General features: G+C 37.7%; 1 protein-coding gene across 5 annotated transcripts; it reads right to left on the bottom strand.

Annotated features, from left to right (window-relative positions):
• Nucleotides 1–27964: 27964 nt before the first annotated feature.
• Nucleotides 27965–60552, bottom strand: MAP9 (microtubule associated protein 9). Of its 5 annotated transcripts, none has more exons than XM_053658655.1 (14): nt 60419–60552; nt 59434–59589; nt 58644–58728; nt 57404–57724; nt 51475–51704; nt 46894–46990; nt 44805–45049; nt 42702–42772; nt 41396–41564; nt 40606–40695; nt 39028–39189; nt 38759–38904; nt 38443–38575; nt 27965–32305 (listed from the first exon to the last, which is right to left on the bottom strand). In XM_053658655.1, exons 2-14 carry the CDS (start codon nt 59506–59508, stop codon nt 32183–32185), a joined length of 1947 nt encoding a protein of 648 aa, XP_053514630.1. In that variant the 5' UTR covers nt 59509–59589; nt 60419–60552; the 3' UTR covers nt 27965–32182. The 5 variants fall into 5 exon arrangements, with proteins under 5 accessions (XP_053514630.1, XP_053514631.1, XP_053514629.1 ...); XM_053658656.1 differs by having other exon boundaries at nt 46894–46987; XM_053658654.1 differs by having other exon boundaries at nt 51475–51707; nt 60419–60548.
• Nucleotides 60553–72089: the final 11537 nt, after the last annotated feature.

The following is a 72089-nucleotide window of genomic DNA, read 5'->3' as shown; positions in this document are numbered from 1 at the left end:
TCTCCCTCACTTCCCCTCTCTAAAGATAAATGAATAAAATTCTTTAAAAAATGTTCCTGTTCCCATTTTCTTTGCTTGAGAATCACAAATATATTAAACTTTTTATGTCTTAAAGTATTGTTGAAAAGTCTGATATAATTTTAATAGTTTTTATGCATCATATATTTTTTTACCTAGACACTCAAAGGATTTTTTGGCTTTTTCTTTAAAGTCTGCTAATTTTACTAGCTTAAGTCTTAGTCTTAGTTTCTCATATGCTTATTTAATATATTGTTTTAAATTCTTTTTTTCAGGGCAGATTTTTCTCTTCCTTATAAATATTTTTAGATTTTGTTTTGGTTTGGTTTTTCTTTTTTAGAGATAACCTATCTCTAGATGGGATATTCTTTGATTAATTCTAATACTTGTCCTTTAAAAAAATTTTGGTATGATTTCCTTTAGTTCAAATTTTAAAAGTTTCTCTTTTTATCTTCTACTTTTGAAACATTTTTCATTTGCTCTATGTTGCTTCTACTGTATCCTTAATTTGTAAATTTTTATTTCTAATCTTTCTTGAGGTTCATTACCTCAGTTTGGACTTTGTAATTATGATTTGGGTTGTCCTTTCATGTCTTGTATCTTTCTTGAGAACCTCAGCTTGTTTGTAGTTTTTGGGAGGATTGTCTCTTTGAAACTGTTATTTTCTATAAGAAAGTAATTCTCCTTTTACATGTTTTCTATTATAAGAATTTTAATTGAGCTTTGTCTTTGATTTTTTTATTTTTTCTGTTTTTTAATGTGCTTTTTCCCCCTGAACTTTCGAGGGAAGTTTGACTCCCATAGCTTCTCCAGATCCACAGAGCTCCCTCTCATGTTGTATTCATGTAGTGTTAAAAATAGAAAAGTATTGCATCCTGAGATTCCCTAGCTCTGTAACTTTACCTGGACCATCTTTTTCTTCTGTCCCTGATGTCCCTGTCCTCTCTGAGTGTAGAGGTCTGCTCTGTAAGGCTGTCTGGGGGCCCAGCATCCCCAGTGAGGGGAGCCAGAGCGCTCTAGTCCCTGTATATCCAGTGTACCCTTGCATTTACCCTCTAGCACGTTGGACAAGATCTCTCTTGGTTTCTTCAGTTCTTTTAATTTGAACCACTTGTACTGTAGTGACTATCCAGTAGATATTTAAGGATTCTCTGCTTCCCATTACCATCTCTCACATATTTCATTGCTTCCCATTGCTTTCTCCAGAGAAGATAAGAAAAACAATTAGGTCTTGTAATTCTTGGTGGTTTTCCCCTCCCATTAGTAATTTGGGGATGCCTTGTTACTCAGCTCTATTGTAAATTTTGGATTTTTCTCTCTTGTTACTCTACATGTTTTGACATGGACGTTCAGGAAGCTCCAAAATTATGCTGCTGTTGCCACTGTGCTCTTACTAGTTTCTTCCAGATTTTTGTAACAGTGTTAATTCATTTTGTCCCTCCAAACCCTCTTTGGTTTGCCCATTTCCTTTTACTTCATCTCAGTGTCTATGCAAAGTTTAAATGATGTTTGACAGGGTTTGCTCTGAGGCATTTTAGTAAAATACTGAATTCTGCCTCAGTGAGTGCAAGTTCATGTTTTATGTCCCATTAGATAGTGTTATGTTTTCCTTCATTTCTAGCCATGGACTTACTGAAGTATGTGCCAGTCCTTAAATAGCATCAGGGTGGCCATTATTATACATGGAAATTCTCCGTCCTTCTCTGTATTATCTTCACATTCTTTTGGATGCAATTGTTTATATTAGAAAACAGTCAATCTTCTTTTGGACATTTTTATACTCCTTTATTAAGTTATCTGCAAGCCCCGACTTTAAGTTGTGCACTAAATCTGAAAACAACCGACATTTTTCATTTTCATATGTATTTGTCACATAGTGAAAATGTGATTGTAGGCATACATGTAAAGTTTAAAAAGAGATAAAGAAATAAATGTGGAAAAGATTGGCATTAAAAGGAAAAGATAAAAAACAAAATTATTAGTAAGATTAGAATTTTGTGATTTTTTTTTTACTTTTTTTATTGATGTTTGAATACAGTCGTTTCCATTTTTCCACCACCACTTTCTCCTGCCCTACCCACGCCCACCTCCCACCCTCAATCCCACCCCCCTTGGCTGAGTCATGGGTCCCTCATACGTGTTCATTTACTTCCCTCTCCCTTCTTTCCCACATTTTATTAGTAATATATTGATGATAACATGCTATATCAGTGAAATTGGTTATTTTGCACAAACTGTTCTGTTCCCTACAACACAGTCATAAATATTTAATAATTGCTTATGGTACACTATAACTTATTAGGTCTACTTTTAAGTGCAAAATTTCCTCAAAAGAAAAACTATCCCTGATGTGATCTTTCATTTGTGCTGACCTAGAATCTCTAAAAACCAGTGGGGTTTCTACTTTGTGCAAACGTCTGTAATGGCTAGCATGTGCTTTCTTTATTGCTGTTTGAGTTTCAAAAGATGTAGGTTTCAGGCTCCTCTTGTTTCAATTTATTTCCTTCCTACAAAAATGTGCAACATATGGCTCTTTAAAAGCACAAGTAAAAAACATTTGCAATGTAGAAAAATGCCCAAATTTTCATAAATGCACTATCAAAATCTGCAGGGTAAAACCCTAAAGCCTCAGAGAGTTAGGGGATGGGGAAGTTTTGTGCTGGGTTGGGACCTGCCTCTATCCCAGTCCTGCACTTGCCAATCTTCTGTGTCTTCCGCTTGTCTGTGATTATTTCCACTTGCCTCAGTAAGTACTCCCTTAGGGCATTCCTCTAAGACTTAATACAACCCAACTGCTTCACTAATTCCTTAAAACTCTGCTTTACTTTGTATCGCAACTTCTCTTCCTAGACTAAGAATAATGCACATAAGTTCTCAGAGAGAGACATAGTATACAAATGATAAGACATATTGACAAAAAGCTGAAGACTTAACAAGCGAACTGAAAAACTCAAGTTTGGACACATATTTAAATAAAATGCACCAGCTCACTACCTAATTCAGTAGTCATCTTGTTTGTGTTTTAGATGGTTGGATTTGTTTAGGTTTAGGTTACTTAGGCCCAAGTTTATTTATAGTTCTACATTCATCATGTTTGGCTTCTCTTACTTATTTTTTCCAGGTGAATCAAAATCAGTGCACAGTATTCTGGCAGAGACAAGACACCCCAGTGCTGAATCCTCCATTCTCTCATGCAGTGAGAGCTTTCAGGCCAGCGTATATCAGATGCTCACAACACTGTGGTGACTACCCCATGTCTACCAACTGCTTGAAAGGTCAAGTTGGAAAGGAAGTTCTGATTAAATTATAATCAGAACTTAAATTATAATCAGAACTTCTGAAAAGAGTAGTAAAAGGATTCCAAAACATGTTATAAAGCATCTACCACAAATACTAATGGAAGACTTCCATTTCACCCACCACCACATTCTTATGCCCACAGAGCATGAGCCCAATCTTCCTGTGTATCTACCAGAGGACTCTATTGACTCTGCACTGGCCATCAGCAAAATGATCTACATCCCCAGGTTACCCTCTGAACACCTCACTGCCCTATCCAAACCAGATGACTCCAAGAGGCATAACTTACCCTGCAGTCCTGTCAAGATGCAACACGGATTTTCCCTCCCATGCTCTTCTCACCACAAGCTGAAAGTGGGTGACATCCAAACGTATTGAATAACTACAAAGCCTTAGGCATTTGCATCAAGTTATCTCACTTAATCCTGTAAACAGTTCTATGAGGTAGCAAATATCATTCCTAATTAAGCAGTAAGGAAAGTGGGGGCCCAAGAACTTAAGTTACTTAGCCAAGGTCACCATATCTGCCAAGTGGCAGAAGTTAATTTGATTCCAAATATAGGAAACCTATCTGTGTGGAATGGCAAATGTAGCCAAGCCCCATTGGAAAGCCCATAGGTGCGTGTTAGCAGACAGGACGCCAAACCCACAGATCAGCTTTTCCTGTGGGAAACCAGGCCTGCATTACACCTAGGCTGCTTTGTGACTTGCTCCTGCTAAAATTCCTTTACCCTGAATTGAAGCAGCAAATGTTTACTGCATATCTTTGAAGTAACTTCCTGAAGGCTGTGCTAATTCTCCCAAGGACCAAGTGTAACCAGACCAATTACTCTTATCATTCTCTTGCATTTGCAACATTTTTTCCTTGCTAATCTGTAAGAAGTAATCAGTAACATCCTTTCCTTTGTTATCTGTAAAAGTAATCACCTAAAGCAAACCTGAGCATAATGAATGAGAACCTCCTTTGATGTATGCTATTAGAAAGCTAATACAAGCCTATCAAGGCAAGGGTTTAGGTGCTCTCCCCTTGAGAGAGTGGCCAAAGCTCTCTCTCTCTCTCAGAGAGCAGCCAGGCCATTGCTTTTCCTCCATAGGACTTCTGTAGTCTTTGTGAATTTGTTCATCTCATCCACAACATACGGACCCCGCTGGATGGAGTTTACATCATCCAAACCCATCATATTATTTGATGTGCTTTGACACATCCCAAAGATAGTAAGTATCCTAATATAAATTTAGTGCACATTCTAGAACATTTACTTTCCTTCACCCCAAAAAAGCATAACTTTTTGAAGCCCAAATCAATAAGTAATATCACTCACTTACCAAAATCAACTTATCTTCCTCATTCACTGCAAATTATGATGTTTCTCTTCACCAGTCAACATCCATGTCATCATTTTGAGCGATCTCTATAACCAGGTAATAGCTCAAGTCCCATCCCACTCAATGACTCATTCCTAGGAGATTTCTGCACGTCTCCCGACTATAAACTCCCATCTCCCCAGTGAGCCTGCTCTAGGCATCCACTGGAACAACTCCTTCATCCCCCTGACAGATATCACTAATGCATTAACTTGGCCTTTCTGCTTTCTCACCACCTGAATCTCTACTCAACCTTTCCCACTAGTCAGGAACCCGACTACGTTTCCCTCATCAATTCAAGTTTTCAGCACCCACTCTTCATCCTTTCTTTCACATGATGACTCTTCCTCCTATTTCCTGGGGAAATAGAATCACTCTGAACAGATTTCTTCATCTTCTAACATCACATACATGAACCAGCCAACATTTATATTTATTTATTTTATTTTCTGACTTAAAAAAGAGACTATGCATTCAACCTCCTTTTATCTAAGGCCAACTTTTGTGCTTGTGCACCAGACCTTCCATCACCGTTCCCCCGTTCTAGCAAGGTTCGAGTGCCTGCAAATCTGGTCCATTGAATCAGCTTTGAAAGGATCCAGTGACTTTAATGTTTCCAGCCCCAATAGTCAGCTTCTATCTTTCCATTCCTGTTGGGTCCAGTCCCAATGGTCAGCTCTCATTTGATCCCAGCTCTTTGTAGCACTAGGCACAGTAAATCAATCCTATTTTTAAAGCCCTTCACTTCTCAGACACTGCTGATTTCCCTCATTCTTCAGACTTTCTCAGCCTCCTTTTATGGATTTTGAAGTAGGCAGGCATAAGGGAAGATTCAGAAAGTATAAAAATCATATAAGTATTATATATTTATATTACTTAGAAAACAGCTATTTTCAAAATTCTAATCCAGAGATGAGTATTTTCACTGAAATGCCATATGCACCAAAATGAGAGAAAGCTTCCCTATCACTGGTGCTTAGTTTTCCCATCAGCCATGAACTCAGTGTATATCCAGGCCGGGGCAGAGGTAATGCCTGTGTGAGTGTGGTTGCTAGGGAAGTAATATGGGGGTAATAGTAATTCATAATTTTAACTTGAACATTTAACCTAAAATGTCATATGGTGTGCTTGGGTATGAGGTGGCTATGTTACAGAATTACATGCTTATGATTTTGCAGTGAAAGATTTTACAATAAAAAGGGGGCATTATTCGCACTGGACCCCGTATAAATTGTCCCAGAGGTTTCACTGAACTGTTGTCAGATATAAAGTCCTCAGTTTTTAAAATGTGTACAGGAAGAAACCATTTTCATGGAGACCGCAAAAAAAAGAAAAGAAAAACAATGCCATCAGGAAAATTACGTCATTTCGTGAACTTAAGCTTCCGAGAGATTTTGTCAAAATCTATGGGAAACACAGTGTTCGCTTGTGCAGAGCGAATAGAGAACTGTGAGAGTCAGAGAGCGCTTATCCAAAACATTTGACAGGGTCTAAAACTTACCCCTCCTGAGTGGAAAGGCACCTCCTCTTCTGCAGAGTTCATTGAACATCGTCCGCACTTATTTCTGAGGCCCCTTATTGAAGATTCCCTTTAAGTGCATGGATAAAAGGCCAGGCTCCCAAGGCCAAGCTGTTTTTGTTGAAGAATGAGTTTGTTGAGTCAGCGTGTAATATTTAAAAATTATATTTGATTTTGAAAGTTATGAAACATGAAAAATAGTCTTTCTTCTCTGCTCATCTTCCTTGAACTTGTGTATCCCTTCTCCTGGGAGCCGGCCTCACACTGGAAAACCCAGGTCCGGTGGAGTGAAGCTGTGTCAGCAGCTTCGTTTGCCGCCCACACACTGAAACTGACCGGGTATGAAATCCACGCTGAATAGCTCATTCCCAAGACAGATGCAGGAGCCAAACCAGCAAAGGAGGGGCCCATACTCATGCTGAAAATAGCTTTAGGCAGACTGCTCTAGAGTAAAGGATCAAGGCCAACTCTTCATTGCTAACTTTGTTTTCTGTTTTCTGGGGGAAAATCACTGTGGTGCTAATTGTTCTTTAAATTACACAAAGAACTGCCCAACCATTCGGATCAGAATTGTGCCTGCTTTAATTCTCTTGCATGAGCTCGTTCAAGGTCATGGTGTTTTCCATTTCTGCAGAGAACCTAAAAACTAGAGGCAAGTGCTGCATTAGGCTGTGATGACGGATGTGTTGGCTGCACTTCCCTGTGTGAACTGATAGCATCTCTGCCTGGCAACAGCATTACCAACCACTTAGTAACATTTACTGGCCATGAAGCCATTACAATGATTTTCATTAAAAACAAGGTTTGCTTCCCAGGAGTCAGGTGTTTTCAAAGGTGTGTCACTGTGGGACTCGCAGGCTGGAATCCTGGAAGTTGGCAAGATGACCCCGCTCTAGTATTCAGAGCTGTACTTTCTAGGAGCCAGTCCAAGCAGCCCCCTGCCTTCCCTTAGCACACCTCCTTGTTGATCTCATATCTAGTTGTGAGTGAGGTCTACTGAGAAATTTGCATATTTTGGAGATATGGGTCGGATCCATATTTGTGCTTTGCATACTATCCCCCTCCTTTTCTTCTCCCCCAGACCCAATGAGCAATAGGGTTTTGCCTCTGAAGACTCTCTGCTCTTATACACTTCTCCTAATAGGAGAAGAATATTCACTTGGTATTAATACTTCTGGCTTATGCAAGGAAACCAATCTTATTTTAACACTAATCCCAAATTGCTTTTTACTTTTCTTTTATTCTTTGAGTCATTTCACTGGAGTTTGGAAGTGGACAAGATAAAAGTCCATATGCTCATAACATCTTGAGCTGGAAATAAGTTCCATTTAATAGCTGTTTTTATTTGTTGTAGTTTTACAAATGAATGATTTAGCTTTGTTTATTCCCCGGAAGTAAGAGTGATTACAGCTACCAAATACCTTGCATCTGTTAGCAATGAAACCAAAGGCTACAGTCACATTCCTACTATGAATATTAACAGCTAAGGTATGAATCACCTCATACCTCTATTTCAGAAATCCTGAAATATAAGTATTTTATCATGGGTGGGCGTTTAAATTACAGAAACTTCTATGATAGTCATAACAGATGTGAATAACTTAGAAATATATGAAATAAATCCCAGTGCTCCATTTATGATAAACAACACTGTTCAACAGCTTAGTGAACGTCCTTCAATATTTTTCCTGTATCTCACATCTATCTATCACAGCATTTTTGTTTATTTTTCAAAATTGCATTCTCTTCTATACATAACTGGATATAATGCAAAAAACTATAAAAATGGGTGCTATTGTTTTATAGCTTGCTTGTTCTCTGTAATATATCAAGGGTGTTTTATTGTAGTAATAAATGTAAATTGTTCTTTATTATTTAGACTGTTATATATAGTTTTTGGATAAACCATTTTGCCTGTTTTGGATGTTTAGCTCATTTTCAATAGTTTGTTTTAAAAATTTCTGCAAAGAAGGAACATTTATTTTCACCTTTGTGAAAATATCTTTGCTAGATAGAGTTATAGAAATAAAGCTGTTGGTTTATTAAATCTAAAATTTTAGATTTTTATACAAACTGCTAAGTGGCCCCCCCAAAAAATGTACCAAATTACACTTCCACCAACAGTGGGTGGCTGTGACCCCACACAGCCGCCCCCATCAATTGTCACCAACCTGCTTTACTTTCTGTACCAGTCACAATGGTATTACGGTGTCACAAAAATTAAATAATCACATAAGTGTTTTATCCCGGTGGCTGACTCCAAACAAAATTTAATCTGTCATCAAAATTCTCTCTTCTAACCTTGCAGCTCAACCACCTGGAACCCAGGCTCTTGAGAGTTGCTGCAGAAAATGAGAAATTCGTTTTAAACATCCAGATCCAGTAGTGGCACTGTTACTGCCTCTTGCCACCCACTGGCACTCATTGCCTGCCCTTCTGTCAGTAATCACAACGGGGTTGGGAAATGGCTCTCTTTCATATGCCCGGATGGAAAGAGCAGTGGTCATAGAGGGGTATGGGAAATTACTAATATAATGTGTGAAAAATGTATCTCCTTGTGGTTGCAGTTTTCTTTCTCTCTGGTGATCTTTCTGCTGTGTGGTTTTCTCTTTTTAAAGATTTTATTTACTTATTTTTAGAGAGAGGGGAAGGGAGGGAGAAAGAGAGGGAGAGAAACATCAATGTGTGGTTGCCTCTCACGTGCCCCACCCTGGGGACCTGGCCTGTAACCCAGGCATGTGCCCTGACTGGGCATCGAACCAGCAACCCTTTGGTTTGCAGGCCAGCACTCAATCCACTGAGCTGTACCAGCCAGGACTGGTTTTCTTTTTAATTAAGCACTTTTTAATTTTTACTACTGATTTAGAGGAGCCCATCATGTACTATGAAAAATAATTTTCTCTATTTGTTACAAATATTTTTTTCTCAGGCTTTCTGCTCTTAATCATAATTACATCACTGGTGAATGACTTCCTTCCCTGTCCCCTGCTCCATAAAAATCATTGTGTAGATCAGTGACACACCATCCATCTGGGGCTTTTATTTGTACTAACCAAATCCCTTTCAAACTCCAAGGCCAAAAAGAAAGACACACGTGTAAAAGTGCCTCACGTCACGTGTGAAAGTGAAGGTGGTGGCAGTGCCTTGCCTCAGTGTTGCTTCTGGGTTATCTTTTTAATCTTCCCACCAGAATCAGTTTGTTTAAACAAAGCTAAAGTCAGCAGCGTCACACTAATACTTTAAAAACATATGCATATTCATATTTGGAGGAGCCCGTCCAAATTTGGAAAATTAGCCAAAGAAGTAAGTAAACAACGACTTTTAAATCCACACACTAGACCCAGAGTCCAGGAAATGAGTCCATGCACCAGCACCACCAAGCAGACCTCATGAACTCCCTGCAGAGTGAGGGCTCCCTGTTCGCTGCCCCGATTTTATGCCCCCTGCTGCAGGAAGCAGACAGTCTCCACAGCCCTAATTTTGATTGGCTTGAGTGACCAATAAACACAAAATGTCCAAACTGTCACTTCTGTACATGCTTTTAATTTTTTTTTGTCTGACATAAACATCTTTCTGTGAAGCAGGAAATAATGGTGCCCTTGCAAATGAGCAATTCTGGTTTTACGAAAGTAAGAACAACTATCAGAGGAGAAGGTCCTGAAGGAAACTTCCCACCACAGCACCCACAGCAGGTGCCCACGTAGCATCTTTCCTCCGGGGGCTGTGCCACAGAGCACTGCGCAGGGTGCTCCTTCCCTTGGGTAACCTGGAACAGACGCCCTTTGGGAGACCACCGGTGGTGACCCATACAAAAGGCAGTGGGCACACTTTCCACGCCACTGCAACCATGGCGGGGTTCTCATCACTTCTGCCTGGAAACACATTTCTCCAGACTCTAAATCACTTTTCCATAAACCTCATTCCAGGCTGGAATTTGGAATATAGAGCCATGACTGGAAGTGATATTTTTAAGCTGAGTGTCAAAAGAATTGGGGTTACATAGATGTAAACAAAACAGAGATCCAGCAGCCTCAGGATTAACACAGTGATTTAATTCCATGAGCGTTTTCTATTTTTAAACCGTCTTTTTCAAAACATTAACCCAAGGCATAGACTTTACAGTCTCTGCCTTACTGCAACTCTACCAAATTGCTGGATGCCAAAAGTTTCTTGACATGAGGATGAAAACTTAAATATGAAAGACTGAAACCCAAAATTGCTGAGATGACGATGTACCAAAATGTAGTTTAAAACAGAAGTTTCTTTAAAAATCAGGGTTTTTTTCAGTAGCCTTATGAATTAAGTTTTCAAGATCATTTTTTCCCATGTAGGTATCAGTGTCTCATAAGAATCAACAGGGTTATTCTGTTTATTCACAGCCTCTAGGGACATGTGCCTGGTCCCAAAGGAGGGTGGGGAGATCTGCAAGACACATTCCTTGTCATTTCCCACGGTGCCACATCATCACACCACTGTAGTGAGTACGCACTAAGTGGCATTGCTTGTCCTCATTGTGCCCCACCAGGGTCACGGATTCTATTCACTTCTAGGGTCATCAGGGTGACAGAAATGAATAAAGAGGGCCAGATGAAGTACAGTAGTTGGAGTCCATAAGTATAAGACGGATTATACCAAAGTATACCTGTGCCGACTAAAGACACTGCATTTTTAGAGAAAATTAATAGAGTTCTGGTTGTTAACAAAACATACATAAGTGTTTCTGAATTACGTTTGTTAAAATGTGCATTCTCAAAGACAAGGCTAAGCAATAATGTCTTTGCATCCCTAAGACCTAAATCTAATGTTGAGTTTTTAAATGACTTTTTTTAAATTGAGTTGAAAGATTGCTCTTAAAAGAAAGGGGAAAGAGTTTTCAGGAACAACTATAAAGGACACATGGACAAAACCAAAGGTGGGAGGTAGAATCAGGGGAGGGAGGTGGGGATGGCTGGGGTTGGGGAGGAGTTGTGGGGGGAAATGCAGACAACTGTACTTGAACAACAATAAAATAATTTAAAAAATAAAGAAGAAGAAAAGAATTCTGCTTAAAGGAGACATTCAAGTTCCCACCCTTTCCCCTCCCAACGTCTCAGGAGCCAGACAGGGTAGGTTTAGGGAGGCGATCAGACCCAGCAGAGCACATGGCATATGTCACTCAGGAAAGAAAGCAGAACCTATGGAAAACTGCACATCTTTCTCTGGACCCCCAGAAATACCTGGGGTGTCCTCCTATGATAGCTCTTTCTTGCTCAGTGCCTACAATTGCTCCTTCCAGAAAATCAAAGGCCATTTGCATTTTGAACAACCTGTTAACCCAAAAGAAATGTACTAATGATGGAACTTTAATGAATGATCGAGGGCTACAGGAAAAGTGGAAAATACTGCCCGAATGACTAAAACTACTGTATGGAGATGAATTCCTACAAGAATTCAGTTGTGCTGAAGTCAGAACAGAATGCAGATGTAGGTGGTCCTGTTTCACAGACAGAGCAACTGAGATCCAGAAGTCAGGATCTTCTCACGAGGCACGTGGTATCTCGATAATAGAGTCAGAGGTAGAATTCAAGCATTTTGATTGCTAATCTCATCCTTGTTTCTTCTACCACATCGTATGGTCTCCTCGTCAAAGCAAACTGATCGCAGTAGACTCTTCTATTTCAATAGGGGCAGGTAGAAAGGGAAGTAAAATGCAGGCTGGAAAAATAAAAAAGAAAGGCCAGTCTCCTGAGCTCTCTGGAAAGAGGGAGTAGAAGAATGAGAGGGGAAAAGAACTCTTCCTATGTTCTTGTGGAGAACCAAACAAACCTTAGATGGGTTAGGGCACAGCAAATGTATAATAAATGGCATTCTATAAAAATAATAACTCTGGTAATTTAGATAGGAAAAAACCTACAATTGAAATAAATGGCCCTGGCTGGCATAGCTTAGAGAAATGAGTGTGGGCCTATGAACCAAAGGGTCCTGGTTTGATTCCCAGTCAGGGCACATGCCTGGGTTGCAGGCCAGGTCCCCGGTAGGGGGCGTGCAAGAGGCAACCACACATTGGCGTTTCTGTCACTTTCTCCATCCCTTCCCCATTCTCTAAAAATAAATGAAATCTAAAAACAAAAAAATAAAAGAAACGATCTATCCTCTTTATCAAAATTCCAAATCAAACATTAAGGCATAGGAAAAAAAACATAGTAAAAGGCCAAGAGCATTTATACAGAAAGAGCCAAATTCTCTGCATTACTAAAATGTAGTTTGTTTCAAAGAACTTTCATCTGAGAAATGAATTCTGACAACTTGTCATTTTGAAAAATTTTGTATAACTTTAAAATATTCTGTGCTTTCACTTTCTTGTCTTTTAGTGATATATATAAATATAAGTATATATTTATATATACATTTATACAGATATAAATAGATATATAAAAATAGGTTCTTCACCTAGTATTCGTTTTATCATCAAGTCCTTTTCATGTGTGTGTGTCCTCTATAAAGTAATTATTATTTAATTAATTGATGCCTTGTCTATACCAAACTGGCCCACAAGAGAGTCAAATTCCACACTTGGCACAATGAAATCAAGCCAAGGTTCTTACCATTTAAAGGCTGGACACAGGTTGCTCAAACAGCAAAAGTTAAAAGGAGAACTGTGTAGCAGAGACATTAATTACTAAAATAATATAATTCAGACTCTCCATACCCCAGAATTTACACATTCAAATAACAATTATATGTATGTATATTATCTATATTTCTGTAAGTTCAAAAATGACATATGTGTGTTACCTAAACAGAATATCCTAGTTATGGTTTTAAAGCTGGGAGTAAGTGGGAAGACTAGGTAGAAGGTCAGTAGGAATAGTGTTTTAACCATGAATTCTTTTTTGTTGTTTTAGCCAAAGGCACAAACTTTGTTTGTTTCCTAATATAACAATATTCATGTGACTGAATAATGTCTTCTATCTAAGTACTTCTTACATATACATATAACTGGAGTAGGATTTACGAAGAAATATTCATATACATAAAAGTACCTGTCATGATAGATACATATGGAGACTTAAAAAAATGAGAAGAAAGGTGAGAGAAGTGAAATTTCATGCAAAAGCCAATGAATGTTGCTAGATGTTTGCTTTAAAATACATGGACTATCTGGTAATATATTGCTTTTTATGTAGTCACTTTTTAGAAGGTGAGGTAGGTTGCTTCTGTGTTAGGGACCACTCTGCCTGGTTTCAGGAGTTGTAACTACCCCACATGGCTAAGGATGAGTGAGCTACCTCCAGAATGAGAGCCACAGGAGACAAAGCTTGTCTCTGGTAGCAAACACTGCCTCAGTTTCTTCCTCTGCCTCCGAAGCATGGTCATGGGTAAGACCCCTCACAGAGAGAGGGGCAACCTAAGCCAGACTCAATCACTTGGGAGGCCATTATGGAAGGACTCAGGGGCTGCAACAAAGAGGGAACAATGGACCCTTGCCCCCCCTGCTATGTGACATAGCCTGAGTCCCCACATCCTCTGGGAGAAGTGCTTCCTGGCTCTAACCCACTTAAGCCTGAAAACCTGTGATGGGGAGATGGTGCAGTCCTCTGCCTTACTAGAGTGGTATTGGGGCAAATCTGGCATAAGAAAGAATTCCTAAAACTCCTGTCAAACCTGCTTTGCTAAGAGTGCTTTCATTCATATGATAAGGGTCCGAGCAGGAAATGAGTATGTCTCCCAAAGTTTCTGCAACCCCCTTACCTGACAGACACTGACTCAGACTAAGCCTTCAGATTTCTTTGAAATGTTATCTACTGTTTGATCCTTACCTGTGTATTACAACCCAGTAAAAGCCCCTGGAGTAAGGGGCTCCCGGCCCTTCCCCTTTGAGGGTCAGCCACCTCTCCTCCCCAAGCAGATCATGTCTTGGTAGTGTTTACTTTCATCCATGGCGGACGGGGGGACTTGCGGGCAAAGTCGCCCCCACACTCCTGTAGTCTGCAGCAATAGGAGCTGATCTCACCAAAGCACTGTAACATAGACAACAGCATAATAGAGAGGCTCCCAGGTACAAACCTCCTAATAATTCCAGGAAAACTCAAGTGTCTCATAAAGATCCTCATGGAGAGTCATATGCACCAGCGTGGTGGATACTTACCCTGGAGGTCATGGGAATCGCCAAAGGAATTGAATCTACAGTCACATGGCCATTTTTTTTTTGCTTAGATCAACCCCTTCAGTAGCTCTGAGGGTGTGGAAAGTGCAAGCACAGTCCTGATGCTGGGATCAGTTAGGGGACTGTGGAGTAATCCAAACGAGGATGCTAAGAGTCTAGGTGGGGACTGAGTGAGTCAGGGTGAAGAACTAGGGACCGATTCAAAAACCCTGTGTGATGTCACATAAACAATACATGGTGATTTGATTAAACATGGGATATGCAAAAATCGAAAATCCAAAAGAGCTCCTGGACTCGCAGCAGGGGGACCAGGCAGACGGAGAGCAACGGTCGGGGCAAAAGTGCAGAAGGGACGTGGGATTCAGCGGGAAGGTGCCATCGAAACGCCTTTCAGTGAAAAAAATAACTTTAATGAGACAAAAAGTACCAATTTAAAAGTGAAAAAGCCATAATTTCTATAATTTGAAAATGGTATGCCTGTGAGTGAAAAGCCCATGTTTTAATGACAGAGTACAAATTAGTTCTGTTGTTCTTGAGTTGTTCAGAGAAACAAAATGAAGGAGCCCAACAAACCACCACCCTAACTGAAAATTGGCTTTTTTGAAAGATTTTATTTATTTATTTTTGGAGAGAAGGGAAGGGAGGGAGAAAGAGAAGAAGAGAAACTTCCATGCGAGAGAGACACATCAATCGTTTCCTCTCACACGCCCTTAACTGGGGACCTGGCCTACAACCCAGGCATGTGCCCTCACCGGGAATTGAACAGGCAGACCTTTGACTTTGCAGGCCAGTACTCAATCCTGAGCTACACCAGCCAGGGCCAAAGTAGTTCTTAAATTAAATAATAATATAAGCAAACAATCTCTTTTGTACTTTTTTTGTTTTTCATGGAGGATTTTGGTGAGTACAAGGGATATAACTGAGTAAAATCTGAAGCAAATGCGATTCCATGTTCTCCTTTTCAAAAAATGTCAGGTCTTAAAACTAGCTTTGTGTATAACAGATGTTATCACTTTGAGCTTTTATAGGTTGAAAGACTCCTTCTATTGCTAAATGATTGCTGGCATCTCAGGAAAGCCAGTGGGTAGCTGCAAATCTGATTTGTGTCTCATCACTTTTCACTTTCCCCAGTGCTGGCTGGTGGTCTCCAGCCCTCAAGAGTTAGGGTAGCGTGAGAGTGAAATGGGAGGAGATCACAAACCTGAGAAGGTGACCGGGGAAATAATCTGAATATTGTCTCTGGTTAGTGATAACGCCAACCTAATGTAACCTTTGTCCCGGTCTCATTTAACTTTAAAGAGCTCAAGAACATCTCATTCCTTCTACCTGATGGGAACAGAAGGGCACCATGATCACGTCTAAAGCATTTCATGCGGTAGCTTCCCTGCTCCCACATGGTTTGCACATATTCTACTCTTCATTCATATATTTCATAAGGAATACAACACCGAGTATTCAGACTTCCTTCAGGGAGAGGTCATTCATTCTATCTGCTTCTGATTTCATGAGTGTTAATAATACACAAAGCCCCTAGGGCCCATTTCCTGTGTTCTTCAGAATAAATGAATGTTCCGTTGTTATACTATGGAGGGTATGGTTGCATAACTTTGATTTTTTCTCCATTTATTTTAATTCAAGCCTGAAAAGACCGATCCATAACGTTTAAATAAATTTCCTTATAAATAAGTACAATACCGCTCGAATTTGGTTGTTCAAATCATGTATAGCATTTTATCAATTCTTATAAATTAACTTTGGGCCTTTTAATATTTTCTCCAACAAATTTTCTCAGCCAATCTTTAAATTACTCTTTTAACTTTCATTTGTTTTGATGGAGAATAGGGCAGAGTGCTTTACAGACTAACAAGATGTTAGCAGCCTTTCCCCAGCATGTGAGCTGTGGGATCCCACTGATGAGGTGCCCAGGGTCCCTGATGTCAGACTCCCAAGTCTCTCTGCCTTGGAGAACATTCTGCCCTCAAACACAACTTCCAACAAAAAGAATTCCTCAATTTATTTGAGGAAGTGAGCTATATCCTCAATGTGGGGAAGGTGGTATTCTACTTACTCCTTGAGCTTAGTTACCAATTGTCACCAAGACTCCCCAGATGAATATAGATTTGTCCATTAGTTGTGTATTGTTTGGCTCAGCGACAGAGAAAAGAAGGAAGGAGGGAGAGAGGGAGGAAGGAAGGGTGGGAAGGAAGGAAGGAAGGAAGGAAGGAAGGAAGAGTGGAAGGAAGGAAGGAAGAAGGAGGGAGGGAGGGAGGAAGTCATTGGACCAACACAATATACTGGCTGTTTTTTTGAATTGTCATGTCTTCCCTACCTGTCCCATTTACCTAACTCAGAGCTCACAAGGTTTTGTCCCTTCTGCTAATGAATTAACAAGGCTTCTTTAGCCAAAATGGCATAAATGCTTAGCAAGATACTTTCCTCTCCATCTACTGGGCTTTGGGCTTTTATTACCTGCATTTTCCAATATCAAACATTGAAACTGTCCAGTGAACCACAGAGCATCCTGTCAAGTACTTGTAGCCTTGCTCTGAGACGTATGTGCACCTAGAAGAAATGTAGTCTGCAAGGGAATCAGGAAGTGCCCAAGAAATGGGTGTTGAAAGGTGACTCATATGGAATTCCTTCCAAGGGGTCCAGCTACATAATTGCTGGAAACTGCTTTGCAAGATGGTCTGATCCACGGTGGATCTGAATATACTCGAATAACTCTTCCAAAGCACTTTTTGACAGAGTTGTAGGTAGCCAAGCATTTTATGACCATTTTTCAGTTTATGGAGGATTTAAGTCAGAGGACAGCAGATGGAGTCAGCTGTGACAGTGTGAGTGTCCTCCTCTCCATAGTGGGGCAAAGAAAGAGTCAAATAAAGTCTACAGGACCCCCTGACAGACTCTCAATGTGGTCCTTGGTGTCTTTCTCGGACAGTTTGGGAGAAATTACACTGAGGTACGGTCCTCAACATGTTCTTCCTCAAGTCTTACAAAGTATTACTAATATAAAACATCCTAAAAATTCCTCATCTGACCTGCTATGCCAGAAATAAAACTAAGTGGATGTGCAAGAAAGCTCTGCTACACCAGTAATATTTTTTGTAAAATTCTTGTGTTGATAAATGGTTTTTTTTTCTGGTCATTTTGGCCATCAAGCAGAACTTTGCATCTACAAATAATTAAATAAATGGTATTAATTTACTTAGTACTTGGAAATGGGGAGCATCTGTACATTGCCTACTATTGAAATCTGCAGCGTGCATAACTTCATATTAGAGAGAGGACCTTGCCCTGGATTAAAACCACGTCTCCAGGCCCCAGAAAAGAAACATAAACCAAATTCATTTAAAAAATATATGCACTATAATGCTGAATTGGATTTGTAATAACTTTTCACATAGCTTTATGAGCCAGCTAACAGATGGGAATAATATTTCAAATATTTTATTTTATTCATTTTCACACATTCATACAGTAGCAAACATACATGTAAAAATGCACTGTGCTTGTGAAGCAGCAACCTCAGAATAGTTTTTAAAAATCAGAACCCTGAACAATATTAATTGTAACATGCACTTTTTGAAAACTTATGGGTAGCTCTGTGCCAATGTAATACTGTGAAGCAGAGTGAGAGATAAATGCCCGGCCTGCCATCTGCTGTCTCAGGGGAACCTGTCCAGCCACACAGTCCCCTGCTTCCCTCAATGGCTTTCTCTGGCGTCTCTGTCTGAAGTGCAGCTCAGGCTTGAACTGCAGCACTTCGGGTCACAGTGGTTTCATCCCGTCTGACTCTAGAGCCCTTGTGCCCAATCGTGAAGCTCCATGCAAAATCCACAGTGTTTTTTCCACTGAGTTAACAATTAATAGTGAAAGTCATTCTGGAGCTGGGATCGACACAGAGTGCGTCCATATTAGATTATGCACTTCTAGATCATTTTTGCTGCTTAATATATTCCTGAGCAATTAAAACAATTCTATATTTACCTATACCTTACACAGTGAAATAGAATGTAATAATGCAGTGTTATACTTTTGAAATTAATCTTTAATGTAGCCATTATGGTTTTGCTTATTTTACTTTACTGAAGAAGCTTGATCTTCATCTGCTGCTATGGAATTATGTATGAATGTTGTTCATTAACAGAGAAACAGGAAAAGAAACCGAGTGGCACAGTAAGTACAGGGAAAAAAGTAAGTGCTGCACTTTAAACTTTTGTTAAATAAATATTTTTAAAAAGAGTCTGAAGGAGAGATGCACCACACACACATTTACAAGTACCCTGCCTTCGTTTTAGGCTGCACAAAAGTCCTTACCAGCTGGGTCACTCTTTCCCTCTCTAGAGCAGAAATAGATAAATGTGAGGGGGAGCTTTTCTTACCTACAGTTTAAGGAACTCACTTTTAAAAAATTATTTATTTTTATTGATTATGCCATTACGGTTATTCTATTCCCCCCCTTCATTCCCCTCCACCCTACCCCCCATCCCCACCATTACCCCCCTTTAGTTTATGACCATGTGTCTCAAGTTCTTTAGATTCTATATTTCCCATACTGTTCTTGCCCCCCATCTATTTTCTATCTACTGTCTATGCTACTTATTTTCTGTACCTTCTCCCCTCTTCTCCTCCTCCCACTCCCCTGTTGCTAACCCTTCTTGAGATCTTCATTTCTATGTTTCCGCTCCTGATCTAGCTGTCCTTTTAGTTTGCTTTTGTTTTAGGTGTGGTTGTTAATAACTTGAGTTTGCTGTCCTTTCACTGTTCATGTTTTTTTTAACTTCTTTTTCTTAGATAAGTCCCTTTAGCAACTCACTTTTTTTTAATACAAGAAAGAAACATGTTGAAATCTAATCAAGTTTAATTTTATAAGTAACAATTGCTCTAACAATAGCAATCATTACATTTTAATCTGAAAAGACAAGTTTATTTATTTCCTGGTAAAGGATTAAAGCCCAGGAGAGGTCCTTTAATTTGACCTATAAATGATTTTAGTGAGCATTTTAATTTAATCGAGTTAGATCAAAACAATCTCCTTTCTAAGCAGCTTAATAATGTATCACTTGCTTTTTAAATGACCTTGACAAATGGTGTGATGATTTGTGCTACAGAAAAGTCCTACCAGACATTACCATGTTTTCAAATACAGCATTGTCTCTCCATAGAAATGTGACTTTCTCTCCACATTTCCATTTTTTCTGTATTATAGTTGTGCCCTCTGAGCAATACACATGATTTTTTTTTAGTGGAGAGATTTCTTTCCTTAATTCATTTAAAACTGTAACATTCCTATTTGCTACCTGATTAAAAGAAATTTGGACCTACAAAAAATTAGATCTACTGTTAGAGGAAAACGAGATTCTCCAATAAAGTCTATTTTCTGTGGATTTGAACATTTTCTGCTTAAGAAAAAAGTAGCTAGAAAGGCATATTAAATCATATTTACAATTACCGGGTTTCAAAACTCATGATGTTAGAAGCCTTTCTTGTGCATAAAATTGAAATTGTATACAAAAATATAAATTTATATACTTCAGGGCCAATTGATAATAGCCACGTGTATTCCAGGAGGCAGTAAATGATGTGTAAGGACTTTATACATGTAGCATAAAAGTAGACAGACATGGTAGTGGATGGAGTTGGCTGTCGTAGTAAAATTTGACTGAAAACCAGCGTATCTTATTTGACGGTAAGCCATCCACAGGCAAGAATTCTTTCTATTTTCTTATAAATCCCCTTAAATTTCTAACTTTCCCTCATAAATTACTAATATTGTACAGCGTGTCTGCCCAAAGCTTGTGCTAAATAAATAGTTGATGAAAAGCTATGGAATAAAACCTTTTGAAAAGAAAGCTTTGAGGGGAAATACACAGTAGGCAGCACATAAGAATATTTCAAAAGATGAGGCTACTAGAAAGTAACAGTATAAAATAAATCTACCCCCCAAATCCCAAGAAAGTTGGTTAAGTGAGGGCAAAAATTTATACATGCAGGAAAAATTCCCCACAAACAGAAAAGTTTGACAAGATCAAATGAGAAAATGCCGGGAAGCCAGAACTTGTTCCAACGGCTAATTTTTTGTTATGTGGTTGTCACTTAAGTTTTAGTCTCCAAACCCTCATTTCTGAGAGGACAGCGCTGGAATAGATGATATCCAAGGCACATCTTGCTTAACAAAGTGACATTGAGGTTGTTCACCTGGGCATTTGAGCGGATGTGAACTGCAGAGGGAAGTAAAATGAGATTACTTGGATTTTTTGGACAGAGAATATTTTTAAAACTTACATACGAAGAATTCAATCTCTACCTATTGCCTCAAATAGTGAAAAAAAAAAAACATTGGCTGGTGTAGCTCAGTAGATTGAGCATGGGCTGTGAACCAAGGGGTCACCAGTTTCATTCCCAGTCAGGGCACGTGCCTGGGTTGCAGGCCAGGTCACTGGTACAGGTCCCAGGTAGAGGATGCACAGCAGGCAGCCACACATTGTTGATCCTGTCCCTCTCATTCTCCTTCTCTTCACCTCTCTCTAAAAAATGAATAAATAAAATATTTTAAAAATACATACACTTTGGAAACAAAATTAGGAAAAAAATCCAGGCTTTGATGTAATTTTAGAAATCTTTGCAAATTAGTAACTCCTCCAGATTCTCCATTTCTTTCTCTGAAAAATCAAAGTAGTATCTACATCATTCTCCTCTTTTGAGCATTCAGCGTTTGTAAAGTATACATGATGTGTATGTAAAGAGGTCTGTCTGGAAGAAGTCCAGCCATTGTTAATATAATGAGAAAGGTTTGCATGACATCGATGTAACCTGGCAGCCAAGGAGAGTGGACCGGAACGCACATGGGTGAACAGTGACGACTTCACTGTACTAGTCAGTGGGGGCGGTAGATGCTGTTGAGTGAGTATGTGGACTGCGTGGCCGTCGTATTCAAAATGACTGAGTGGAGAAACAAAGCTGCATCCAATTTGCCATTAAGCTTGAACATTATGCTGAATAAATTCTTCCACAGAAACTATTCTGATGATTCATAAGGCTTTCAGAATGATGCAATGAGTGCAGCACAAGTAAGTGCGGCACAAACACTTCAAAGATGATCACGAATCTGTTGAAAGTGTTCCATGTTCTGGAAGGCCTGGAACAAGCAGAACACCTGGGAATGTTGGATGTGTATGGGCTACAGTCAACAAAGGTGGGCAAACAGACAGTTCGAGAACTAAAGCTGATGTGGGGATTCCAAAAAGTTTTGTGTCCGAGATTTTGATGCAGGATCTGGGCTTGAAACATGTCGTGGCAAAATGTGTTCCATGACTTCTCCCGAAGCAGAAGGAACTCGTGTTGCAGTGGCTAAGGACTTGATTCAAACCACGACCAATGAACCAGTTTTCCTCAAGAAGGTCATAACCAGAGATGAACGATGGGTCTATGGCTGTGATTCAGAAATGAAGACACAGTCATCCCAGTGGAAGTCACCTGGCTCTCCACACCTGAAGAAGGTACGGCAGAGTTCCAGCAAGATCAAAATCATGTTAATTATTTTTTGGTTGGGAAGGTGTTGTCCTGAGTACACCCCTCTAGGCCAAACAGTTAATAAGGAGTACTACCTCAGTGTTCTTCAGTTGAGAGACGTGTACCATGAAAACAGCCACAGCTGCAGGCAACTGATGATGGACAGCTTCCTTATGACATCATGTTCACTAATGCACCGTGTTCCGTGCAGAGTTTTATTGGCAAAACATCAAATTACTCAGGTGACTCAGCCCTGCTACAGTTCAGATTTGGCACCCTGGGACTTCTGGCTTTTCCCAAAATTAAAATCACCTTTGAAAGGGAAGCGATTTCAGACCATTGATGAGATTCAGGAAAATAAAACGAGGCAGCTGATGGCGATTCCAGTAGGATTTTGCAGGGTGTTTTGAACAGTGAAAGAGATGCTGGGAGAACTGTGTGATGTCCCAAGGTGCCTGCTTTCAAGGGGACTGAGGCCTCATTGTCCTGTGTACAAGGTTTCTTGTATCTTTATCTTCTTCAATAAACATCTCTATTTTTCATATCACATGGGTGGATACCTTCCAGACATACCTCAGTATGTATGTGCCTAAAACAGCGGTACTAGATTGATTGGGGAGTATCATTTCATAAGGTATATAAATATCTAAGCATTATGCTATACACTTGAAATTAGTATAATATTAAATATCAACTTTAATAAAAATAATAAAATATATATAGAATTAGATCCTACCAATAGATTCTTAATGGTAATATAAACACTATAAATAGGCTCCGCAAGCAGATGCCAGGAAATTTAAGGAGTCATGGAGTTCTATGGCTATAATAAACTTTAATATTATTTTACAGATGAGAAAACTGAAATCCAAAGAAATTATCTTTCCCCAAGTTCCCAGGTTAGTAATGGCAGAGTTGGATCAAAAATGTACCAATACAAGGGAATATAGTATAATCTTGATGTTTCATTCCAAAAGAGTAAAAAGAGTTTTCCCTGTTTAAATTTTTTATGAAGCTAAAAAAAGGGAATTTATACATAGGTAATCTAAATGGCTGACCATACAGCTGTTTCCGTGGCTCCAACGGCACGTCACTCTGCATTCTGGAACGCGTGTTGGCCAGAACGGCAAACGTACGCACGCCATGACCTCTGTGCTGTCAGAAAAATACTGACGCAGTAATGGATTCCCCTTTCCTTCAACACATGACAAGTTATCAGAAAATATTTAAAGAATAAGTATCAAATGTATGGAAAATCCTTCATTAGTATGAAATTTATGGTCTATGCAAGATTTTTCTCCAACTAAAATATTCATATCATGAAAAATTACTGATTTTTGAAAATTATTGTTTTTACAATCATTACTTGTATAGACAGATAAATATCTGGATAATTAATATCCATAGTCTCACAGCCTTTAATGTAAATCTAATACACATAATAAAATATACAGGAGTCAAAAATAATATTGGACAATAAAATAATTAAATTTTTGATTTATAAAACCAAATGAAACAAAAAGAAAACAAAAGCAATCTGCAAAACTGTGACAGAAGTTACTGCACTAAAATTGCTTCATGGGTGAATATGTAGATGATTTTTATACCTTTCTTAACCAAGAGAGATTTCTCTCATTTCTCAATAGTTTATACATAGGTAAGGCCACTAGATGTCACTATAAGCTAAATGATTTTGGTAAACATCTACAATGAACTGATTTAAAGATTAAAAGGATGTTTCCTAGAGAGTTTGGGTTCAAGTTATAAAAATGTCATTCTACATTTTTGCCTAAATTTTTTTATGGTTTTCTAAATTATATTTTATTTCTTAAAGACTTCTAGAACAGATTTACTCTGCAAAAGTCATAGTAGGGAATAGGTTTACAGAACTGCTGTGTGCGTGCCAAATAAAAGGGGGGAAATAAGGCTGTAAAACAGAGGTGAACCTCAATATTATTTATAAAACAGTAATGCAAAAACTAGCAGACCGAGTGGGGTGTTAGAGAATGCATGATTTTTTAATACCAAACTATAGATTTCTGTAAAATGTGGCATATAAACTCAACTATTACAGTTAATATGAAATGCATTATAGAAATTCTAATTGATCATGCCACATTTGAATATGAATATGAATCAGACCAAACAAATCGCTTTCTTCCTAATGTTCATTGACTACAAAGCTACATAGGTGGCGTGCTATGTGGTTCTCAAGTATTTCACAAAGTACTTCAGTGAGATTTCTCCTGCTGTGCCTAGAGATCCATTTATGATCCACCTGTGGGATCCACTACCTTCACAGGAAGAAAAGCCTGGATCTCAGTTTGAAAATAGAAACAGAGCCCTAATTTGCTGACCTTTAGAATGTGTGGCTTGAAAGCCTTTTCTTCCTCATGGGGTACAAAAGAACCTGAATGGATAGTCAGGGGAGTATCTAGCTGTCTCTCCATTTGTTTGCCTACCCACCCATCCCATGTTCATAGTCAGACCCCTGAGTGGAAATGCTCTGGAAGTGGCAGACGGGGACTGCTCATGTCCTGCCTCTCACCAGAGAGGACTCATCAGCTTCCCTGGTCCTTGTGTGCACATCTACAGCCTTAGTGTCAGTTTGTAACTGTTGGAAAACCAATAAGAGAAAATTGACTTAACTGCACCCAGAGAACTTTATTAAATATGAAATCAAGCTTCTGAATTGTAAAATCAATATTATTTTAAGAGGGAAATAACAATATCTGAAAACCGCATCAAATACCATACTTTCCCGTGTATAATGTGCTCCTATGTAAAATGAGCACCCATGTTTTGGGGCCAAAATTTCAGGAAAAAATCTTTCATTTTAATTTTTTAATTCAATGATTTATTTATTTATTTATAATTGGAAACAAAACCAATTATTATATTCCAGAGTATTGTTTTGCATACAGATATTGTTATTGCATTCTAGAGTTATACTTTTAATGCATAAGCATAAATAAAATTAAAAACATTTATATAGAAACAGAATTAGTACTACCCATGTATAATGCACACCCTTACTTTTTCCCTCAAAAATTTAGGCAAAAAGTATGCAGTATACACAGCAAAATATGGTACCTATCTGTTCTGAATGTGATTTAGAATAATTCATCTAAAAATATAAAGAACAAAGAAAAGTACTACATAGAAAACTGTAATAATGATGGGGTAACGCATTCTAAGCATATAAAGAAGAAACATGGGATCAGAATTCACAGACCACACATGTTCAGTCCATTGACTGGTCCACTGCAATTAAGTGAATAGATAACTGCGTGACCACTCCCTCCCCAAGGAGATGCAGGATGTGTGGAGGAAACCATACCGTCTGCTGTACAGAACAGAGCAACCCCACACAAAGTGACATTGAGGCGGGGGTTGGGGGCATACTGACACCCGGTCCGGAGCCACCTGGCTCCAGCTTTTTATCAAGTTACTAATGGAATCAGACTGACTCTGTGGGAATCAAATTAGGCAAAGGTTTTGCAGTGATATATTCTCAAGCAATGCAAACAACTCTCATTCATTTGGGTATTAGTGAATTTTCCTCTTGGAATGGGTAGCAGTGTGTTAGGTCAACGGCAACGACAGACAGGGTGGTCCTTATCCAGCAGCCGGCCTAACCGGAGTGCTCTGCCACACACCGGCAAAGGCGTGACTAACCACACGCTGAGATCGCATAAATCTGGCCCTCAGTGTCATCGAGACATCCCCGTAGAGGGTGCCCCATGTAGAGTGACTTTGCCTCAATACAAAATATTTCTAGGCCACAGAAAAGTAGTCTGGGAGCCCACGGGAAATTAGAAATCTTTAAAATACATTTTAAAGTTTCCAAAGATCAAGTGAGATACACGATTTATTTCTTTATTCTGTGACACACATCATCATGAACCTCTGTATCTAATTAATGCAGGATGTGAACATTTCCAGCCACTAGAGACCAGTGCCACAGCAGTGCCCCACCAGGACACTGAGATGCCCTAAGGGCCCTTTAGCTGCACTAGGAAGGCAGGACAGCCGGCACAGCTGATGTATGGAGCTTCGAGGAACTCTTTTGTGGGGATTTCAGAATATTTTTATTAAGCACTTATACTAATACTTTATAAATATTTTAGTATTCAGACTTAAACCTTACTCTTTCCATTATTATATTTCTTTGATTTTTAAATTTTTCTTCTAGATTTCATTTTATTTTTATTGTTGACACTACTACAGATGTTCCTATGTCCCCCCTGCCCACCCACCTACCTCCCCCCAGCCCTCCCCCACTTTCCCTCTGGCCATCACCACGCCGTTGTCTGTGTCTACAGGAGTTACACATGTGATCTTTGGCCATTCCCTTCACCTTTTATCCACTTCTCCCCTGCCCCTGACAGCTGTCAGTCCGCTCCATGTGTCCATGCCTTTGGTTCTGTTTTGTGTGCATGTGTGTTTATTTTGTTAGACTCTACATATAAATGAGATCACATAGTATTTGCCTTTCTCTGAATGGCTTATTTCACTCAGCCTAATAATCTCCAGGTCCATCCATGCTGTTGCAATAGGTAAGATTTCTTTCCTTTTTATGTAATAGTCCATTGTGTAAATGTACCAGTTTTTGTATCCAATCATCTACTGATGGGCATTTCGGCTGTTTTTGGATCTTAACAATTGTGAATAACTCTGCTATGAAAATAGGGGTGCATATACTCTTTTGAATTGGTGTTTCAGATTTTGTTGGAAGCCGCCCTACCTGGTTTCAGGAGCTGTAACTCCCCCGTGGCTAAGGCTGAGTGAGCAACCTTTGGACCTTAAGCCACTAAGGAGACAAAGGTTATCTCCCTCGCAGGAGTGCCGCTTCTGCTTCTTTTTTCATAAACTGGCCTCCAATGCTTGATCAGTTAGCCAATGACGGGTAAGATTCCCCAAGGGGGGAACGACCTAAGACAGGCATGATCACGTGGAGGCCCCAGGGAAGGACTTGGGGGCTGTGGAGAAAGGGGGTGATGGACCCTCATCCCTTGGCTTTGACAAAGCCTGCATCCTCAGTCTGTCTGCCAGAAGTCTCCTAAATTTCTTGGCTATCTTGCCTCCTCTACCTGACTTAAGCTTGAAAAAATGACTGAGGCTGGTGCAGCCCTGTGCTGGAAAGGGTGAGGTCCCAGGGAAATCAGGCCTGAGAATGAATATGTAAAATCCTGTGAAGCCTGCTTTGCTAAGAATCTCTTAATTAAATGCTAAAGGTCCAAGCAGGAAATGAGTTTGTTTCCCAAAGTTTTGTAGCCTTTTAGCTGATAGACCCTGACTCAAAAGAAGCCCTAATAGTTATTTGTATGCTACCTATTGTTTGATCCTTACTGCCTGACAATGATTAATGTAACTGAACCCAATAAAAGCCTATCTAGGCAAGGGTCAGCATGTTCTCCCCTTGAGAGGGTGGTCAAGTGGCTCTGAGGCGCTCCCCCCTTGAGGGAGTAGCTGTGCAGTCCATTTTCCTCCACAGGACATGGTAGTCCATGTGGAGGAAGATGTGAATTTGTCTCATATCTCATCCATGATGCCACAGGCACTTTAGGCCAGTGCATGCATCAAGGTTTCTTAGAATATTCCCAGAAGTAGGATCACTGACTCAAAAGCAGTCCCATTTTTAATTTTTGGAGGACACTCCATACTGTTTTCCACAGTGGCTGCACCAGTCTGCATTCTCACCAACAGTGCACTAGGGTTCCCTTTTCTCCAAATTTCCAGCATCACTTGTTTTGTTGTTGATTTATTGATGATACATTCTGGCAAGTATAAGGTTTTATACCTTATTGTGGTTTTAATTTGTATTTCTTTGACGATTAGTGATGTTGAGCATTTTTTTATATCTCTATTGCCATCTGCATGTCCTCTTTGGAGAAGTGTCTATTCAGGTCCTTTGCCCATTATTAGTTTATATTTGGATATAAAAAAGTTTTATATCCAAATTTCCAGTCATTTCTAATAAAAGGCACATCAACATGATATCATTATTTCATCTTTAGCCCACAAATAAAATTCATACCACATTTCTTAACATTAAGAAATTAAATTTTGGCACAGTCAAGAAATAACATCACTCTAAATAAATCTTGAATGCTGTACTTTAATTAAGCACCACATGAAAATATGCTAGGAGAAAGCAGACATTAAACACATCTCTTCAAGTAACTCTTAGACACCCCACATTCAACACCAAAATTTCAGTTCACCCAAGTTAACATCATACAATTACTTGTAAAATATATGCTTCAAAATAATCAAATTACATAAAATTTTAAATGAACAGAATCCAGGTCTCCAGTTGAGCATTTACATAGCATTTACTATTCTGTCAGCCAATGTACTTAGGAGGCAGAACAATTGACATTTTTGCTTTTAGCAGAATGGGAGCTTATAGGTTTAAGTGTGTTTTAATATAGCACTACAGAAATCAGCCAAGATTAAATCAGGAATATGTATCCTGTACTAGTTTACTCTTAGAAATTTTGACTAACATGCATTTTTTCCCATTTTTTCCCATTTTGTGAAATTCCTTTTCTCTGTTGTATCTTAGCCCAAGAGTCAGGACTTATAAAACTTTAAAATTTCCTCATATTGTAAGTGGTAGGGTAGGTGCCTAAACAGGTTTGATCTGCTGATAGTTATGGGAGAGGCAATGGGAAAATAAGGAAACATCTGAGAGGATAAAAATCCACCCATGAGCACAGTTACACAGACAAGTGTACGTGTAAAGGTTCGGCAGATTATCAGAATTGTGGGATGGTGGGCAGAGGACAAGTAGGAAACTTGGTACCTGAGTTCTAACTCCAGATTTCTTAGACTTTTTATATGAGCTTGGGCAAGTCAAAGTCTTGGGCATCAGTTTCTTCAATTTAGAAAAACAGAGTTTGGCCAGGTTTATTAAGTTATTAAAGTCCCTTTTGGATGAATAGTTATATTACTTTAAGGTTTATATAACTGTAGATACCTAATTATTATCAGGTACTGCTTTGGCACCAGTGAAAAAACATCAGTTTCAATACTATTTAAACCAACAAGTGCACTACTAACATTTTCAAAATGTGACACATTACAGACCAATGAAATACTGTTATCTCTGAATGGTTATTTTCTTTCATTTAGGAAACTTTAACCTTCTGATCAAAAATGCTATATTGTTTGTTTATTTATGTAACATTACTATTTTCTTGGTTATTATGAAACTTAAGTTCTGCATAATTACTTTTAGTATTATATTTAAATTCCTAGAGAAATATTTTCACATATTCATTAAATTTTCTATTTTCTTTGAATTATCAGCATTCTTCAAATGATACTACAATTTATAAAACTAGAAGTTTATGTATGTTCTTAATTCAAATTAAAATTCCTTTATATTATAAATTAATAAAAACTTAATGAGCAAATATCTACATTGGTGATTTTCAACCTTTTTCATCTCATGTTACACGTACTTACTAAAATTCTGTGGCACATCAAAAAATATAAATATTTTTGCTGATAACAAAAAAATGGTATAATTTTGATTCATTCTCACTTCGTGGCTATTGTGTTGGTTGTTGCCATTTTTATTTGACAATTTATGGAAAAAGAGGTCATTTCCTTTGAATAAATAGTCAGGTATTAATGTGTTTTAAAATTCTTGTGGAACACTGGTTGAAAATCGCTGACGTACACTGATATTTTTAAAGGAAATACAGGGAAACCATATTCCTTAGACAATGTATTAAAGAGATTATTACCAGGCTTGATTCTCCCCTTGGGATCTCAAGTGGCAAAGATAGTACTGGACTTTCACCCAGCTCCCAAAAGTCAGCTTTATTTCTGCTGCAGGAGTAGTTTTCATTCAACTAGATAACTGAATCAGCACCAGTTGATGTAAACAGAAAATAATATATGTACATTTTTTTAATCAAAGTAAGACAAAAATCCCCTTTGGAAGGAAATGAATTGTTTGATGTTTGCAAACATCTTAGTTTTCCTTTTCATCCTACCAATGCTAAGAAATTAGTATTTAGATTTCTTTTTAGGATGTCTCTAATACAGGTCACCTCCATATTCTCTTTTGAGTGCCAGGCAGATTTCTTCTTGACTGTCTGCTGAAAAAGTGTGAGGTCCACCACTAACAACCCCATCTGTGTAACCTACACGCAGCGGGGAAATGGTAGGCTCATGATAATAAATAAGAATAATGAACATTTATTAACTCACTGTGTGCCATATGCTTTACATTAATTTCATTTTAGTTCTGAGAAATAACAGGTGATAACAGTAACCCACTAACTATGATAATGTAGAATGATCAGGAAGTTTAAGTAAATATTTTAATGTGAAATCTGTAACGCACATTTATGATCTTACAGCCTTTTTTCCTATTTTTCCTTTTACTTCCCTGGAATTCACAAGTATCATTTTAGCTACAAACAGCTAATTCAATCCAATAAGCACTTAACAATCTATTCTGGTCGGCACTGTGTTTGGGACTATACGGGGGACCCATGGATGAATGAGAGAGGCACTACATCCCATGCTGATAATACTTGTTGCTGGCAATAACGTCGATTTCATGAATTATTCTCTTAGTTCAGGCAGCATAGAAAAGCTTCTAGTTGTGTTTATAAAATGTCCTTTATCTATAGCACTGATGCAACCCTACAAAGGGACCCATGACATCTTCCCCATCTTGAACCTGCACTGCAGCAAGGGTGACTCTCAGATTGTGAAGCTCCTGAGTGACTCCATCGAAGCCTACAGTACCTGACCACTAGGTTTGTCTAACATTCTAACCCTGGATACAAGGCATTTGACTAACTCCTTAAATATTATGAATTCCCTTTCCATTTCACCGCTCTAATGAGATCCACCACCTCTACTAACAAACAGCTATTTCTTAAGGAAAAGGTAATCTGTGGATAATAATGCATGGTTGTAGGATCTGAGAGGTAAAATGTGTGTGTGAGATTGATACGGAACAGAGGTCTTCACAATTGTCGGAGGCCACATGAGAGCATGAAACAAGCATGTGGATTCTGGAGGGAGGAGGACTTAACCAGTTCTATCTAATCCTAACGCAGGCACATGCTACATGTGTGGCAAGTTATTCGATGTCTCTGAGTCTCAGTATTTTTATCTGCAAAATGAGGCTAATAATATCTACCCTGAATAGTAGATATAAAGATGAGAAATAACGTTAGTAAAAACCCAGCAGAGAGGATACAACAGGTGCTTAATAAATAGTAACTGCTTATTATCATCCCTCATTGCATCGCACATTGGCCAATGTAGCATTTTAACTCTGAGAGCATTCACTTGGTCTGTGATAAACTAGCCGACCAGTTCAAGTATGAGTTCAATTACCACAAGCATATGCAGAGATCTAAATAAATAAAATTGTGTAGACATTTTCCACAAACTCCTTTCCATACAGCTGTCTTCCAAATAAAAACTATAAGACTCTGGATTAGTTAAGAGGGCAAAAATTGCCTTTATCACATTTATGGCTTTAGTCTAGAAAATAATAATAGTGATAATGACCTTGAACTTTGTGGAACTTCCCTAACTAATGCATAAGTATATCACTACCATGGAATGGATATTTTTTGGTATCACTGAAATAAAAAAGATTGAATTTAAAAAGACAAATTTCAGAGGTCTGCTCATTATAAAGTGCCTATGATTGTCATGTAAGTCTAGAACAGATAAGGGTCATTCGTATTAAACATAAGGCAGAATTATTAAACAAAACGTCTCAATGATTAGTGTCTTACTGAACTACTGCCTCATTTGACCAAAATGCTAGCTTGCACAGTGCAAATCCAACTGCTTTTAGCTAAAGATCAATTTTAGAATACTACATGCCAGTCCCCAGCAACTGTTCATTTAAAGGCTTGAATCTAGATGCACAATCATATATACATTCATTTTTTTCTATAATTATTGTACCTAGATGTTTTTTAATAATTATTGGGAATAAACACACTTAAATAACACAGAGAGCACAGTGAAAGTGACCACTGATCACCTGACTGTAAGAATCACCGGGGCTTGGTAAAGGGTTATCTGTTTTCAAGGTAAGAGCAGTCCGACGATTAGCCTTCACTTCCGGCAGCTGATCTGCAGTTCAGGATCTGCTTTCAGTGCTTTCACTGATTAAGTGCCAAAGCATCTTTTTCATGATCAGCAGAAATGACTGGCATTTAATTAAAGTATGCTCTTCTAACTATAAATAACTGAATAAATAGTTTTAAACATATGGCTAACACTCTTGAATCAGGAGCTAACTAACGTAGGAAGTAGAACTATCAAAACACTTTTGAGAACACAGTTCTGCTTGGAGGGTTCCATGGAGGAAGTGCCTCGTTTTCAAGAAAGGAGTGGCGTTTCTTTCCTTTCCGTTCAATTCTTTCCTGCCTTTCTTTCTTTTCCTAAAGAGAAGATAAAAAACTATAAATTTATATGCATGTTTAAATAGAACAAAATAATCCACTGTAAGAGATTTAAATGTCATTTCCTAGTTTACTTGGTTATAAAGGACTAGCAGCTAGGGAATGCTGCTACAGTATCGGTAAACTATCAGTAAGTATTAATGTACCACTTAGTTTTTTAAATATGAAGTGATATTTAAAAGAATTATATAAAACAGAGAAAAAGACCTGTAATTCCATAACTCAAAGACAATAATTCTAAGTTAGTGATTGTTTTCTGAGAACAGGTTCAGAAGGGTGCAATGGTTGAGCAGGCCACGGCAGCGAGGAATAGTTCAGACTTTTTACAGACGTTTGGACACTGAGACTCATGTTTCTTTGCTTATTATGGAGGTTGAGCACACCTTTATTTTTTTAGCCCTTTTGTGAACTTTTTCTCAGTCATTTGGCTCATCTAACCATATGGTTATCAATGCTTTTTAGTCCTTGATTTTTACCAAAAATAGGATATTTCAGCCAGAGACAACAGTTTAAATAGTAACATAAACAAAACGTGTGTACCCACCATGCATGCCCTAAGAAAGAAAACACGATCACGCCCTCATCACACCTTCCTTCCTCCCCACCCCAACGAGGTAACCACCACTCCAAACTGGAGGCTCACCAGCACATCTCTTAATACTTTTGTTATATATGTATTTATCCCAGAACAACACAATTTTGTTTTGCAGGTTTTAGAATTTATAGTAAAAAGATATTGTGTGATATTTTCTATTGCAACTTACTTTTCCCAATTCATTATATTTCTAAGATTCATCTATGTGGAGTTACAACTTTAGTTCCCTGATGTATACAATTCCAGCATATCAACAAAACACAATTTATTAATCGATTTTTTTGTTGAAGTCGTGTTTTCATTTTCCTCACACAGACAGTGATGCTATAAACATCCCTGTTTATTCCTTGGGCTTATAAGCCAAGGTTTTCTCTTCATTTGTATGTACAGGAGTGAACTTGCTCATCTGTGGAGTAAGAATGTCCAACTCTGCTGCAAAATTTATTCTCTGAAGTAGCTGTAGGAATTCACTCTCCAACAGCACCTATCCTGACTTTTTATTTTGATATATGAATTATTATAAATTTAATAGGTTTTATTGTTATTTCTTATAGCACTTTTAATTTTTTAAAAAGCATCTCATTATTATGTGATTTAATAGATATTACCTTTTATTTTCTTTTGGTTCTGTTGTTTGGTATTTTATATTTAACACCCTAATTGTTCTGGAGTTTCTATTGCTGTGATTCTGTTAAGTGATTTATGTGCAAATGTCACACAAATAATCCCAATTGTTATTTCCTTGCACCCATTAATTGGTGTTACTTTGTTATACCGATAGCACATCCTTACTTGGGGTAGGTTCTAAGGTGTCCTGTGGTACCACAGTGCTTCAATTTGCGTTTATTCACTGAACTGTTAAGCACTGAGATCCTACTCGGGGTCATTCAGTACACTGGGTACCACGTGTAAAATCCAAACACACAAATAGGATCCCTTTCCCTCAGGCAACTTGTGAAATAGTTAATACACAAATAACAGGCAATCCAAATTATGTGCATTTTTATAAAATACATAAACAAACTGTTGTGCCTGCTAAAGAAGAAAAGGGAGTACTTTCAAAGACAAATGGGTTCAGGAAAAGTCATCTTAAAGTGAGACAGGATGGAGAGAAGCCTCTCCCGATAAGCACTGAGGAGAGTGCACTTCCCGCAGAGAGAATAAGTGTGGGGGCTCTGACAGTGGGGAAAACCTGGGATGTGGGTGTAAACAAGAGACCTGGTGTGAATAAAAACTGGTAAAAAAAATGGGAGAGGGCTACCAGATGAGAATAAAAGGCAGACGAGTAAGATTATGAGGCCTTGTAGGCCATGGTAACGGGTGGGGGAAAAAAGAGAGAAGTCAACAAGTGCCACTGAGAAGGCAGGCAGAGAAGTGGGAGAAATGAGGGGAACAGGCCGGCCAGAGAGACATGGCGAGAAGGGGAAATTGGCTCTGCAGACCGCTAAGGAAGCTAGGAAATGCGGCAGGAAAGAGCCCATTTCGCCGGCCAGGTGGCCAGACAAAACTGCCACTTTGGAAGCATGGTTTCAGTGTAGGGCTGAGAAAGGGCCCACACTGGTGTGTTGGGGTGGGAGGGATACAGAGAACCAAGAAGGTATGAACAAAACGTCTTAGAGGTTTAACTATAAAAAGAGCAGTGAAATGTGGAAGCATACCTGGAGAGAAGTGAGGGAATTTAAGAATTTTTATCCTGGAATATGATGGGAATTATCCAGGAGAGAGACAGGCTGGTTCAAAGGAGAGTGGAATGATAAATAAATTAAATTAAAAAAATAATTAAATAAAGTTTTATTTTATCTCTTGATAAAAATGGTCCTGCCTTATCTTACTTTTAAAATATTGTCTTCCATATTCTCACTTTATTTTATCAGATGAATTTTAGAACCATTTTGTTTTCCTGCACATAATCTTTTCAAAGAAATGACTATCTGACCATGAAAATGAAATCTAAACATTAATCTAGGAATACTTGAAATTTTAATAGCATTTGGTCTTTTTATCCTGAAGCTCAGGGGGAGAATTTTTTTCTTTTTTTCAAAAGATTTTATTAATTTATTTTTAGAGAGAAAGGAAGGGAGGGAGAAAGGGAAACATCGGTGTGTGGTTGCCTCTCATGTACCCCTCACTGGGGGGGACCTGGCCCTCAACCCACCCATGTGCCCTGACTGGGAATCAGACCAACACTCAATCCACGGAGCCACACCAGCTAGGGCCAGAGGGAGAACTTTTCCAAGCCTCTAATAACACCGTACAAAGTTTCATGCTTTCTCATATTGGTAAGTTCCTCAGAGGGTAGCAGTATCAGGGAACCTTGGACAACCCTGCCTCTGCAGGCTGGGTGGCTCGGCAAATTATTAGGTATTTATACTTCTTTTATCAATATACATATAGGACGCATAAATGTCACAGGTGAGTGTGATCATGCAAGGTTTCCATCACCATACAATTATTCACACACGACAGGGGAGTCAAGACAGGTGCACTTTTATTTTAATGTCCCACTGTCTTGTTCACATCATGCAAATGTTTGCATGCTTGCTACTCTAGTAAAGCAAAGACCTGTTTATAATTATAAAGCATTATAATTCAAGAAAAAAAATTTAAAAAGCCACGATTGGGTCACTGTTGATCATTTTCATATGTCAGAGAGAGGGAGACTCTCTAGCTAGGTGGGGGGAAAAGTGCCCAGCCTGTACCCACAGAAACTGGCCGAATAAACAAACCCCTCTTTCTCCATTCCATCTGACACAGGGAGAGAGGAAAGTGAAACACGTGTGATCTTACCAGTAAGTGCTAAACAGTCAGAATAGGAAGTAAGCAATTATCAACCTCTGCACCAATTAATATGGATCGACAATGTCATCTTGAGTAATAATTTTAAAAATCTTGTCGGAAAGTCCTTCTGACTGTTGTCTGTTGAAAACTGAACCTTTTACTTATTTTCTTACTAAAGGTAACTAACTAGGAATTAATCTTGAAACCAGCATGAAGAAGAGAGTCTTACCTCATCTTTGGCGTCAGCTTCCTGCCCACCAAAAAAATTACCCATGAAATGCTCACTACCCAAGCTAGGCTGTAGATCAAAATTTTGAGATGTTACATGAAAACTGAAGTTACTAGAATTCCATATAGGGGCATTTTTCTATTCTATCTTAAAACAAATTTCAGTAAGAAATTGGTAAGATGGAGTGTAGATCTGTAAGATGTTGCATACGGATGATTTTATAGGTAGCACTACATTTGTACGGGTTGTATTACATTTCAAAACAAATTATTTTGTATTAGGTCTTTGATGGGTGGATTTTTGTTCTCTAGAGGACTGATCAGATACAAAAGTGACAAAACACTAAAATACATAATGTACCTAACTGTGGCTTAGTTATTAAGGAAATTTTATTTCATTTTTAAGAGTCTGTGAAAATAAAAGTAAAAACATTTACATTTAATTACTCTAAAGGATACTAGCAGTCCGTCAGTACAAGTCTCCTTAATACAAGAAGACTTTTAATTTTTCTTAGAACAAAGCATTTTTTAAGAGTTTAATCAAAAGAAATAACAAAACACTACCTTCTTCACTTGCAACACTGAAACCTTATTTTATTATTTTTCTGCCTGGCACTAAAGTCAACACATAAACAACGATACACTCCATTGGTATTTTTATTAGGATTGCATTAATCAACATCTTTAAAGCATTATTATAACATTGAGTGTTCCTATTTTGTGGCAGTTTTGATCCATTTTCTCCAGTCTTTATTTGTGTCCTTCAAGAACACTCTAAAATGTTCTTCGTATTAGTCTTGAGCATTTCTTCCGTTTATTTCTAAGTGTTTCACCTTTTTATTCTACCTTCAGATAGCCTGCTTTGGATCCTGCATGCCTCTCTAACTAATGTTGCTTCTGAAGTTTCTGTGAAAACCTAACAATAAGAGTCAGAAAACTTTGAGAGGAGAGCTATGAAGGAAGATTAATGCAAACAAATATTAAAATATACAAAGGCCAGAAAATGACACTGTGGTACTAGAATGTATCTGGTAAGAGTGACCAGTGAAACAAAAAGTCAAGAAACAGACCCAAACCATCTGGGGATGTATCATGTAATTAAGGCACTACCTGAAATCAGTAACAGGCTTTTTTTTTTTTTAATAAAAGATGCATTTAGGAAAAGTAAAGTTGGGATGTTTCCCACCACACATCAGGATAATTTTCAAGTAGATCAAATGTTAAAATGTTAAGATATTAAAATCATAAAGTTATTATAATTAAAATAGGAGCACTTGTTTAATCTCAAGTTATGGGCAAGGTCTTTGCGGCTATGCCTGAAATTCAAAACCCAAAAGACTGATACATTTGACACCAGCAAATAAAATAAAAATTTTCATGGCCTAAAAACTATATGCAAAGTTGAAAGACCAACAAAACAATGGGAAGAATATTTGAAACTCATATGAAAATAATAGACTAATTTTCCTAGTGCATAAAAAAACTTCTAGAAACCAGTACGTAAAAGACAAATAGAAAAAGGTGGAAAGTCTATGACTTTACAGTTCATAGAAAAATAGAGATGATCTTTATAAAAAAGGAGGATGCTTGACCTCAATCCTGACCAGAGAAACGAAACTACAAAATACCCTGGATGGTATCTGTTAACCAGCTGATTAGCATGACTTCAGAAAAAGGTTGGCAAGAAACCACTATGGAAAGAAGCCCTAACTGAATCCTAACCCTGCGGAGAAATCTTACACTTTTTGAAACAACTGATGAGTTAACCACTCATACCAATGTGTTAGCTACTCATGTAAAGTACCCATTCATATGAATGTATTACTTATTCAAGAATTAATTAAAAATGCCCATTGATATTGATATTTTAAAATGGAAAACATTATTTGTTGACATTAATGAGAAGTAACTACAAACATAAGTACACTGAAACTAACAAAAACATCAAATATATGTATGTGTGCAAATATATGTATATATATTTGTATGTCTGTGTATATATGAAGCCCGGCTAGATATTTCCCTCCAAAAATGTATTTGCTCTCTTTTATTAAAAGACACCTAAATAAGATCTTTTCTTTGAGGTCATCAGAACAATCAAAAGAGAATGAAAAAACGGAATGATGTTCTTGCCACTAAGCTCAGTGTGCGTGTGTGTCATGACTGGGTCCCACCTGCAAGGATCTGGCAGACCTTCAGTGGCTTACTCGTCAGCACTCTCTGATTTCAGATATGAAAACCATTGCAAAGGAAGAAGGGGCGGGACTGGCTAAGTGGCTACTTATGGGAATGTGGGTAAAGAAGAATGTTATGACTGAAGTTTTAAGCCTGACTGCTTTAGGGAGTAAATCAAAGAAATATTATATATGTAGGAGGAAAGAATGAATTCAACAGGGCAGTTTCTAGATGGAGATGGCCAGTAGGCAGGAACAAAAAGAACTGAAATTAAGAACAGAAAAGTCACACAAAATAAGTACATTTAAAATGATATAAATACATTAGCAAAAACACCTACCAGCCATTTTTCATATTCATCAATGGCTTGTCTATCTTTATCTTTTTTCTCAGTTCTTTTCAGTTCTTCTTTTCTTTTCTCACTTATTTTCTCTTTTCTCTTCTCTTTGAAAAAAGCTTCTTTTTTTTCACTCCTATGTAGGATAGCATAAAACACTGAAAAGTTAAAGGAGAACATATAATAAAGATTTCCTAATATATCTTTGCAATAATGACAATGAGATAGATGCATTAGTAAATTTCAAATGGATACATTTTAGAAGTCCTAGGGGGTTATCGATTTCAAATCTATCAAAATATCTACTACTCTGGATTACCATTTTTCCACCGCAGTTAGGTTGTCTTTCCTTTTCTCAGCAACACTTTCCTCCTCCTTCTGCTTCTTTGCTCTCTCATATTCTTTCTCCTTTTTATTTTTCTCTTTAAGATATTCCATCTTTTTTTCCTTCCATCTTTCAAAAGCCTGAAAAAGTTCAGATTTTCTGATTTATAGCGAATATTGTAAAATCAGTAAAAACTCAATCACTAATTTATATTTGCATATATTTAAAAATAATTAAGAAAGCCATTCAAAGTTGTTGAGTACTTGTTGTGCTTCTTCTTTTCTTGCGGCATTTTCTTCTTCAGTTTTCTTCTTGTTTTTTTCCTCAAGCCTTTTTTTCGCAGCTATTTTCTTAGCTTCCTTTTCTTTCATAGCCTTCCAGGCCTCAAATGATGCTAAGGCTTCTTCTCTCTTAGCAGCTCTTTTCTATTTTGGAGATATAGTAGACAGTTACATATGTATATACAAATAGCCAGACAAATATAGATATAACACATATATATTTACCTTTAATTCCCTTGATGTGTACCATATGTACAAATTGTATTTCAAAGAAGATACTTAGAATGGTTTATATAAATTTATGAAAAAACATATTCTGAATTTTTCATTACATTTTAACATGTCCTTTATGAAAATGCATTTTATTAGCTATTTATCTACTACTACTCATGGGAAAGAAGTTGACTGATTTTTTGGAAGTGTACTGTACAAATGTTATCAAAATAAACTGTAATAGGCTCAGTGGTACTATAAAATGTCAGTAAAATATTTTAAGTAAAAAAATAATCTGCAAAGTACTAGGCTTAAATAAAGTCTGAGTAAGGGAATTTGGCCACGACAAACAGTAAGCTGCAGATCTTTGTGTAGAATAGAGTTTTGAGGGACATCAAAGCATAAAATTCTTACTACGTCAACATATCACAATTGTTGAATAGGTGTGGCAGACTGGAAAATATGCAGGTGAGAGTATAGCAAGTATGTTATTGCTTTCCTCACTTCAATCTAATCCCATCATGTCCTCTAACACTCAATGAGATAAATAAAGCCTTATTATGGAGGTAACATAATTCAGACATAGCAGGACCACCTACCTCACTGAGCTGTGAAGATCAAATGAGATGTGTCTGGCACTGACCGCAGCAGTAAGATGCTGCAGACGTGGCGACAGGTGAGCAGGCAGGCCCCGCAGGGCTGCTCTGCACAGCGCTGTGCATTCGGGTGACAGGTTTCTTTCTACATCCAATTTAGTGTTAGACAGCATCATGAAGTGGTTTGGTTTTGGGTTTTTCCCAGGGCTTTTATTTTGAAAGATGAGAAAGACCCAAGCATATTGTAGGCTACCAAGTAGGACTTAGAGATAGAGATTGAAGCACCAGAAAAAATTAAACAAGAGTTCAGTTCTAGTCAATGGGAAAAATATGAGCCAGGACCTTGGGTAGGGGCTGATCTTAAAGACACATATAAAATCCAAGTTAAAAAGAGGAAAACTGAATGTTAAGGCTGCTGACCCTTTATATTCTTAGGGAAGTTGTATGAATGAGATCAGTTTTTTACACTGAGATAGGTGGTCACAAGCAATAATAATTTTATAATCAGTATTGCCAATGCTATTACACACATAAAAAATAAAAATCAGTGTGTCTATATTTTTATGTAAAACAGTTATAACATAAAACTAAAAATGTATAAAGTTCCTCAGAAAAACAAAACCAGAAATCAACTTTTATATATAAGTTATTTTTCCATTTAAAAAATACTTGATTTAGAAATGTTAAATATTCAGAGATATTTTACTAACTTAAAAATCCAGAATATTTTTACTACTTTATTTCAGAATACCTGTTCATTTTGGATCCTTAAGTTTTCACTTTCAATCCTTTTAATTCTGTGCTTTTCATGTATAGATGCATTTTTCTTTTCTAACCACTCCTATGAGAATAAGAATAAAACTATGATATTCAAAGTTTTTCAAATAAACTTGAATTTTTATCTATTTCTGAAATATTAAAGAATTTACATGCAAAACAAAAACATTTATAAATTCTATATAAACTAGTATCATTTTTCTGATAATATTCTAATATATAATGATCATGAATTAATTGTTATTTTTCTTAGTATAAACAACAGGCATCAAAGATTGGATTTAATGGCCACATATCAATCAATACTTTGCTCTGAAATTCACAGACTATTTTTTAAAATATATTATTCTGTATAACTAAAATATAATTGCAAAAATATTCAGAAAGTTTGTTCTCTGTATAAGCCTAATTCAAACTCTCTGGAATAAAAACAAAACTCTTGTTCCTAACAATATAAACTTTAAGAGAAAAAATATAAAAAACATATACAGACATTAATATTTTTGCTTTTGCTTTATTTTTATAAATTAGCATAGTGTCTTTCTTTCTTTAAAAACTACAGTGACCGGTTAAACAAAGTTTGGAAGGAAGTAATTTAGTAAAAAAAAAAAGTTTTGAATTGTTCAGGTATTATAAAGAAAAATCTTTGCCCATAAATTAAGTATTAAATCATCATTTCTGACAGGGTCATTTTATTTCTTGGGAAATAGTATGCTTATGTAAGTAATTAGGTCTTACAATTAATTTATTTTTCACTTTTCTACCTGATACACAGCTGCCCGTATGTTATCAGCTCTGTCGGGTTCCATGTTCTGTTTCTGTGAGGGCCTTTGGTCCAAAATTTTCAAAGTGCCTAAGTACTGAGAAGAGGTAGTTTTTGATGGAGTCCTCCTTATAGAAGTAGAATTCTTTAAATACTCAGAGGTCATTAATCTGAAAAGATCCAAATACATCAAGATATAATACTACAGCTGCACTTGGTATAAAAAGATTTGTTAGAGTACTATATTTAAAAACTATAACTTAATAAATTATAATTACTTTGAAAATGAAGTATAATCTTTTCTTATTATACAAAGAGACCCATTCGACATAATTTGAATTTCGTAACTTCCAGTTATGGGACTTCAAAGTGATTGCTCTTTTAGGCATTGTAATCATTAGAATATTTTAAAGAAACATGCATTATATCTCAAGTTACATGGAAAAAAACCAATATTAATAAAGTAGGTTTTAGCCTTGGCTGGTGTAGCTCAGTGGAATAAAGTAGGTTTTAATAGTTTCTTCTATTACTTTGTTACATAAACCATCCTAAATAATAGCGTTAGAATACTATCCTCTATTTCAGGGGGTGGTGGGAAATCTGACGCACCGTCTGTTTTAGTGAATGAAGTTTACTGCGTCACAGCTGTATTCATTCATTTCCATACTGTCTGTGGCTGCTTCCCTGCTGTGAGAGCAAAACTGAGTGGTTGGAACTGAGACCTGATGGCCCATGAAGTCTAGACATGAGCTCACTGGCACCTTAGAGACAGCTTGCTGACCCCTGTTCTAGCTGGTTAATGATCATTTGATTAAATAATTTAAAAGATTCCAAAGGTTTTGATTAGCATGTATGAGGTAGTATTTTATTATTATCATCCTCATCATCATCAGTGTTAATGAAGCCAGATAGGTTCTTATCATTTTAATAAAACAACTTAGTCCACAGAACCTCAAGGCTTTGAGTATAATTTTTCATGTGTTAGTAAAAGACACTTGACAGAGAAGTGTCGTGCTGGACCTGAGCTCTGTTACCACTTTGTATCTCCTGTCTCTAAAAAACAGAAGAAAGAAACTATCTAGAAGCAATGCAGAGTATGGAGAATCCTTTTTATAAAAGAATAATTCCTTTCTATAAAAGAATATAACCAACTAAGGAGTTTTATCATGAAGAAACTAATCCATTTCATGAGATGGAAATAAGAGAAAATCAAGTAACACCAAATGCAATTTAGTTTACAGAAGTTCAATTAAAATTAGCTTTGTGGAATGTAACCCATAAGTAAGTAACAATGATGGCTTTATTACCTGCCTGAGGCACTGGATGCTCGGTTACTTGTTGACTTTTTATTCTTCATATTTATATCTTCAATTGTTTTCTATTACATAGAAAAAGCCATAGATGGATTAGTCACCATAATTATCATAGAATGGCCATCACTGAGATCGAACTGTAAATGGTAAATCAATGCTTTTTAAACCTCTACTGGGAGTCAAGTACAGAGTGGAAACAAAGGATGTTACACTTTAGGGGAGGGGGCGCTGACTGACAATAAAAAAATGAACAAATGTGACTCATGAAAGAGCGGAGTGACAGACCGACTGGAGTGGAGGTGAGGGAGGTCCTCACCTCCTTCCTGTCAGAGCTAAGAAAAATAATGAGTAGAAAGGAGCCATAGGAATGTCCCTGGAAAGAAAGACACAGTAGGCACTGAGAGCCTGAGAGGGGAAAGAGCTGGATAATTCGGAGAGAGAAAAGGGTGCGTCCTACTGAAGCGCAGTGAACAGCAAGGAGACCGGGGGTCTCTGTGGTCAGGCAAGAATCCTCTGAAATATTTAGGAAGCGGTAAGTTTACATTTATTCTCATTATGGGAATCTAACCAAGAGAATTTAGCAGAGGAATGAGTTGATTCGACTTAAGAAAGCTCACTCAATAGTAAGAATAAAGCCAAGGATGGATTCAGTCAGAAGAAATATGTTATGATCATACCTGACATATGTAAATGGCCTGTTCCCATTTACAATGACCTATTAGACATTTCTGAGATCCTGTCTATAAATTCCCAAATACCCTTCTTCCTTTTAAGGAATAACCTATCTGTCTATGAAGAGAGATAGGGGCTAGCATTAAAGATGTAAACATATCCGTAATTTGATATTAGTTGTTTTTCCCAAAGAAAGTGGTTAAGAACAATATATCTTAAACAAGGCTTAATGAACTCTCTCTATACACTTTAATAAAAAGTTAGTATTCTGTAGTGTAATAAATTCCATTTCAACCACAAGTTTTCAGCTAGCACTATTATCTTTCTTGATAACAAATACACATAGTCAGCAGCTAACTGCAGCTAGAAGAGATAAAGACTAAATTCAGGAGAAATGAAGACTAAATATGCCATACCAAAAATTGGTTTAAAAGTCTAGTACTCTGGTACAGTACAGCACAAGTAATCCTATACACTCATCTGGTTCTCAAGGTTATAATAAAAATATTTCTGAGCATGACCCTGTCTATCCATTTTAACAACCATGAATGTGGAAAAACCTTTCTTCTTAAAGATTTTCATTAGAATTTGTGAAATGTTTAAAAACGACATCCAAAGAAATAACTTTCACTAATTAAAACCTTGGAAATTGTTCCGGATGTCACTTTTAAATGAAGACCTATGGAAACTTAGCCAGTTATAGTTATGTATTTCTGAGATATTTAAAAATACATTCTGATCATATACTTCTGATAATTTTTAAAAATATTTTATTTTATTTTTAGAGAGGAGAAGGCAGGGAGAAAGAGAGAGACAGACATCAATGCGTGGTTGCCTCTCGTGGGCCCCCTACTGGGGACCTGGCCCACAACCCAGGCATGTGTCCTGACTGGGAACGAAACTGGCAAGCACTTGGTTTGCAGGCCAGCACTCAACCCACTGAACCATACCAGCCAGGAATACTTCTGATAATTTTTAATATGACAATACATTTTATTACATTCATTGCACCCTTCCCTGAAATTAAAACTCTATTGAAGTAAATAAGAACCACTGGACCTGACTGGTTGGCTCAGTGGATTGAGTGCTGGCATGCAAACCAAAGGATTGCTGGTTTGATTCCCAGTCAGGGCACAAGCCTGGGTTGCAGGCCAGGTCCCCATGTGGGGCATGCAGGAGGCGATCACACACTGATGTTTCTCTCCCTCTCTTTCTCTTTCCCTTCCCCTCTCTAAAAATAAATTAATTAAATCTTTTAAAAAATAATAAAAAATAAAATCTTAAAAAAAACACTTGACATTACAACTACTAAAAGATGATTTTTGCACAGATAATCCAGAGGTACCAAACATGGAAGATAAAATATTTAAAAGCTGTATTTTGAGTTTTAAGCTATAGTATAAAGGGTATAATTTATATAAATACCTTTGCAGACTCAGTTGCACTGGTAGACCTTAAGTTACGTTCAGATAGTTGTAGATCATCAATTGTTAAGTCATCATTCATAATCAGTCCAGCTTTCTCCTTTTCTTCTTCAAGGTCACCAGCAGTCACTTCCCCTTCTGTGGATTTCTCAAGTGCAGTGGTAACAAAGTCTATCAGAAATGAATTCTCTTCATTTTCAGCTGATGCCAGGGATCGGTGGTTTTCAGTGAATTCTTCATTCTGATCTAGTTTGAGACAGAGTAACAGCACTAAAACTCCACTGCAGATTAATTAGGTGGATAAGAGATTCATTTGCTTTTCACTACATGTCATTAATCCCTTTTTCTTGCAAGATAAAATATGAAGAAAACTGTCATATTCAACTTCAATAAGCTTTTTTCCCCAAAGTGATCTACAAAAGAGAAAATGGTTATTCCATCTCCTAAAAGATCTGAGATACTTAACACTTAGAAAAAACACATTAGTAAAGAAAATGGAATAACTACCCTAAACTAAAGACACACCAAAAGTGCTTGTTGATGCATAAACCAAGTAAGTAGGAGGGTAATATTTATTCTCTTGAGAAGCCTGTTCCTTAGCTGGTACAAGAGGCTGTGTAAGTAGGAGGCACACATCTCTCTGCTACTACAGTTACTAGCAACATAGATGTAAAACTGTATAGACACAGGGAGAACCAAGAATCCGTGTAGCTCTAGTTGAGTCCATGACAGAGAATACGGCTCCCCTCTAACGTGTTTTATTCCCATGGCCATGAAGTCCTGCCTCTGCCAGGGAAGGGGCACTCAGGGCGGCCTGCTCTTCATCCTCCCAGTGATCCCAGGGGCAGGCTCCGGTTCTGGCAGGAGAGAATTCTCTCTTATTCTAATTCTACCACACTCTGGAATTCTCAACAGAAAGAAATCGGTGCTTTCTGTGTTGAATGGCAACTTTAATTTCCACTGGGACCCACCTCTGGCCAAACCTATATCTTACCGTCAAAAATCTTAATTCCACTGCTTTCCTTCAGCCATTTTTTGGACTCACTTTGACGTATGCTTGACTTAAAATCACTTTATAATTACAGTTACACATTCACATTTGGAAAGCACTTAGGACTCAATGTATCATTAATGGATTCTGTGCATGAGCTGGTCAATGTACTCAGTGAAAAGAACAAGGACTTAGAGCCAGAGTCAAATTAGGATTCTGCTGCTGACCTTGGGTATGTTTCCCAATATCCTTGTACTTCAGTTTTTCTCATCAACAAAAAGACAAAAATTATACTACATAGTAAGCACTTAATAAATATTGATTACACATCCCAGTTCTGGAAACATCTATGCCTTTACCTCTCATTAAGCTACATGTCATAGAACTAAGGAAAGGAAAAATGTTAGCAACTCATAGTCCTGCTTAGTACATGTTTACTAGGTACTGGTCTAAGTGCTTTACTCATGATGAACCCACTGAACTAGTCCACTATCCTATGAGATAAGTGACCTGTATTGTCCTCATTTTAAAGATCAATATACAGAAGGAGAGTGGTCAGCTACGTTGTTCGTGCAGTTGTGTCTGGATTCCAGTCCAGCTTAGTCTCACTGTAACAACCACCTACCCATCACACTGTACTGTAGATTACAGCAGGAAAACCTAACAGCACACGCTGACAGATCATTCTGCTGGGCCAAGAGCTGGGCTACTGACTAAAAGGCATAGCATCACTTAACTTTCACAATACCTTTGACTCTGGTTTCATTATAAGTCGAGAAGTTTGAGGCCCTGAGAAATTAAGTTCTACATCTCAAATCCCATGGTTAGTAAATAGCAGAGTTGGTGCTAAAACTCAGGCAAACATAAGCATGTATTGTTCCTGTAACTACATAAAGTAGGGGGTGGGCAAAAGTAGGTTTCCAGTTGTGAGTATGCAAAATAGAGCTTGTTCTTGCAGTATCCATTGTTTTATCATTTATCTGTATTATAAGTCTAAAATCAGTTGTACCCACCATGTATTATTTATTTTACAAATAGAATTTATAAAATTCTAAGCAATAAAGCTCACAAACAAGTTATAATAATTTGATACAACCACCTTTTATAGATGTTTTTTCCTCAGATCCTGGTGAAAAGGAATCTCCAAGACTTTCTTTGAGGGACGATGATGATAAACTTGTTAACCATGGATCCTGCTTAAAATAAAAAAAAAGGATTATGTAAGTTAGTGCCCAAGATTTGTGGAAGACAATATCATTATTAAAACTATTTCATAACTGAAATTTGTGATATTAGGAGTTGGCTGCTGAAACAACAAAAGCTTGTGAACTCATAGAGACTAATGCACTCCCCTTTCCAGCCCTGATGTTTTGCTCATGAAATGAAGTCACTGCAGAGCTATTCTAGTTCTTCAGCTGACACCTGCACATTTGTTTTTAACAATCTGTAAAACTTCCGCTGACTGAACTACTCTAAAATGAAACCTCATAAATTGTTAAGGTGAAGATTTCATCTCTTTCTCTAATTCTCCTTTCTAAGACAGTAAATTAAAATCCTGTTTCAAACACATATTACTAGGTTTCCAAATGAAAGCAATGATAAAACCAAGTACACGGCTACTTAACAAATATTTGGGACTGAAAAAGTACATTTCATGCACTTCAGTTTTCCTCAAAATTCTAAAAATTACAACTAAAGTGGAAATCATAGTTGGATGCCTAAATTAAACAGTTCTTTATAGAATGGGAATCCAACCCAAAGGTGATGATGTGATAATGTCATCAAAATCAAACTTACTTTGATTTTGTTGCAAAGAACATTTTATGTGAAAAACAACAGACAGAAACCATGTAGGAAGATGGCAGAAGGGCTGAAACGCTGGAGCCTAACTTGAGAAACGAAGTTTTGCCTGAGGACATTTGCAACTTGGAAGCTTTGAGCCCGAGGGCATTCTCCTCGCCTGCAGCAGCCGAAGGCTTCTGGGACTAGCCTGAGAAGGGGGGCAGGTGTCAAAGGACAGAGTTCAGCACTGGGAGATCAGCCAGGATGTTTGGTTCAATACAGAGGGCATAAATCCCAAAATCTGCATAGAAAATTGTGGGGGCAACTTTGTCCTCAAGTCCCCCCGTCTTCCACAGATGAAAATAAATACTACCAAGACACGATCTGCTTGGGGAGGAGAGGTGGCCAGGTTCTCCAAGGAGAAAGGCCAGGGGCCCCTTCCTGCAGGGGCTTTTATTGGGCTGTAATACACAGGAATACAGGTGGCAAGGATCAAACAATAGATAACATTTCAAAGAAACCTGAGGGCCTAGTCTGAGTCAGTGTCTTTCAGGAAAGGGGGTTGCAGAAACTTTGGGAGACATACTCGTTTCCTGCTTGGACCCGTAACATATGAATGAAAGCACTCTTAGCAAAGCAGGTTTCACAGAACTTTTAGAAATTCTTTCTTATGCCAGATTTACCCCAATACCACTCTAGTAAGGCAGAGGACTGCACCACCTCCCCATCACAGGTTTTCAGGCTTAAGTGGGTTAGAGCCAGGAAGCACTTCTCCCAGAGGATGTGGGGACTGGGGCTATGTCAGAATGGCTGGGGGGCAAAAGTCCACTGTTCCCTCTTTGTTGCAGTCCTCCCCCCCGAGTCCTTTCATGAAGGCCTCCCAAGTGATCCCCAGTCTGGTTTAGGTTGCCCCTCACTGTGAGGAGTCTTACCTATCACGGACTATCAACCAAGCTTTGGGGGCAGGGGAGTGAGCTGAGGCAGCGTTTGCTACCAGAGACAAGCTTTGTGTCCTGTGGCTCGCATTCCAGAGGCCACTCACTCATCCTTAGCCATGGGGGTAGTTACAATTCCTGAAACCAGGCAGAGCGGTTCCCAACAAAAATCCACTAAAATTCTTGGGTTATCTATTCACAGTGTGGGAAAGACCTTCTTAGAGGGTCCTGGAAAATCGTATCAGCTAGATTCTCAAAGAACTAAGCAGAGATTTCAGTCCATATTCATCAGTAGCATGATGGATGAGGAAATATATGAAACTATACTATTACTAGGTTTCTATATTAAATTTGACTAATGCAGTATCAACTTTAAATAAATTACAATAATTTATAGATGCAAACTGTAATTCATAAAGCAACTACTAAAAATATAAGGCAAATGGGAATCAAAATGGAAAACTAAAAATATGTGATCAACTTTTTAAAAAAGGCAGTAAAGGTGGTATAGAGGAACAATAACAGCAGTGTCAATTAAAAGGACATAAAACAAATAAAAAACAAACAGCAACAAATTGGCACTATGTATACTTATATTAGAAGTAAATGGGCCGAACACTCATAAATGTCTAATGGACCCATAAATGGACTACCATCAGCAGGTTATCAGACTTGCTAAGAACATGACACCGAAGTATTACTACAAAAGAGCCACTAAAGGACACAAATAGTTTGAAAGAAAATGACAGCAAAAAGATTTACCATGCAAACACTGGTCATAAAAAAGCTGATGCTATCAGACCAAACGGCAAGGTGAGGAGTACTGGAAATGTCTCCTAATGCTAAGTGGGGTCAAGACACAAGTGCATCATATGTCTATTAACAGAGTCATGAAACACTGGCAGGGTGAATGGAAAGGACGGACAAATTTGCAAGCATGACTGGAAATCTGTAAGACGCTTAGATAGTACTTGGCAAATTAACTAGACGACAAGTCAGTGCGGAGAGAGAAGACATGACTGATGCTACCAGCCACCTTGACAAAGTAAAGTTATAGAACTTCATGTCTAACACCTGCAGAATATAGATTTTTTGAAGGAACAAATGGAACTTTCACAAGATACACTGAGAATGGGCCATAAAAATATCTCAACAATTTTTAAAAGTGTCAAATTTTATAAGATGTATTCTCTGATCACAATAAAATTAAATTAGAAATCAATATAAAAGATTTGATTGGATCTAGAGAAGATCCAAATATTTGGAAATAAAATCATTCAGCACAAAATAACCAATTGGTCAGAGATTACAAGGGAAATTAGAAAATATATTTAATGAAATGATAATGAAAATAAAAGGTATCAAAAAACCTGGGTGCTGCTAAAGCTATGCATAGAGAGACTTTTACAGCTTTCAGTAGCTTTATGACAAGGGAGGAACAAATAAAACCCAAGAAAGAAAAAAATAAAGAGTCAAAATCAGTGAAACAAAACAAACTATACAGAAAATTAACAGTCAAAGCTGGTTTTTGAAAAGTTTAATAAAACTGGGCAATGCCTTTCAAGATTTAACCAGAAAGAAATCACAAACTCTATATTAGAAATAAAACATCATGGTAATCCACAAATTTCTTAATGGAAGCTTAGCCAGGCATCATATATTCCTCCTCTCTGATCTGCTGAAGAAGAGGAATGTTCTTCCCATACTTATCCCCTCCAAAATGGGAGGCGCGGGAGTTTGCTAACCACAGTGAGGTGTGAAGAGAGGGGGCCAAGGGTTCTCCCCTAACAGTGATGCGGAGTGAACTCCCTGATAAAATCCTGAAAGATCACACTTCCGTTTTAGGATAGCCCAGAAAATATGGCATGGTGCCATAAACATTCAATAAATAAAACCAAACGAATAAAATGGCACTGGCTATGATGCCCTTAGCCAGTGTGTATGACAAAGAGGCCACATACCAAATCTGACAAGCTCAGGAGAGGCCTGCATGGTGGGCCATATAAACTCAGAGTCTGACAGTAACTACAGACAATGGCCTGAACACAAAAATTCCTAACTGAAGGCAGGTCATGGCCCATAGTCACGTCCTTGGGCTGTGGTTTCCTTAACAAAGGTCAATCTTTACTTTAGGTCAGCCTGTCTTTTGTCTTTTGGCATCTAAGATAACATGCCTCTGAAATGCCAGAGTGATCTCCTCTTCCACATCTTCAGGGCACTCCCACCTCTCCGAGCAAGAGGCCACAGCGCTCCTCTGTTGCTACCGCATTCCCCAACACCATCTCCACGTGCTGTGGGTCATTATTAACTCTCCTGTACCCCCCACTGTAAAAGCAGAGATTTCCCTGCTCTGCTTTCTTCCATCCCCTAACCTACCACCAGTGGATTTCAGGTAACCCCCATACGTCTTCTCCTTTGATTCTAATGCATAAAATAGGCTAAAGCTGCCATTCTCCAGAACACTTTCTCATATGATGAGATTTTGCTTCCCAGCAGTTGTCACAGTTTGGCTCAAATAAACTCGTAAAAATTCTCCATGGGTTTGGACATTTCTTACATTGGTGCCATAAATTATATAATCCAGATGCATAAATAAAAATATAAATCCCTACAATTAAAGGTATACAAAATTGTACAGATTCAAAAGGGCAACATTTTTTTCACATTTTATTTTCTCTGAAATTGAATGCATATTATAATTACTGGTGTGTTATGGCTTAATTGGCAGAGTTCCATTGTCTCTTGGCCCTACACTAGATATTGCCGTATCTTCACTGCATACAACTGATGGAGCTTCAGACTCAATGGAATACAGTATATTAAACAAAACCCTTCAAAACGTTTCCTTATCAACTGCTGAAGAAAACACTAACACATGCACAAAAGTTCTCTCTCTCGCTCACGCTCAGAAGCAAAGGCCCAGATTCAAGAACGTGGTTCAGCAGTTCAGCTGCAACACTAACCTCAGCATCAAGGTTTTCAGAGATCGCTTTTTTCTCATCTTCTGGTTGTCTGTCACTTGGCCCCGGGAGGGACAAAGGCACAGCATGCACCTCTAATTCTTCATGGAGGGCAGTTTCTTTCTCTTCTCCTCTCCCTTCTTTTTCCTCCCTGAGGCTGTGTTTTTTCAACATGGTCCTTGGCCGAGGTAAAGGTGTGAAGTGTTTTTCTGCTTCCTGGCTGCTGCTGGTGTCTGCTGCAAAGAAAAAAAAGAAAGAAAGATATGTTTTAAGGTGGGCGAACAAAAAAAAGATCATGGCTTCAACCACACCCCAAGGTATCTACACAGAGCTCCAGTATCCACGGATGAACAACTTATCATGATTGTAATTTTTTTAAAAGTTGCCATCTTGGAAGTATGTGGTTTACTTTAGTTTTGTGAGAAGTTAAGTCCTCAACTATGAATTCTCACAGCATTAAAAAAATTGTAAAAAGCAAAACAAAACTGTGCCCTATAAACTGAGGGAGCTCATCCATCTAACCTAATTACTGAGTCTCTGCAGCTGGGCCCTGGATGCATGATTCATATTCCTGGACCTCACAAACGACACTGACATCGACACAATCGACAAAGTCCTGTCCAGGGACTTTACAGGTTGGGAAGGGAGCCAATTCTAAAGAAATAAATGACAGGACGAAGTGCCATCACAAGCATGGAGATGATGCTGTGTGGGTACAGGGATGGGACTACCTCTTGCTGGAAGAGGGAATGAAGACCTAGATGGCTGAGTTGTTCTTTGAGTTCATGAAACTTCTCTAGCAGTTATGAAAATAGCTCAGTTCCTATTTCAACTACTTTTAAGTTTAAAACAATCTAATGCTGGTACACTTCTGGCCCTCAAAAGATGATAAAGTTTTTACATAAACCTTTCACCTGAATTTCACCTGTTATACTTTCTCCATTGTTCTACCAATGCATTCTTCTGATAAAATTTCAAAACTGGACTAATGAACACCTCCCTCCTTTCTGCCTATAAATGGGCTTAGGAATGCTGCTAGGAAATTCTGCAACCATACCAGTGGGTACCAATGTAAATGTTACACTGCCTATTTTAGCTATGTCCTAAATGTTCAGTCCAGATTCCAAGGGTCATCCTAGACTCCTCCCTCTGATACCCATATACAAGCATCACTAGACCCTATAATTCTACTTCCTAAATCTCATTTATTTTACTTTCCACATCCCTGCTGTGAGTTCCTCATCCATTTCTTTACTACATTACTGCCTTAATGTTATTCATAAAATGAAAATCAGATCACATCACTTCTCTCCACAAAATTCACTGGCTCTCCATCATAAAGTCCTACAGAATACAAGCTTACTTGCCTTGGAACAATCCAGAAGCTTTCATGGTCTTATCCCTGGCTAACTGCACTGCCTTGTCTACTGGACACCCATTTTGCAATCTGTGTCCCTGACATGTTGGGCAGGTGGCTGTTTTGAATTGATGTCACAACCCTTCCTACGACCACACCTTTCTCAGGCTAAGCCCTCTGCCTAGAATGTCTGCTTCCTGCTCCTGCTTCTTCTCCTGACAAATGCTTGCATGTCTTTTGAGCCTGAGTTAAATCAGAATACTGCATAATGCCTGAAAGAAGCTGTTGGGTCAATTTTTTTATTGTGTAAGAACACTTAACATGAGATCTGCACTCTTCATAAATTTGTATGTGCACAGTACAGTTGTTAACTAAAGGCACGCTGTCGTACAGCAGACCTCTAGAACTCACTCATCTTGTGTAACTGAAACCTTACACCTGTTGAACAGCAACTCCCCGTGTCCACTCCACCAGCCCCACGCAATCACCATTCTACTCCGTGTTTCTGTAAGTTTGACTGTTTTAAATATCTCATATTTAAATCTTGGCTCTGACTCCTTACCATTGCAACTTACCAAAGTCGTCTAGCTTCCACTCCCTTGGCTGTCCATTGCTAAAACTAGTTAGGAATTCATTCCTAAGGGGCCCATGGGACTTAAATGAGATAATAAAGTGTATAGCACAGTGCCTGATACCTGGTAATATTCAATGACCATGAACAATTGTGGTACACATTTCTCCTTTTTCCGTTGGGTTTGTCTAGCACTTCTGCTTCCTTTGGCGTAACCTCTCCTCCTCTGCAGCCTTATGACTCTGGTGGATTAACTATTATCTCCTCGATACCCCAGTGAGAAGGGCGGGGCCACGATGCAATGCACACCATCACCACCCATATGGCTTATCACAGAGGCTTCATCTCCCTCGTCCACAGCAACCGCTGGGCAAGTCAGTGCTTTCTATTTGGCATTGGAACATACGCCTTCAAGGTCATGGAGTTTAAAAAATGCAATAAGGAGACGGTTAGTAGGATTTTCCCGACAAGTGAAGGGCTGTCTGAGACCAAATGACAGAAAAATACAGCATGAAGCAACGCATGGGGTAACCAGGGCTGTGACAGGGGCAGGAGAAGAGAACGAGAGGGTCGGGGAGTCAGGGATGGGGAGCAGAGGTAGGGAGAATCCAGATGACACAAAAGCACGGAGACTTTAAACTTAACCACACATAAAGCAAGGTCTTCTGACACCCAGCTCAGTAAGGTGATGAACTCTCGACTGATGTTTGTTTGAGTTCTGTTATTTGTCAGCAAGAGTCCTCATTATGAGTACTACTGTTTGTCACTGTTGCTGCTATTGTCGCCATCTCCTCTAGGAAGTCCTCAGTGAACTTGGGTGTGCACTTGCTGTGTTCTTACTGTAGCTTTTGTATGGTCCCCCACTAAACTGCAGTCGTTGTTATGGTCTGAATGTCTGCATAACCCCAGAGCCTTACGCCAAAATCCTGGCCCCCCAGGTGATGGTACCAGGAAGCAGGGCCTTGGAGAGGAAATTAGATATGAGGGCAGAGCCTTCATGAATGGGATCAGTGCCCTTGTAAAAGGGGCTCCACAGAGCTGCCTTGCCCCTTAGCCATGGAAAGATACAGTGAGACGTCTGCAGTCTGGAAGAGGCCCCGTCTGCACTGTGACCTCAGACTTGTGTCTCCAGAACTGTAAGAAGTAGGTTTCTGCTGTTTACAAGCCAACTAGTTTGTGGTATTTTGTTACAGCAGCCCAAATGGCCTAAAACAGTCTTAGAGGACTGGTACTACGTTTTTTTTTTATTAAACTTATCAGGGTGACTATTGGTTGACAGATCAGATAGGTTCTAAGTGTACAAGTCTATAACACACCACCTGTATGCTGCATTGCGTGTTTACTACCTGAACTCAAATCTCCTTCCATCACCATGTAATATGGTGTACTCTTAGCTACCATCACAGTGCTTGTGACATAGTGTTTGCAACACAATTACGTGTGAGTGTTAAAAATGATCTGCTTATCAGCAAATGTTAAATAATAAAATGAATCGTAAAAACATTAGAGTGTTTGATTTATGCCAAGATTGTTCTAAGCACTTGAAACGTATGAACTCATTTAATTGCCTCAAACCCGTGAATGAACTCATTTAATTGCCTCAAACCCGTGATGGTGACTCAGCTATCGTGCCCATTTCACAGATAAATCAAACGAGCAGCGAAGAGGCCCTGCACACACAGACGTCAACTCCAGACAGTGTGATTAAAGCAGCAGCACCCTGCCTCCAAAGTTCAGGGCTCCAGTCACGTTCATGTTCAGATAAAAGCACACCCTGCAAAACTTACTTTTCACAGTCACTACCCATGTGACAGCTGCTCACCAGAACAACCAAGGTCGAAGAAAACTTTCAGGTTCTAACTTTTTTATGAAGCACTGATTACGGCCCAGCAACATCTCACCACATTAAACATGTCAGTTTCCAAACCCTGTACGGAAAAGTCTAAAAATTGCAAGGATAAACCTAAGCTCATGAACCACATTCGTTCTTTCATGAATGAATCGTTCACTGTTTATTTACATATTCAAATACTTAATAAATGCCATGTTAGGACCATTAGCCTCCAAGTTTTGCTTCAGTCTGAAGGACCTGGGAATAATGACTTTAATATATTTTATACTAAAATGCCACCTCGAGCATTGTCCAGTTTTCAGAAAAAAATATGTCTATGTATCTTCAAAATGCAATGTTTTATCATCAAATTTAAATATCACCTATACTGTTAATTATGTTATATATTCTGAAGAGCAAATGGCTAATGATTATTTAAAAAATACAGTACTGTACATTGTATCTAGCACTTAGAATCCAGGTGCCATCTTGCAGTTAAAATACAGTATTTCTATATTCATTTTAACTCATCAAAGGTTAAAAAATGGAAAGGCACTAAATAGGTGGATTATTGTTGATCATCTATCATTCAGTTACATACCTCTACCTAAAAAAGACCAATGTTTCCTTCTGTATGATTGCATTTTCTTATTAGCCTAATGAAAAGTTTTTAAGAATCATGACAAGTAGGATAAATATAATCTACGAAAACAGATTTCTAAACTCAAATAAGGCTAGAAAACACTGCCTCTTCTATCTTTCTTAAAGAGTCACTATGCATCTTTATTAACAGCTCCCAGAAGATCTCCCATAAAGAAATCAGTTTAAATTTTCTATACGTCTGTGTTTTCCCCATAATGCCAATGAACAACCAATGGAAGGGACTTTGGGCAATGATGACCTATTGGATTATTTACCCAGTTCAATTTGTTCCCTTCTCTCCATTTTTTAAAAACTGTATTCAGTACACTGGGAACGGATATTGTAGCAAGTGAATTCTGTTTCATATGCCTTGTGCTCCCAGTTTGTTAGCATTTTATAGTTTATGACACACACATCGATTAATTCTCAAAGCAACTTTGTGGGATGGGAAGAGGTTTCATCCTCTTCCTCCTCATGCACACACTGCGCTAAGGTCACAGATACCAAATACAAAGTTTTTTCCTTTTTTTGTGTGTGTCCAGGACACAACTTTAGTATCCCTGGCTCTGCTCACAGCCTCTCCTCATTTGGAAGTTAATGGGATTGTGGGGGGAAAATAAGGAGGGGCTCTCTAACGCAGGTACGAAATAATTTTGTCTGATGCTACCAGTGATATCTACTGTGTAAAGTATGTGATATTTATTGGTCCAGTATTTAATGTTGATATAAAGGAAAGTGATTTTTATGAAAGTTAGTATCACATACTATTTTTCCTGTAAAACAAAATAAAATAAAGAATGCTGGAAGACACAAAACCCTTCCCCTTCCATGTCCATGTTTCTGGGTGGTGGCCCAGGGGACTCCAAGGGGTTGGTTCCCACTTTATTCCATCTTTGTTCCACTGTGCCTAGAGGTCAATAGAATTGTGAGAAATTACAGTGACCCCAGATCACACCAGAAATGCACTCAGAATATTGAGTTTGAGTGCTTTGTTCGTGGGGAATAGAGAAACTGAATGGAGAGTCTTCTTTCTAAAGGATAGTCTGGAGGCTTAAACAACAAGAGAAAAGACAAAACTCTCTCCCTTCAAATATATAAATGTCAAACAAAATTCTGGCAAATGGTGGCAGAGAAAGGATGTTTTAAGGATGGGTCCCAGGGCTGCTATAACTTTAACCACTGTCGTATGAAATGGCTTAGCAGGATCCCACTGCAGTTCCACTCCCAAAAACAAAATCGAGGCTCACAGACTGAGGCAAGGCTGGACCTCGGAGCTTCAGGAGGGCTGTGGATGATGGAAGGTAGTCGGGCCTCCTGCCCGGCACCAGCATAGATGCTACACCAAATATACCACTGGACATGGAACTATGGGTTTTCTCTATGGTTCTATTAGTTTATGTTTGGAAAATTGAAAAGTTAAGTCTGATTTATTTCTTAAATATTCACTAGCTACCATATGAAGGTATTTTCTACCTGGTTAATCTTAAAATAGATTTTCAAGAAATGCATTTGCACTGATCTCATAATTTACCTGAAGATGTGTTTTTGATGGAAAGAATTCTGGGTTTAGGTTTGATTTGGATTTTCTCTTCTTCAATTGGCTGGTCTTCATTTTGAGGTTCGGACACTGGATTTCCAAGCCCGTGTTCACTACCGTTAGGTGCTGTCTCCTCATCGTTTTTGATGGACAGCGAGGGCTCATCTTGTATCATATCACAGTTGGACTTCTTGGTTTTCAAAAAAGACAGTTTTGGAGAATTCTTCTGTTCATCATCTGATATGTGGAAATCATTTATTGTTTTCTTAACTGGATTTTCATCCACGGAGGTGTCAGAAAAATCACCTAAGGAAACTGAAAATGGAAGAAAAAATGGCTTCAGTGGTGCGCCTTAAAGTTGGGAAGGTTGCACTAATTAAAAGATTATCTTTAAAATTAGAAATGAACAATTTAGGCAGTTTTTATTGGCATTTATTAAATAGAAAGTTCATTAGTTTATTTAACACATGCTTATCAAGTCTGAATAGTGTGCCAACCACTGTGCCTGCTCTGAGAAGTCATGCAGAGTTTCCTGGAAATAACAGTTGGCCACAGGAGAGTTAGATTTTGGATTATAAAACTTTTATATATAAACAACCAGATTAGATTTTACTATGAGAAGAATAATACAGAATGTTAACCATATACCAATGATTAAATGATTGCTCTGATTGTTTTTAAGAGAACATTAAGTATTAATCACTGAATCTTAAAATATAAAACCAATTTCAAGTTTTGAATTCTGTATGTTTAGAATGAAATGTTATTGTTTGTATATAATCAAAAGAAAACAAATCATACCAATATTGATACACTGAGTTTTTAAAATTGAGTTCCTATTACAGCCCCAAAAAAAGATTTATAAAAAGCATTATAAAAGTGATTCTGATGTGCACTAAAGTTTAGTTCTATAGACCCTAGTAATTAACTTACTGTGGAGTCTCTTAGGGTTGACCTTAAAGATGAATTTGCTACACCACTGACAGACATCCTTGACTGCAAACCTACTGTCGGCTGATTTATATTTTCATACTGACATTCATAAACAACCAAGGACAATCATACAACTTCTTGGAAATTAATAGTGACTTTTACTTGAAAAAAAGTTGGAAATCTAAAACTAGTGAATTCATAGATACTATTTTTGCATGAGTGATTTTTTTGGAGGAATGGGCCAAATATAACTAAGAAAACAAAAAGAAGAGCAGGGGTTCATTTCCATATCCTCACATACCAATCTCATCGCTGTCAAAGTCGTCTGAGTATTCAGAACTCCTTTGTCTGGCCGAGCGAGCTGTAATTGCTTTTATTAGTTCATCCTGAAATAAAGTAATTAAAATCAATGTTTACTCAAAAGGCTCATATTTAGAATTAAGTATTTAAGCAAATAGTGCTCGGTTAATAATTGCTTTCAAACTCCATTTTTTTTATCACTGAAAGCCAACTTTGTGCCAGACACCCAAGTCCTCAGACTCAATGCAGAACATCACAGATAAGATTCCTGTCCTCACGGAGGTTCAGTTAAATTGGAGGAGACAATACCAAATAAAATAACTGTGGAGACTCAGACAGGATATATTATGAACTGGCATTCTGGAAGAAACTGGTACTGTTTATGATCTTTTGTTTCTGGAGACTGCAGTAAAGGATATAATTATTAACACTGCAAATTTTGAGGCTGAGTTCAAAGCTGTAGTGAGTGGACAGAGAAAACCTAAATGCTGTTATGTTACAATAAAGAAAAACCATAAAACATTTACATGGAAATTCCAAGTTAAAGTTGCCATTCAAGTTCTAAAAGCTGATTTAACTTTTATGTAAGACCCCAATCATTGAAGCCAGTTTGGTGGTCTAACACACAGAAGAGTTTGTAATATTAGAGGCCAAACACAATCATCTGCAAAATTAAAAAAAAAAGAAATGTAAGCCTTACTCCAACTTTATATAGGACTCTTCCTAAAATCAGTTCAAATCCAATGTCCCCAATCCAATGTTTATTTGTAAAGTCATTTGAAATACTGTACCTGGAAAGTGGTTCTTTTGGTGACTTTTGGACTCTTTGTGTATGCCAAAGTTGTGCTAAAAACTTCACCAGACATAATGTTTGGGATTTTTTCTTTACTTGTTACCTTTGTAAAATCGCTAATAAATGATAGGAACAATTCAATCACTGATGGTGCCTGAAATACAAAAAAAATTAGACTTTTTTTCATGCTTGAGAATTTCTAATACTAAACTTTATGCAACACCCCGTCCTGTCAAAGCCAAACAAAACCAGAAAAGCACGATGTGAACATTGAGCTACATGAGCTACAGCTACACTTAAAAATGAAGAGTTCTTGTAAAAAATATATCAAATTCTCATAACAAGCTTTTTAAAATATTCAAACTGAAGTTATCCTAAAATAATTTTACAACAGCATTTTAAGGACGAGCAAAAAATGACTGCAAATATTAATAGGCAAAAATGTTGCCAATTAAATTACAAACTTTATTTCTTACTTATCTTGCATTAAAAATTATGACATTGCTAATAAAAAGTCATACTTATTTAAAAGATACCAAGGGTGTTACTAGCATAAAGTTTATAACTAAGAGTACTACCAACGTAACAAAACAAACCAAAAATTGCTCGCGGACTGATCATAATGCTAAAAGGCAAACAGCGATTATTTTCCAAGACACTTTTCCCTCTTTCAAAGGTGTCAGCAAGGTAAGATAAACGAAGCTCCTCCGCGAAGTATAAATTGGCCCATACGTTTCTCGTACTTGAAGTGGAGGCCTGGGCCTGAGCCCCCGGGCCTAACACCCAGCTGCCCGTCCACTGCAGCGCGAACCGGGGGTCAGCTCCCCGCCCGCTCCACACCGCACTGCCCGCAGAGATCTGGGTGTTCTGCAGTGCAAGCCTGAGCACCGTCTCCGCCCCGTTCCTCCGCAATCCCCCCACCTCCCATGAAGTCCCCGTTCTGTATCCACCCTTGCTACGCCTGCGGAGGGCTCCCCGCAAACCTGAAGTGAGAGCGGCTGGACTCAGGAAAAACCTCTTCCCTGGGCCTGGCCTCGGCGATTCTCGGACACCGGGAACTGGACCGAGCAAGGGGGCGGGACCAAAAAAAGGAGGTGGTTGGCGGTTGCTAGGAAACAGTGTCTCCGGGAGGAAGTGACTTTCCTACCTTCTGGTCTCTCGGGTACCCAACACCGACCTACCGCGACACGCGTCGCTGGGGCAACCGTCCAGAGGAAGGAAATGACGTCAGCCCTCTGAGTCTCAGGAGAGGGGTGCACGCGGGCCGCCTGCGCTTCAGTTGTTGCCCAGGAGACGTGACTGGTCCAGCTTCCCTTCGCGCGCCAGGAGCCGTGAGCTTTCCAGCAGAGCGAGGGGCCTCACCCGCACCTGCTGTGTGAACCAAAGCACATTCATGATTTTGCCATGGTTAGGGCATGAAGTCTGTGACTTAGACTGACAGAGTAGTTTACAGACAAATAGGACAGAACTGAATAATAGGTGGTGATGTTTGCAAACTCAAGAGCCTAACTGCACGTTTGAATATTGGCGTCCCTTCCCTATACCCATGTGATGTGAAAGTTAACGTTTCTGTACCCCACTTTCCTCTTCTGAAAAAAGGAGACAGATAATAATAGCCACCTTAACGCGTTGCGGCGTGTATTAAATGAACTAATGCAGGGGGAATATACCTGCGAGAGGGCCTCGGATTGAATTCAGTCGATGTCACATAGGCTTTTTATGCTACTCAGCCGCAAAGGACCCGGACAGAATTTATCCCTTGTTCACACGGCTGAAAACCCATTTTCAGGTGTTTCTTTAATATAAAACTTCCCCTTCTTTTGTACGCAAGGGATAATCTGGTTAGGACCAAACTAGTCAGCAAAACGATTTAATAGGCTGGAGGATCTTATGCTGCTAAGTAACCAAAATCACCATCAATTAATTAGCATAAGTAATCCTTAAACAAAAGGCAAAAACAATTATTTAAATAATACTTTAAAATAACATGAATTTCTACGATTATAATTTAAAGGATGCTTTATCTTAAATTGTCTGAATAAATTTACTGTCTAGTAATCGAAATGTTCTAGTATTTTTCCCATCTCTAAAATTTATTGATTTTCACTTATTCAACAATTATTATAAACTAATCAAATTGAGATAGAGATTTAATAAATCAATGTATTGAAAAACTAAACGTACATTACAAAAAATATAAAATTTTGTAAAACTATGCTTTTAAACAATATGCACAATGCAACTTTTTAAAAAGTGTGCTCAGTTTATGCTGACTTGTTTGAAAATCTCATTTTGATCAACCTTTGCTTAATTTTGATGCTTTTAAACATTTTTGTGACTCTGCATATAAGACAGATTTTCTATTATTCACCAGTTACTGTTAGCTTTCTGATCCATATAAGTTATTAATCAATAAATATGATTCCATCATAGCATTTGCACCTCCAGTGAGAAAATAGTATCTGCATTTTCCTTATACATAAAGTATTAATTTGCTCATGCTGAAATACTTAGATTAATTCAAAATCTCTTCCCTGTTCATTTTTAAATCCATATGCTTGATCTAATTTTCATTTAGATAAGAATTTAAGAAAACAATTTTTAAAAAAGATAAAAAGAGCCTTTAAGAAAAGATTATGCATTTTCTACAGAAGGGACTAGATTTATTTTCAGCTTCAAAATAATTGATAAATACCAAGCTATGTCATGCAAAGCTACAATAAACCATGATGGTTAAAATGGTTAATTTCTCCACAAAACAAAAAGTGCAATGTATTTTCACTATTCTTTTAAGCAACAAAAATTTTTTGTTAATAACATTATATAATACCCGAATTTATAATATTTTATCTAATGCATAATTTATAATAAATATACATTATTGAATGAACTCATGAAAAAATAAATAGCATTTTAAACTGAAATAATTTAAAAACATTTAAAAAGAAGCTCAAAGATATTCAGTTTTAAAAAAATGAAAACAACAACAAAAAATTTCAGTAGTTTATGTAAATTTTCTTTCTATCCTACTTTTCATTTTTTAAATATATGTTAAATCTCATAAGTATTTGCCTAGTAAACTTTTTTTAGTTTAATACTGTTTTCACTTCTGAACCTTCTCTTCCTTCCTTCATCATTTGGTAAGTATGCCCATATCAATTTTATCGGTCATCTTTCAGGAATTCAAAGTTTAAACCAGACTAGGTCCCTACCCAGGGTTCTTACAGACTAGAGCCACGTGGAGGGCTGAGTAAACACATATTGACTACACACTGTGATAATTTCTCTGTAGGAGTACATAGAGCTGTTCTCAAGAGAGAGCAAAGAAATCTTCCTGGAGTTCTAAGAAGTTTTCAGAAAGTCAGTTCGAGTTGATTAATGAATATAGGACATAAGGAAGGATCTGAATTATGTTTTAGGCAGAGGAAATGGCCTATGACATGGACCCCATTCCATTGTGGGTATAAGTGGCTGAGCAGAGAGATACTGATGGTTCTTGGACTGTGCTGCCTGTCAGGCATGGAGGGGAGTGAGAAAATTCATTTTCAGATAAAGAAGCAACCGAGAAGTGACTCTTCTTTATAAGTTCCCTGCTCACACCTCAGTAGTCAAATTGCTTATGCCTTGTAACAGGTCACACAAATTGACAAAGGATCCTGTACTCACAGCCCTGGTTAAAACCATAAAGCACCTGTCTAGTATTTTGAGAAGTGTACTACACAGAGCAAACCCCCATGGGTGTCCATCCACAACCACTATACTTACATTAACACTGAGTGCTAATGTCAGAGGAGAATGCAAGTGCAGGTACTAATACCAGTGTTGACTATGGGATCAGTACAGCAGGAGAGTTACAGGAGGGAAGAGGGAAATGTCAGCATCCCGAGGAAAGACAGACAGCATGATTGACTCTTAGCATCTTCTAAGTGAGGGAAACTTGCTGTTAGTCAAATGTACCAGTAAGTAGTCTTCTTGATTGTCATATAGAATACATGAATTATTATATAACAAGAGAAATATGCTTTCTCATTCAAACTCAGAACTTGTCACTCTGAACAAATTATTTTTGTTATCAGGGTAATGTTCTTGGTCAAATGCTCTCTAAAGATATTGTTCTAGACAAAGATACGTGCTCTGGGTTGATACCACCTCCACTCCCTGTATGTTGCTAACTGTCCTGTGCTGAGTATAATTCTGTATACTTTACTCATATCATTTAATTCAGCCTTTCAAAAAGTCTGTGATATTGTTGTTTTTTTATGTCTATATTTCACAGGTGAAAAAAAAAGAGAGATGGTAACATCTTGAGATGCAGGTAGGTTTGAAAATACATTATTTTTGCCTGTGAAACATCCCAGACAAAACTGGTTTGTTATGTAGACTTTATTATGTTATTGTGGTTTTAAGAAATCTTCACTTTCATAATGTTTCATATGTAGGAAACCACACTGTCTTTACTTAGGCAGTTGATCTAGTGTTTTCTTCCTGTCCTACTCTAGTAGCATAACGAGTCCTCGTCTGTCATTTCTCCACGTGCACCTCCCCCTTCCATTCACCTGTTTGAGATGCTTGGTGCCTTCCTGCTGTGGGTGCCTTTCCTTTAAGACAACTCTAGTTTCGGGATAGAAAAGAAAAATCACCAATTTACACGTTTTTACACAAACACATAATGAATTTTCTGTGGAATTAAGATGCAGCCTTGAGGAAAGCCCAAGCATCACTTAGTGGGAAATTTCCTTGTGAAAGATCATTTGTTTCAGGATTTTCAAGGGAAGAAGGGCCAGAGCCCAGTGATAGTTGATGAGAATAAAACATAATTTTCAACACTATGAATAAAAGCTAATTTTGGTTTCGCACTGTACTCATGTTAGAATGCCATTTTCCTTTTTCTTTTCCTTCCTTTCTTCCCCGGCCCCCACCTTTTTGTTTGTTTGTCTGTTTTGGGAAATCTTTTTCAGAAGACATCCCGTGGCATGCATTAGTAACAATATTCCAGCAGATGGCAGCAGAGGATTTTAGCACCGGAGACTCTGTAGCAAGGATAGGATCATCATTTTCCTGATATTTTACTTTGCTTAGAGTGATTTAAAAAATACATTGAGAAATAAACTATTTTAAAATTATTTCATAAAACTTCTTGAATAATTAGCTTTTATATTAGAAAGCTGGAAATGTAACAATGTGACAATAAATGTTTTTATAAATATTTTTAAAAGACTGTGCATATAAGCTGCTTAAATGACAATCCATTCCCTATTCGCAAACCCAGACATAATTATTGCTAATAGTTGGAATTCTTTTCCATACTATTTTTCCTATGCACATAAAAATATTCACATTACATGTGTTTTTCTATAACCTTTTTCTTTTTCTGGGATATTCTTTCCTGTTAATCAACAGCTGAATTGTGCATAACTCTACGGTTATACAATTATGCATTTTAAAAATCATTATTAATATTCACTTACAGTGTTTCCAATTTTGATGAGAAGTCTTGAATGAATGTTGTGGTATATTTATTTATTTTGGATAAAATCCTAGGGGTGGACTCATTGTGTAAATGCACATTAACAGTCATTATGGTTATTGTCAAAATGCCTTCTGGAGAAGTTTTTGAAACATAACATTCTGAAGTACATCATAAGAAAACTTCACCTGAACTTACTCATTATTTAGCCACACTTACTGCACCCTTATAAGATGCAATTTTGTTTCCTAAATTTTTCTTTTCATTTTCACCGGTGCAAGTCTATTTATTGTCTGCTTTAAGTATAAATTAATATATTTGGTACAAATAAAAAATGAAATGTCAAATAAAAATGCAAACATTAAGTATTTTCTTAGTTTTTAAAGAAAACAGTAATTGAGAGGGGATGAAAGATATTCTCTTCCTTCCCTCTATTTCTAATATAAAAAAAAGAACAGAGGTTAAGGAAGGAGGAATTATTTAAATATAACTAAAAAATGTTCTGTGGATGAAAATAAAACTTCAGTTTTCCTGAATTATATAACTATCATTTATAGTATTAGGAAGAAACTATGTAATATAGTTCTCTTAAGGAAATCCATTTGGTCACAGGAACTAAAAATAACATAAATTAAAGCTCTTCATGTTTAAAACAGGCTATGATCAATGTCAAGGCATTTATAAATATGTTATGTAACCTCAAAGGCACTGCGTGTGTCCAATGATAGGTTCAATTTTGGGTGTTTTATATATGTTGATTATAGTTAAAGTTTGAGTCAATTTTGATAAAGGCTTTGTTATGCTAGTTTCTTAACTTTAAAATAAACTTTTGTAATTCCTGAGTAAATATATAAAGGTGACGCCTTTATTTCTTGGCCTGTATTCAAATGTCGACTTACTGTTTTCTGACAGCATGTTCATGCCACCCATAGCTGACTCATTTTTTTCTACTTTGGAGAATGAATAAAGAACATACCCTGTAGAATCTGATACAAACTTTTCCCCTGCGTTATATACATTGTGATCTCTTTTTCTTCAACAGTTAATGACTACAAAATGTTCCTTTTATTTTTTGCTGATATTTATATTTATTTCCATTTTTAAACAAAAATTTTCCTTTTAAAGAGCCAATATTATATCTGTTAGATAAAGATACTTTCCCTAGTAACTGTAAGTGAATCTATTTTGCTGCTGTTTTTGTCATGTTTGTTTTGTTTCAAATTTTGGAGTGATGTATATCTGGGGTTGCTGGTGTTAGGCAAAAATCAGTGATGTATGTCAAGTTATACATAGGGCAAACTTCATATATATTTTTTGAGAGAGCTTATATTGCATGTTTAAACTCACATTTTCAAAAATGAAATTTTACTGTTTTAGATGAAGCCAGACAATGAAGTAATAAGACATGATTTTGCATCTGGTGTAGAAACGTCAGTTTTAGAGTTGATATTCAAGTGTGTTTTAGACTATTTTCTTTTAGACAAAGCAATTCAAGAACATTATGTCCTGCTTAGAGAGAGCTACTCTCTAGTGAAAACTGTGCTACCCTTGTGCAAGTGCAATTTTGATCCTAGAATGCCATCGAAATAATCATGTCATCCTTGACACACGGATGAATCCCTTTGACAATATAATGGGAGAATGCTTGTTTGAATGCGTCCAATATATGTAGAATATGTCAGCATATTAGTATGTGTTCCACTGTTGGACACATTTCATTATCACAATTTCATTCTTTATACTTAATCACATATGCTTCCCCATTTTCTGTATGTTAGAAGCGGTCTTGCCTGATTTCAGGGACTGTGGCCTCATTAACCGAGGGGAAAAACATAACTTCTATATGCCCTGGGAAACCAAAAACCTTGGTGACTCCCATTATTGCAATGTTTATTTTATTGAGATGCTCTGAAACAAAATCCAAAACCTGTCAGAGATAAATATTTTGTTCATGAAGTTGTGCTAGTCTGCTTCCGGGGAAACTGATCTAAAACACTCTCTTAACTGGAGTTGACTCATGCATACTTAGTGCCCTATGTTATTATGGCTCAGCTAGTTTCTCTGACCGTTTGGCTCCTATGTTTTAAATTGATCTAGAGAGAGAGAAGAAGGGAAAAATAGAGAGAGACATCAACTTGTTATTCCACTTTGTTTATGCATTCATTGGTTGATTCTTATATGAGCCCTGACTGGGGATCAAACCCATAACCTTAGCCTAGTAGAACGGTGCTCTAATCAACTGAGCTACTTGGCCAGGGATTAGTTCCTATTCTTGCTATTAATGACATATACCACCAAGGCTCAATTTTTTGCTTCCAAGGAGACAACCATGGCCTGAATAGTCAAGTTAATGAGCATGATCATCCTGGGAAGAATTTAGATACAAAAAAAAACCTTGTAGGATGTTGACTAGATGCTCTTTGTCATGAAATAGCTTCTACTAAAAACAAAACAACAACAAAAGTAAAACTTCACTATTTTATTAAATGTTTAGTATCTTATGAATTCAGGAGCCCCATATAATGCTACCCAAGAGGAAATTTTTATATAAAAATAACCATATTATGTATAAACTAAAAGGCAAGATAAAAAGTAGTGGCATAAGAAGCACAAAATAAAAGTTTTGAATAGTTCTTACTATTATTCCATAAAAGAAAACAGTAAGAAGAATGTAGAAATAGACAAATTTTCTAATAATAACATTTTATTCATTAATGCATATTACAGTTTAGGGAAGCAGTTCTTTATAGTGTACATTTTGTGATTGCATAAATACTAGAGATTTTACCTGATTGCATGCTATTGGATAAATCTCCTTACAACATTTGTGATTTCGACGTGAGTTTTTGTAGCTATGAAGCCTGATTTCTTTGCAAATTCTACAATGTGTTTGAACTTTTTTAATGTAAGGAACACCAAATTAGCTTGTTATACTTAGAGGCATCCAAGTATGTCCAATTTGCATTCCCATAATTTGAATTGCACACATTCAATTGAATTCAATTGCATTTTCTTTCCATTTCTTTCTCTGGCTCCCTTCAAAAGATTACGCATGGCATACCTATTTTCGGATGTTTCCTAGGTATATGTTCCATAAAATTTAACTAATTCAGAAGATTTTGTCTTTCATTTTAAACCTATTTTTTTTTTCTGGAGAAGGGGGGAAGTCTGAAGATATGGGCGTGCCTAAGGATTTTTGCATCCATTCCAAAGTTGCATGCTTCTAGGAGTAACTGTTACAATGTGCATCCTTTTACTGTAAGATCACACTTAGAGCGTTAGCATGGACATTAGAGTACGTGTAAGAGATTTCAGTATTTTTATTCTCCCATTTGGATAGTGATATGATTCCTGGGTAGTCCTTCATATACTTCTGGGGGCAGCCCTTCCTATTGTCAGGCAAAACCACTTTATTTTGCTTAACTGCTTAAACATTTACCCCTCTCTATAAAAATTCTAGTAATTTTCAACTTGAAGCAGCAGAGCTCCCGTTCTTTGAAGTATTTTTACTTTTAAAAAACTTTAACTTTTAAAATCAAAGTCACTAAGGTATAATATTACAACACAATGGTACTGAAGAGCTTCTAATAAAATAAAATGCTTCCCTCACTCTCCCAAAGCACCAGTCCTGGCCCTCAGTCCTTCTAATGTCAACCATGGTCAACTGGGGGTTTGTTTGTAATCACTTCCCGTAAAGGTCATCTCTAAAAATAAAGCTCAACTACAATCATCTTGATTTATAGTTTCAAATTGTTCCCTGTTTTCTCATGTAATAGAGACAGTTTAGTGCACTCACACCCTGCCATCAATATGTAGTTGTATTAATTTTGGATTATTCAACTGCTTTTCTTTAACTTAAAACAAGAAACAAACAAACAACAAATCAACAGCTCTCTTTCCATCTCCCTTTCCTTTTGTAAAAACACGCATGTTATAAAATGTAGAGCCAAAGGAGAAGACATAAAATTATCTTGTTTATTATGACAGCAAGGTCACCAGTGAGATTTAGGCAACTGTCCCTTGGGCAACTCCTGAAAATGTTTGAACATTTGACATGGGGTCCAAGTCTTTCCCTCCTCAGGGAGAAGCTGAAACCTTTTTAAAAAATGCCCATGCAGACCCGAGGGTGAGTGCGCACGCACTAGTTCCAATTGCGACCTTACTCCTTTGTAATTCCCAGGGGCCTAGCTTGTGCTGGGCTCTGTCAGTGGCCCTGGACAGATGAGTCAAAAGCCAGTTCCTTGGGCAGCACCTGGGAACACTGAGAGCTGGATATGCAATCAACTCAATTTCCCTTCAGGGGTAAGCTAAGAGCTGGAGGTCTCCTCCTGATCAGATCTCTCCTCCTGATCAGATGGCTCTGTGTCTGAGGTGGGGATTGTAATGAGAGGATGTCTCTCATTTTTCTGCTAGTTTTGATGTGCATTATTTTGCTTCTGTCTGCCTGCACAAGCCTCTCAACTATTTTATGGGTTTATCACAAAAAAAAAACTGATCTGTGTGTTACTGTTGAATTGATAGTTCCATGGAGAAAGACTAGTACAGGACTTCTGCCATCTTGCTGACGTTACATCCAAGAACTTCTTAAAAGGAGGAGCACAGGGTAAATATTGTTAGTCCTTGTATGTAAACAAAAGTTTCACAACTCAATAAAATAAGCCTACACTATGAGTTTTAAATAAGAAACATTTACGTATGTGAAAGAATTGTATTTATATCTTCTGTTATGTGATCTTGCTACTGAGAAATGTAACTTCTTTTATTCTGAAAGGTTTTAGGAATGGTGCTTTATTCCTGCTACTCTGAAATTTATGATGGTATGCAATGGAGTATGTATAATTTTATTTTTGTCTTGAAATTTGGTTTGCTTTCAGTCAAGATTCATGTCTTTCAGTTCTGGAAAATTATCTTCAGTTATGTCTTTGATAATTTCTTTCACCTTTCATTCTTTCTTTCTAGAATCTTTCTTATTTAGAAACTAGACATCAGGGATTGATCTTTCGGCTCTTCCTCCCACCCCTTCCCTGCTAACAGTTTTCTGTTACTTAGTTTTCTGTCTTATATTTCAAAGATTTCTTAAAATCTCTTTTTCTGCCAAACTTTATGTGTATTTCTGTTCATTTTCATTACCCTTGTCTTTTTAAAGTGATATATCTTTTAATTTCCCTGTGAAATCATTAATTAACATTTTATGTGCTCGTTTCTGGGTTTGCTGCTGTTTTCTTTATTTTTGTATTTTTAAAATTTCTTTTAGATTGGAGATTCTTCAAATGTTTAGAATTAGTGATCTGCTTCTTTCAGAAGTGAAGCAACACAGAGCTGTTTGGAAGCAACATGGGCATATGCAGAGCTTGCTGACTGGCAGAGTTTCTCTGTAATGTTTTAGACTCTGTGCCAACACTTTAATTTGGGAAACCCACAACTGACAATCAAATGTTCCGGTCATTTATTTACCTGGGAGGTACTGTTAATATTTTTCTATTTGTATGTACACGCTCAGCATATGTTTACTGTCTGTGCAGTGAATATTGATCCTGAAGACATTAGAACACCAGCGAAGGCCTGCCAAGTTTTATACTTACTTATGTATTTATCTCAAAGGAATGTGTATGGATTATTAATTATTTTAACAACAAAATGATTTATTTGTAACACAGCCCACTTCCCATCACTTCAGTACAGCAGAGGTGTAGAGAAGAGTTACTCTGCAAGTATCCCATAGTCCAGGGGAGAGCCCCAGGCCTCCCAAGGCAGCAGCCAGCCTGTCTGCCCCAGAGGCCCGTGCCCAGAGCCAAACTGGACTTGCACAAACAGGCAGGTCCTGAATGACATCAGTGCCAGGCCTCAGGAGGATGCATTCCCCCCCACAGCCCTTAAAGCTTCCTAACTGCAGCCTTCTCCTCTTCCACCCACTTCCAGGCCAACTCCTAGTCTCTGAGACACCAGGGGCCTTTCTATGTGGAGTAACTAGCAGGGCTGTGTTACATAAAACAAGTACCCTGCAAATCTAGTGTTCCGTGGAGAGGTTAAAATGACTCCCCCCACATAATCCTAATCAGCAATGACAGCTCCTCCCCTCTTTCTCTTCAACATTGATGCAGACAGTTTTGATTATTAACTATTTTCATGTGAAGAACAATTAATAAACTATATAATTTTTGCATTTCAATCTATTTAAAAGTGTCAGTTACATTTGTTTACATATAAATTAAAAATTTTAATTATATTAAAAGTTAAATTTTTAATTTATAGGTTTCTTAAAAAATTTGGCTCACCGCTTTTTAATTTTTGAGCTAGAAGGGGCAAAACAAGGTAAGATTGTTTTCTCACTATTTCTGTTGAAGAATTTGATCTCAAGATTGATATGGCAATAAAACTCCTTTTATCACAGATGAACATTTGTCAAGATGTTAACAGTAAAACTAACAAGTATGTTTTATTTATGAAGCAAAAAGTGAGTAAGTGGTGTTTATGACTACACATATCCAATTGAGAGTTTTTCCTAAATAATCCTAAAGTGTAAGCAGTCGGAAACTGGAGAGCACTAATAGAAATTAGGCGACTGTTCAAATTTTGCATAATGAAAACCATAATATATATTCCTGTGTTTGTTTACAGCCATGAGCTCCTTGATTTTGTCTAATCATAAGAAGAAATAATCTCCCAATTCTAACATTAACATAAGGCCCATTGGAACCCAGGTGTCATCTTCATCATTGTCTTTGATTGTTTACGGAGCATCCATGTAATATATAATACTGGCTTAAGTTTGGGCAGTCCTGGTTCCTCTCACTGGAGAACTTTTGAACTACGTTATGGAAGTGTAGTGCATAAGGTCAGAATAAGTACACAGACCATGATGGAGGACAGTGATGCTAAATTTGTTGGCGAGACTTTGTCATACTCTTGCCCACTGCAGAAATGTTCATGCAATGATTTTGTTCCATGGGAAGTCTGGATTTCGGTAGAGGTAGAAGAAATTTTTTAAAGCTGTTTCAGATGTGAGAAGCATAGAGCAGATGAAATTTTGGAGCCAGAGGAGGGAAAAATTCATGCAGCCGATAACAAAAATATTAACCTGACTCAAATGACATATGTTTCCAGATCATTAGTAGAGTCAAAGAAGGATTTGCCATGGTTGGTAGGATAGCCTGGAAAATTAAACTACAAGATGCCCTGAGAGAAGG

Source organism: Artibeus jamaicensis, unplaced genomic scaffold (genome assembly GCF_021234435.1).
Source record: "Artibeus jamaicensis isolate MK-2021 breed Jamaican fruit bat unplaced genomic scaffold, CSHL_Jam_final scaffold_537, whole genome shotgun sequence".
Taxonomy (NCBI): domain Eukaryota; kingdom Metazoa; phylum Chordata; class Mammalia; order Chiroptera; family Phyllostomidae; genus Artibeus; species Artibeus jamaicensis.
Note: the sequence above shows the minus strand (reverse complement) of the source record. Positions and strands in the feature narration are given on the sequence as shown.

What these genes read in the sequence shown, in the direction of transcription:
- MAP9 (XM_053658654.1), bottom strand. Translation starts at nt 59,508, where the DNA reads ATGTCTGGTGAAGTTTTTAGCACAACTTTGGCATACACAAAGAGTCCA. An exon ending in GGAAAAAACATCTATAAAAG is followed by an intron (nt 45,050 to 46,893) that starts GTGGTTGTATCA and finishes GTCTCAAACTAG; the next exon opens with ATCAGAATGAAGAATTCACT. An exon ending in TAAGGATCCAAAATGAACAG is followed by an intron (nt 39,190 to 40,605) that starts GTATTCTGAAAT and finishes TCTCCAAAATAG; the next exon opens with AAAAGAGCTGCTAAGAGAGA.